The following is a 61905-nucleotide window of genomic DNA, read 5'->3' on the forward strand; positions in this document are numbered from 1 at the left end:
TTTAGGTGGTGATTTTAATTTCTAGCATTAAATAATAGTTTAAGCCTCTGGTGGCTGTTTCCACAAATTTTTTCTTAGTGGCTAGAAGCACTGATGGATTTCAATGGCTAAGGGTCATACCATTTGTTAAAGTCAGTGTATCTCATCCGTCCACAACTGCATCTGACCATTCTTACACTGAGACACAATGTTGGCTGGATGGATATCCTTGCCAATTTGAGAGTCAATGGAAGACAAAGGCCTAGACTGAGAAGTGAGTAAATGACATTTAGGGAAGAAAAATCATTAGCTATCATTAGCTGTTAGCCACAATGTAACCTGCCAGGAAGCCAAGTTAGAAGAGGAGAAAAGGCGCCTGTGGCTCAGTCGGTAGGGCACCGGCCCCATATGCCGAGGGTGGCGAGTTCAAACCCGGCCCCGGCCACACTGCAACCAAAAAACAGCTGGGCGTTGTGGCGGGCGCCTGTAGTCCCAGCTACTCGGGAGGCTAAAGCAAGAGAATCGCTTAAGCCCAGGAGTTGGAGGTTGCTGTGAGCTGTGTGAGGCCACGGCACTCAACCGAGGGCCATAAAGTGAGACTCTTGTCTCTACAAAAAAAAAAAAAAAAAAGAGGAGAAAAGGAAGTAAGAATTATCGTTCTAGGAAAGGCTATTTGCCCCTTTGGATATGTGAGATAGGATTGGGCTGGGCCTGCTGACAATAAGTCAATCTCATTAGTGAAAATGACCTTCTCTGCCTCATTTAGAAACCCTTTCATGATTGTTCTGATTTTGCAAATTCCCATAAAGTTAGTAAAAACTAAGTAAGAAAAGGCTGTTTTTGAAACTTTGCCCACTCACAAAAGATGATCCTGAAAAAATTGTATACTAGTTTCGGAGTTTACATCCTTCCTTCCATAGGCTCTGTATGCAAAGCACCTCTTTCCTTTTCTTCTTTGGTTTCCAGAAACTTCTCTACAGTTAATCTCCTATGCAGTGCTTGAGAAAGGCCTTGATGGGCATGTTGGCTCAAGCCTATGATCCAGACAGGCAGAGATGAGAGGATTGCTTGAGCCCAGGAGCTCAAGGCCGCAGTGATCTATGATTGCACTACTGCACTCCAGCCTGAGATAAAAGATAAAAACAATCCTCTAAACAAAGATAAAAACTAATTTTTTTTTTTTTTTTTTTTTTTTTGTCAAACAAGAAAGGCCTTAATAGCTTTGTTAGTGTGAGTTTGAATCATCTGCCTGAGGGTTCAAATTGTCCTCAAGAAGAATATTTGTATTTAAGACTTAGTTGTCAGTATGGAAGAAAAAAACATTCTAAGGTGTTTCATACACCAGAAAGCTAGTGGGGCCAAATAAAAAGTCTATAATAATTTATAAAGCCTAGGTATAAGTTAGGGGTTCTCATCTATTTTTGAGCTCAGTTTCTTACACTGCTTTGTATTTTCCTTTTTATGTGGCCCTGCCAGCCAAAAATTCTGATTAGCCTTATACAGACTTACTAGGTATAGGTATATAAATATCATTTTTCAAACTCCAAATGCTTCTCAGAATCCTTATGAACTTTGTCTTTCTTCTGTCCCCTAAAGTGCTATTGGACATTATTTTAGGTCTGCTCATAGTACATTAGTTTTCTCTTTTCTAGGAAGAATTTGTGGGAACTCCAACTAATCCCTCTGGTAGTTTTTCTACCTTGTAACAACACACACACACGTATGCACACCTTAGAATTCCCAATATCTTTACTACCTTATGTTATTTTTGTCAATCTCCAAATTTGAAGAACCAAATTTAAGAAATATCTTAGCAAATTGACTCAGTTCTATTACTTTCAGTTAGTTACAGAAACACAGAAAGGACTTTGTTAACAAAATACTCTGTTAAAAAAGTATTTCTAAAAATATGTGTTTGCCTTGGCTTGCTTGCCTAGCTTATCAGGAATTCTGGTGGGGGGTGATGGACGTAGTGATAAGATTAACAAAGACGTGGATATTTTAAGATGTTTATTTTGTCCTAGAATTTACATTTTAAACTTTTAAATCTATAAAGGTAAATGCTTACATATGAGATAATTATAATTATTGATTCTTAAAGTCTTTGTATACAGACTCAATAGCTAATGCAATTCAGTGTTATTGATTTGTTTTTTCTTTAACTGGAATAATTTTTAAATTAATTTTTCACAAAGTATAGATATCACTCAAATATACCAGGAAAATGTTACAAACTCAGAGTCCTTGCACCTTCAGTCCCTTTAGCTTCTCCTTCTTTCTTCCTTCTGGTGATATGGATGTGATGTTTGGAATTGCAGCAACTCTTTTGTCACCAGGACTATCAAGGTCTCAAGAAAAGGTTTTCAGAGCAGTCTATAGAAGGCAGGACCCAGAAGCCTGGGTCCTGAAGACATCTTTAAGCAGATATACCAGCCCTGGGCTGCTTACCTTTCTACTTCTTGTTATATGAGAAAAAAATTATTTTAGGTACTGTTTATTAGATTTTCTGTTACTTGCAGCTTAAATTTTTCTAGACTATATTTTATCTTAGTTAAAATTTCCATAGTGGGACAAAAAATAATGCCCATCCATGAGAAATGGGATCATAAAAGAACATGGGGACTTTCCACGTAATTAGTATTTGAGGTGGGTGGTGGTTGGGAATGTGGGATTTCAATTCTAGAAAATGGGAACTGCAATGAGAAGACAATACTATAAATCTCAACTATAGGGAGAAATTTTTGAAGATGATTCCAGAGTTTTGAGGCTGAATATCTTCAGATAACAAAAATAGGGAATTTTGAAAGAAGAACTGGCGGGCACAAAGCAGGAATTTATAGGAAGAACAAGAGATAATCAGTTTGATATAGACGGGTATTAATAGAGTCATTTCTACTAGGTTAGCTAAAGCTCTCCAACTGTTCCATTTGCCCAGGAGCTTCCTGGCCACTCCAACCCTTCAAAATAAAATGCTCTTGCCATCCATTCCAGGAGGCTTAAGAATGTCGTGGGCCCAAAAGGATGAGTCATTTGAGAAGACTTTGGGGACAAAAATGTTGGGGTGTACCTGGTGCTTATAACCAGTGTTACTTACTGAAGAAATTACTTCCACTCATGTCAAGAGTTTAATCTCCTCTGGTAGACCAGAATACTGTCTTAGAATATACACATTTAAGATTTTTTTTTTACTTTAAACCCATAGGAACATCATTTTAATCTTAGGAATCAAGAATCAGTTCCCTTTGTTCTCTATATCTACCCAGAAGGATATTTCCCTGCACGTCTATTTAACTATTTGACCAGGAGCTACTTCTAGAAGTGATGAGGTTGAATGAATGCAGGAGGAAAAATGCATTTGAAACATGCTCCCACTGCAGACGTGTTGAATTTTAGATGCTGGAGGGCTATATAAATGGAAATGTGGGTCCAAAGGGGGATGAAGACTAGAAAAATAGATATGTGAGATACAGTGCTGGAATGATGCACTCATCCAGAAGAATGATTAGAACAAAAGGATAAAGGGCTCAAAATCAGAAAGTAAGGGCAACAGATGCATTTAAGATTAAGGGAAATAAGACACATTGGTGTGATGTGCAGAATCATGGGGGCAGGTGGCAATAAGGGGGAGAGTGTGGTCAATGAGCAGAAAGCTTTTCTCTCTGATCAATCAGAAAACAGAGGTGCCGAGTAGAGGATATTGGAAACCGTGAAGTCAATGGCTGGCTTTAAGACAAGAGCTTTGGAAATCTGATGGGGTGACAGCTAAATTAAAAGAACGTATAGAAAAATAGTAGCTCAGAGTGAAAAGTTATGAGATTTATCTATTTTCAGTGGAAGACATTACTGAAGAAAGGAGAAAACTAAAGCTGTAAGAATAGGCACTACCCAGAGATCTCATAGCCAGACTCCAAGTCTGTTTTCTATGAACATACAAAGTAGACTGGCAAATAATCGTAGACGTAAAAAGATGAAAGGATGAAGAAGGGGTTGAGAGATGAAAAATTAACTATCAGGATGTGTACACTATATAGGTTAGGCCACAGACTTCACCACTACATACTATATCCATATAACAAAAAACTATACTTGTAGCCCCCTAACTCTCCTAAAAAAAAAAAAAAAAAAAAAAAAGATTTGTTTTCTTTCCTTCTCTTCCCAAATCACATAGGGCTCCATTCATGGAGCACAAAGGTCAGGAGAAATGGGCAAGAGCATTGGAGTAAAGGAATAGTCATTTTGGGCCCTAATTTATAGACCTTTATTTTGAGCCCTAACATATATACCTTGACATGGGCAAGAGCATTGGAGTAAAGGAATAGTCATTTTGAGCCCTAACATATATACCTTCGGCTTTCTTGTTCCAAGTATTTGCCTCCATCTTCACCCTCATCCTAACCAGCAATCAGGCAGCCTTAATATCCTACTCTCAATTACAATCAAAGGGTTATGAGAACTTTTGTAAGGTAACTACAAACTGAGTCCTGAATCATTTAGTCTTTCCGAAAACATTTATTCAGCACCTTCTATGTGTTATGTTCAAAACAACCCATAAAGTAGTCAGGACCACTATTGCCATGTTCATGTGACAAATTAGGAAACAGTTTAGAGATACGCCAAGTCTATACCTTGTCTCTAAGACTCTATAATACTGCATTGTTCTTTATCTGACCCAAAGTTGTCATGCACTAATACAATGTTAATAATAATTACTAAAGACCTGCACCTTACTGGGAACTTGAGGGTACACAGAAGACCTACCAGCCTTCCCCACTCTCCAAGAAAAAAAGATTTCATCTGAGCCATCAGATAATCTCCTCAAATGAATTATTACATAAGCAGTCCTCCTGTTGCACAGCAAATGACCATGACAATTACCAAGCAGAAGCCAAACATATCATTTTAATGTGAATGGGAAAATACTATGATTGTACTGTGAAGAAGCCAAAGCCAAACGTATCATTTTAATGTGACTGGGAAAATATTATGATTGTACTGTGATTTAAAAAAAAAAAAATTTTGTATCGAAGTCTTAAAATCAGTTACTGTAGTTTATAGATGAAAAACTAAAAAAATAGTACACCGTAATTTAAAACATTACAAACATTGAGAATTGAAGTGTTTTATTTCTTTAAACTATCCAGAATAATTTGAACAGTTTGCCTTATTATTATCATTATTATTATTATTATTATTATTATTATTACATGATATGGAGCAATGCTTTGGTGAATTGTCAGATTTTCTAAATCTAGATCAGCTTTAACATTTTATCCTTTGTGCTTTCAATTTTGTAAAATATTGCAGTAGTTCCTTTAATGCGAAGTGCTTGTTTTCACTCACATCTCTTCCTCTGGGACAACTTCATGCAACACATTTTCTCATGTATGTTGATTCATTTGCCTTCACTAAGTTCTTGCGATGGTTAATTTTATGGATCAAACTTGCTGGACCACAAGTTTGGTCAAACATTATTCTGAATGTTACTGTGAGGGTGGTTTTTAGATGAAGTTAACTTTTCAGTCAGTGGGGATTTTGAATAAAGCAGACTGCCCTCCAAAATGGAGGTAGGGTCTCCGCCAATCAGTTGAAGGCCTGGACAGAACAAGAAGCTGATCTTCCCTGAGCAAGAAGGACCTCTACAAAGTCTGCCAGCAGACAGCCTTTGGACTTGAATAGTAAAATCAGCTCTTCCCTGAGTCTCCAGCCTGCTGGCTCACCCTGTAGATGTTAGATGTGCCAGTCTCCAAAATCTTTATAATTGCAATCTCTTATATATGTGTGTGAATAGATACCCACACATTCCATTGATTCTGTTTCTTAGAGAACCCTGATTAATATAGTTCTCTGATTGAATATGGAAGTGTTTCAAAAGGCAGCAATTTCAATATTCCCCTGGTTGGTAATTTTTTTCTGTAATTCCATGTATATCATCTTTCCAATAGACATAATAATAATAATTCCATCTCTATTTGACTAAAATTTTACTTTCAATTTTATTACTTTCTGTTTCTTTGCTGTACATTCATCTTTGTTACCCAATCCCTTCTTTCAGTTGTCCATTTTTGTAAAGTATCATGGATTTATTACTGCATGGCAAGAAAACAACATAGCTACACATGTTGCATAAACTATATATAAACTCACATGTTGCATAAATTATATATAAACTGAGAAACAGATGCCTAGTGACCAATCACCAACAGACTCTGAAAAAAGTAGCATGATTGGTTCAATGAACATTGTGCACACCTATTATTTATTTATGATAATTTGTGGGCTGAAGTACCTACAGTTACATAATGTGGTAACTGAAATTTGAACTCTGTTCTTGGGGAACTAGTGCTATTTAACTAAACCACTGTAACAAGCTGAATTATTTGCATGTTGGAACCATGCAAGGCAAAGACTGCCTGCCCTTACTTTGGAACTGATTGCCTGAGTTTGTAATTATAAAAATGCCAACCATGAAGGACTATGAAGCAAAGAAAACAAGGTTCTCAACAGAATCAGCAGCTTCTGTATTAAAATTCTATTATTCCATCAACCTGAATTCTTAAAATACCTAACACTTCTTTTTGTCTATTTTCTGTGAATAATCATCACTTAAAAGAATCACATAAAAGTATCCAAATATATAGGTAATGGTTTGTGGCAGAGACAGTGATCTACCAAAAATCCCTTCTTCCCTTCTTTCTTTAATACTAATAATCTAGGTATTTGTGGGTCATATAGATACTTCACTAAAAACTACACACTCTCTGGTGGTGCCTGTGGCTCAAAGGAGTGGGGTGCTGGCCCCATGTACCGGAGGTGGTGGTTTCAAACCCAGCCCTGGCTAAAACTGCAAAAAAAATAAATAAATAAAAAACTATACACTCTCATCCTCTCTTGAAGCTTATGATCAAATTCTATTCCGTGAGCAAAAATCTTGTGTGCCACTGCTAGGTTTGCTTTGAAAAGGAATGACTGTGCTCTTCTCTGATCTTTTATCTCCTGGCTAGGATACAGATGTGAGGGTAAGAAGTGTAGCAGCCACTTTGAGCCCAGAAATAGAATCTATGTTTTCAGTGAGAATTACACAGCTGCACAATGCACCCTGAACCATTGTCTCTATGCGTATCTGAAGATTATATCAGAGAGAATTTATTTCATTCTTATTTTAGCCACTATATTTGGGAGTATTTTGTGACAGACACTTAACTCTATCCTAAAAAATACATGGAAGGCTTCCTGTTTGGGAATAAACAAAAGCCTAACACAGTAACACAGGAGGGTTATACACATCACACTAATAATTACTGGATTATTTCCCTTTCAACGTTCATTTAAGAGGACAAGAAAAAAGCTGAGGGTCCTAAGTCAAATGGCATCCTCTTTTGAGGATAAACTGAGCAGGATCCACCGAAGACAATAATAGATAGTCTATTGTATGATGAAGCCAACATGGATAGGATAAATAATATCCATCTCTTGTTGGATGGATATGATATTTCCAATTTAGCAGTTTTTATGACCTTCTATTCCTAATAACCAACCATGTTGGGATGGGGGATTCTGATATTTAAATTGAATTCCAGGAGCCACTGAGGTCTAATGGGAAAGATAATTATTTAGCAATTCTATATTTATATAATTTATTTGTGACAAAAATAAATTTAGGGTAGTACTAACCAGCTAAATCATTAATATGAAAATAATTTATCCTGCCAATAAAACATTGGCATCATGACTAAAATATTCATTAGTTAAGGTAACACGAAAAAAAGGAAATATGTACCTTATGAAATTTGGCTCTTTTGCAGGGAGCAGATAAAAGATCTGATAGAATAACAACAAATGTGTGACATGCTGTGTACACTAGAGGGCACTCAACTTCTACTGATTTGCAAACCAGTATGGAAAAGGTTTACCTTGGATCTTGTTAAAAATGGATGTGTGGGGCCTTGGTGTGTGTCACACTTTATGGGGGCAAAACATGATTGCAAGAGGAACTTTACCTAACAATTGCAATCAGTGTAACCTGGCTTATTGTACCCTCAATGAATCCCCAACAATAAAAAAAAAAAAAAATGGATGTCCTTGGGGCGGCACCTGTGGCTCAAAGGAGTAGGGCGCCGGCCCCATATGCCGGAGGTGGCAGGTTCAAACCCAGCCCCAGCCAAAAAAAAAAAAACCTGCAAAGATAAAAAAAAAAATACGTTACTTAAAAAAAAAAAAATGGATGTCCTTAATTATCAGAGAAATGCAAATCAAAACCACTTTGAAATATCATCTAACTCCAGTAAGATTAGCCCATATCACAAAATCCCATAACCATAGATGTTGGCGTGGATGTGGAGAAAAGGGAACACTTCTGCACTGCTGGTGGGAATGCAAACTAATATGTTCCTTTTGGAAGGAAGTTTCGAGATCACTTAGGGATCTAAAAATAGACCTGACCTTCGATCCTGCAATACCTCTACTAGGTATATATCCAGAAGACCAAAATCAGTTTGTAACAAAGGTATTTGCACCAGAATGTTTATTGCAGCCCAATTCATAATTGCTAAATTGTGGAAGAAGCCCAAGTGCCCATCGACCCACGAATGGATTAATAAATTGTGGTATATGTACACCATGGAATATTTTGCAGCCTTAAAAAAAGATGGAGACTTTACCTCTTTTATGTTTACATGGATGGAGCTGGAACATATTCTTCTTAGCAAAGTATCTCAAGAATGAAAGAAAAAGTATCCAATGTACTCTGCCCTAATATGAAACCAATTTATAAACACCCACACTTCCATATGAAAGCTATAAACCAACTACAGCCCAAGATGAAGGGGAAAGAGGAGGGGGAAGGGACAGGATGTGGGAGAATGGGTGGAGGGAGCGTAATTGGTGGGACCACACCTATGGTGCATTTTACAAGGATACATCTTAAATCTACTAAATGTAGAATATAATTGTCTTAACACAGTAACTAAGAAAATGAGCTGAAGGCTATGTTAACCAGTTTGATGAAATATTTCAAATTGTATATAAAAACAGCACATTGTATCCCATAATTGCATTAATGTACACAGCTATGATTTAATTAAAAAAAAAAGGAAGTCCTGAGGTTGTGGAAGGACTCATGAATCTACATTTTAATGAGAGGCTATGTAAGAACATGGTTAAGGCATCAGTGTAACTGGCTTATTGTACCCTCAATGAATCCCCAACAATAAAAAAAAAAAAAAGAAAAAGAACATGGTTAAGGGGACGGCTTATGAATCTGACTGCCCGGTATGAAACCTGACTTTGCCATTTGTGTACTTAGACTACACACGTATAACCTCCTGTGCCTCAGTTTCCATATCCACTGGATGAAGTTAGAATTAGAACCTACTTGTTACAGTACCTGTAATCATTAAATAAGTTAACTCATAACACAACCTAGTACCTGGGAAGAAATACTAGGTATGTTGTCATAATGTAAGTATTTTTAATAAAGATGTTCATTGATTTTGTTGCAGGGAATCTGAGAACCACTCTTGAGAAACAAAGAACTAATTTAAAAAATTGAAACAGGATATTCTTACCAGAGACTACCCAGCCAGGCTAAGGCCTCAGGGTGTTACCCCTAAATAGAGTGATGATGAAATGGCAGAAGCCAAAGGTGATGAAGAACGGAGCAAGATGAAGCTTGTCTGCACACTTTGTCGAGGAGTTCATATTTTCTCTGGAAGTCAGTGGAAATCTACCAAAAGGCATTTACACAGATTTATATTCAAGATAGGTTGCTCTGGAAGCACAGCTGGGGATTGGAGGAAAGGGTGGCATTCACAGGCAGTAGATTAGGGGGCTCAGATAGATGTAAGGCTGCTCTTTTTCCAGCTTAAGAAACAGTCTCCAGAAAATATTAGGATTATTCACATCAGTGATACTAGTAATAAAAATGTGAACATTACAAATCCTTTTGGGAGGGCAAAATAGAGTCGAGCATGTAATAAACAGCCCTATGGTTTACACACAACATATAGTGTAGAGTATCTGGCAGGCGTCCTCCCTAGGTTTTGAGGCAACAAGTCCTGTGGCGAGGACTACTGTGAGCTAGGAAGTCACCAGGGAAAAACTAGACTGTCCTTCACGGCACCACAAGCTCAAGCTCACTTCAGCTGGTGCATTTCACCTGATAATCCTGTAGATGTCAGGGTAAATTCTCAGGAACTGTGGCACCTTTGGAGAGTCTGACCTGAGAGATACTGAAATAAGCTTCATTTCTGCTTGTCCTGCCTGCAGTAGAATGGGAGGAGCTGCCACAGGGGAGGGGGCCAGAGGAGGAGAGGAAAGCTAGGGTCATGCTCCTTGCTTTTGCTAAGAACTCACTAGCACCGTTCTAATACCATGGGATTAGCAATGCCAGAGAAAACAACTGTGAATATTTTCTCTGGTACCTGAGGAGTGACTAGGAATGATTTCATGAGAAAGGAATCCATTCCTGGGGGCCGCTCTGCCAGGAACAGTTCCTACTTGTGTACTCAGCCAACCTTTCTGTATCACCCACATTTCTAGTCTCTAAGCTAAAAACACACAAATTGTAAGTAGATAAAGCAGTTCTTCCATCCTTAGAGCTTTTGAGATTGCAAAATCACAGAATGTTATCTTGGACTGTTCAGAGCTAGAAGGAAACTTGATCCAGTGGTTTTCAAACTTGATTTAGTATTAGATCTCTTCAAACAAAACCCTGTGAAGAAGTCCAGATAACACATGGACAAAAAGCAGAGCTGCTTCTATGGTCCAGGGATTCTGGCTGCACAAACCCTCTCCTGTTTGTCAGCCTCCAACACCAGATTATGTGAATTACTTCTTTGAACCCCTAGAACCAAGAGGAGCCAAGTCTGAAAGTCATGATTAAACCAATTCCTCTATTTTACAAGGGACAAAAATGAGTCCCAGAGAGTTGACAATTAGCATGTATGAGCAATAGTGTTGTGGCATAGAAATAAAATTAAAGGTCACGGTTCAAATTTCTGGTAGAGAGTGAGATTAAAAAAAATTTTTTTAAGGATTAGGCCAATGAGTCAAAAAGAATGACACTAATTGGTAAGAAGTGAGAATGAAATTTAAATTAGACCCAGAAAAGAATTCCCAATATAAAGAGATACAAACTTTGGGTCTAAAACAGGTTATCTGTCAAGAGAGAGTAAAAACTAGCTTTTAATTACAGTCCTACATCAAGGTGGAGCCTGTCAGCCCTACCAGCCATTAGTCATCCTCATCTTTGGCATTGTCAAATCATTAAAGGTTTTTAATGTATACACAATTAAACACTTCCCACCTTCCCCATGCCCTCCCACCCCCCAATACCAATTTTGCAGATCCATAGAATAAACAGACAGTGCCATGCTGATGCTCTGCTGATTCATGGTAGGAATATTACCCAGTTCCAACTTTTCTTACTTTGCTTTCTGTGTTAAAAATTAAACTCAAAAATTACCTGAGCCAGGAAATATGTGACCCCCTAACTCCACTCATCATTTTAGCAACTTGTGTTCTTTATTTACCTCATTTATAAGATAGGGATAATAATATAATAATAAAAAAATTCTCAGTGTTTTTATATGAGTAAAGGAAATAAGATGTTAGCTTTTTAGCACAGTAGCCCTGCTACACAGCAATTATTTTAAATTATTTTAGTTTCTTCTTTGGCATGTATCTCTGATAGACTAAGGTCAATTTAATAAGAATTTGAAAGAGAGAAAAATTTCCCTTTAGATGTCTTCCTATATTTTCTTTTAGAATCCACTCTACTTTCTGGGCCCCGTTATTTTTTATTTCCTCACACTCCCTCCCCTTTTATTTTTCTTCTGGAATAACTATAATAAATTTTCATTAATGTAGAAGTTAACTGATAATGTTAAGAATGAAAGTGGAGAATAAAGTTGATACCCATATTCAACACTGTAGGTTACCTTTAGTTACAAAGTTTTTCCCTAAAACATGCACAAAAGGGAGTGCGTTTATCATGTCTCCTCTTTCATCTTTAGATGGTTAGAAAACATCTTTTACCTTTAGGTAATAAATTCTACAGTATTGGCCAGGAATAGGTCAGTGCAGAGCTGAGATTAACCCATGTTATTCAAGTGAAGATTTTAGGAATGAAAAATTTAATATCTGAAATGAAAATTTCCATAGATGAGCTTAATAACAGATTAAAGATTTGAGAAGAAGGTACTCATGAATTTGAGGAGATACAGATGGAAATTATTCAACTGGAATAATACAGAAGGAAAGAAAACATTGAAATAAGAAAACATTGAAACAGCCTCAGTGACTGGTGGGACAATATCAGGAGATCTGTATATCTTTGTAGTCACAAAGAGAGAGAGAAAGTAGAGAGAATGAGACAGAAAAACTATTTGAGGAAATAATGGCCCCAAACTTACCAAATTTGGTAAAAAACATTAGTTTACAAATATATGAATTTCAGTAAACACCAAGCAGAATAAGCAAAATGAAAGCCATACCTTGGGATATTAGAGTCGAGCTCTTGAGCACTAAAGATAAAGAAAAAAGCTTGGAAACAACCAGAGATAAAAGACAAATTTATATAAATGAAAAAACAATATGGGCAATGGCTGACTTTGAACAGAGGCCAGAAAACAATGGAAGTGAGGAGCAGTGCCTGTGGCTCAAAGGAGTAGGGCGCTGACCACATATACCAGAGGTGGCAGGTTCAAACCTGGCCCCGGCCAAAACCTGCAAAATAAAGAAAACAATGGAACGGGACACCAAGGCCAGAAAACAATGGATCGCTGCACTCAAAATCCTAAGAGAAAAACTATCAGCTCGGAATCCTGTATCAGTGAAAATATTTCTCAAAAGTGAGGGTAAACCTCAATGAATCCCCAACAATAAAAAAAAAAAAAGTGAGGGTAAAATGAAGACATTTTTAGAAGAGTAAAAGCTAAAAGAATTTGTTATTATCAGACTAAAGAGGATTATTTTTTTCTTTTCTTTTTTTCAGAAAAATAACCAGAGACTTAAAGCAAAAATAATAGTAATGTGTTACTGGTTTTATAACATGTGCATAAATATAAAGTGTGTCACAACAACAGGCCAAGGATGAAAGGAGGCCTACTGGGTTACACTTCTGTAATGTTCTTAATTATAGTATTCATAAAGTATTACAATACCAACTGTAAGTAGACTGTGATAATTTAAGGCTTAATAGTGTAGTGCTAGAACAACCTCTTAAAATTACAAAGAGGTATAGCTAATAATCCATTAATTAAGATAGAATACCAAACAAAAAATGCAATTAATTCATAAGAAAGAATAGAGGAACAAAGACAGATGGGAGAAACAGAAAACAGACAGCAATATGGCCAGATTTAGAGGCAAATACTAGGAACCAAAAATAGGGTGCAAAACCAATGGTCTAAGCGTTCATTTCCAGTCATTAACAGAAACTTGATTCTACATTGGGAAACAATCCTTCAGTATAGCTACACTGGGAAAAATTGTTTGGTAGTTTTTACAAAACTAAGCATAAAACTCCCATATGACCTAGCAATTTCACTCATGGATGCGTATTCCAGAGAAATGAAAACTTATGTTTACACAAAAACTTAAATATGTATGTTCACAGCAGCTTTATTCATAATAACTAAATACTGAAAACCACCCAGCTGTCCATCAATGGGTGGTTAAACAACATGTGGTACAGCCCTAGTATGGAATACTACCTAGCAATAAAAGGAATGAACTACTTATATATAAAACAACTTAATGTCCAGGGAATTATACTGAGTAAAAAAGCTAATTCCTAAAGGTTACATACTATATGATTAGATTTATATGAAGTATTTTTTTAAGAGAGATTAAAATTTTAAAAGTGGGCAGCAGACTAGTGTTTACTAGGGATTAGGAATAATAGAGATGACCAGGGGAGGATAGGAGGAAAGAAAGTGCGTTCATAAAAAGGGAACCATGAGAGATTCTCGCAATGGTGGAGCTGTTCTGCACCCTGATTGTGGTGGAGAATACAGGGATCTACACACTACATGAAGTTGTTAGAATTAAATACATACACATGCAAATAGGTACAAGTAAAAGAGGAGAAATCTGAATAAGATTGTTGGATTGTAATGTCAAGGTCCTGAGTGTGATACTGTACTATCATTTTGCAAGATGTGTTGCCACCGTAGATAAGTGAGTAAAGAATACCCAGAATCGCTCTGTGTTAATTATCAAAACTGTATGTTAATTACAGTTATATAAAAATAAAAAGTATAATTTTAAAACCTTCTAGCAAAATAGGAATAGATTAAGAACTTTCAAATCTAATCAACAATGGGTCCTAAGAAAAACATACACCAACCATCATACTTCATAAGAAAATAGTAAACGTTTTTCTTGTATATAAATCACAAGTCAAGTACCTGCTTTACCCACTTTTATTCAGCACTCTATTAGAGGTCCTAGCTTGTGCAACAAAGCAAGAAAATAAAATAAAAAGTTATAAGGACAGAAAAAGAAGAATTAAAACTGTCATTATTCACGGATCATATGGCTGTGTATGTAAAAATTTCAAAAGAACACATAGATAAATTTTTAGAATTAAAAAGTGCATTTGAAAGTCAGATCAATTCCATACAGTAGCAAAAAATGTAAAATATACCATTTACCATACAATTTAATAAGGTTAAGCACCTAAGGATATCTAACACAAGATGTGCATGGCTTCTGCATAGGAAACTACAAGCATAATTAAGGGACCTCAAGTAAATGAAAGAATATATTACAAATAGATCTTAATTTATCAGTATAGTAAAAATGTCAACTTCCAGAATTGATCCTTGGAGTCAATTCCATCCCAATCAAAATCCCAATAAATTACTTTTGTTGTTACTGAAATAGACAAGCTAACTATATAATTTACTTGGGAACAAGGATAGTCAAATTTACTGTTAAAGGAGAATGCCACAGAATTGGCTCTACTGAGTATTAAGTCCTATTATAAAGCTACGGAAGTTAAAGAGTGTTATACTGGCACAAAAATAGATGTAAAGACTACTGGAACAGCCTGAAAAATGCAGAAACAGACAATACATGGTGGACACACAATTATGACAAAAGTGGAGCTGCAGAAGGATGGGTCAAAGATGGTCTTTTCGTGTGTCAAATGGTCTGTGAAGCTAGTGAACGATGCCCCATGATCATATCAATGTACACAGCTATGATTTAATTAAAAAAATAAATTAATAAATAAAAAAATAAAAAAGATAGTTTTTTCAATAAATACTGATAGATCAATGTATTAGTTTTCTGTAGCTGTTGTAATAAGTAAGCACAAACTTGGTGGCTTAAAACAATGCCCAATTTTTATTTTACAATTAAGTCAGAAGTACAACATAGGTCTCACTAGATTAAAATCAAAGAGTTGGGGAGGTAAATCTCTTAATATTTTGCAGGCCTTCCTATGACTGGGGCCTCCTGGAGTTATTTTAACTCTCACACTTGCCTGCACTGTGCCTCCCCCAACGCGGCAATTACAGTTCAGGTAATTGCTCAGTCTCTGCTCCAGCACTGGTCCCTGCAGCAGTTGTCACTCAGGAGTCTCTCCCTGCCCCCATCACAAGGCAGCAGTTTCCTCAGTTAACCACCAGAAGACTCGGACCCGAAGATGGTCACAGTACCATTACTATGGCGCTGCTGTGAAAAAGAGCTCCCAGTATCATGATGGGATGAAGTCCAAGAAAGGAGCTGCCTGAGTGAGCAAGACGGACAAGAAAGAAGTGAGCAAACAGACACTGGCATATTCACCCCAGTCCAAACTTGGAACATTGCTGCCAGAGTTTCCCAATGTCAAAGATCTAAATCTGCCAGGCAGTCTGCCTGAGGAGAAGGTCTCTACATTTATTATGATGTACAGAACCCACTGTCAGAGAAGACTGGGCACTGTAACAAGAGCCAGCTTTGATGAGGTTCAAAGTTTTCTTCGCTTTTGCCTAGGAATGCCACCCCACATGCTGCCCGTGCTGGGCTCCTCCATGATGGTGAACATTGTCTGCGTGTGCGACTCCATCCTCTACATAGCTCTCTCTGGGGCGCTGATGCCCCTCGCACTGCAGGCTTTACCTGACAGCTTAACTCAGGTGATTCGCAAGTTTGCCAAGCAGCTGTATGAATGGCTAAAAGGGGCTCTCCACGACCTCCCAGAAAACTTGCAAGACATCAAGTTTGAAAATCAAGATGATTTTCCCAAATTCTGAGATGACAAACATCACTAATCATCTTTGCCGGGCATCTCAAACAGTGATCCACACTGCAGACATCATGTTCCAGATGCTGGGAGACGGGAGGAATGTGGACCATCCACTTGTCTCAGGAGTCCCACCATCTCGGAGGAGCAGTCTCCCGTCCAGTCCTACACTGAGTGGCTGGACACCATGGCGGACTGCTAGGTTGTGAAGATGGCTGCCAAGAGACAAGGGCCCCTGAAGAAAGTGGCCCAGCACTTCCTCTTGATGTGGTCCTGTTTTGGCACCAGGGTGATCCGGGACCTGACCTTGCACAGGGCCTCCAGCTTTGGGTCTTTTCATTTAATTCACTTGATGTTTGATGATGATGTGCTCTACTTACTGGAATCTCTGCACTGTCAGGAGCGGGCCAGTCAGCCCATGTGAGCTGCCAAGGGAGAAGACAGCCCTGAAAGCTGAGAAGAGATCATCTTGACAGATGCCACCCCACCAACTGCTTTGCCGGTGCCATCATTTTCTCCTGCAGAATCTGCCACGTCTGTGGAAGTGCTATCTCTCCCCTCCCCTGTTAGCAACCCATCCCCTGAGTACACCAGCCTCAGTGCTACAGGTGCAATGCAGTCATACACATAGTCTCTAACTTACACAGAGACGACAGCTGCTGGGTCCCCAGCAGAGAATTCCCAATAGCTTCCCTATACAAGGAACACTCACATGCCTTCTTCCTCTATCACACGCAGGATACCAGTTTATCCCCACAGAGAGGAACATGGATACATAGGAAGCTACAACAATGGGAAACTATGGCAACCAGCATCCACATGCCATGCCACACCAGCACTGGCCCTCCCTCATGACGTCCCTCTCCGGGCCACTCCACTGCGCCCCTTACCATGGGAGCTCTGCACAGTAGTACCCTTTCAATAGCCCCACTTCCCGGGTGGAACTTGTTTGATGAGCAGCATTCCCAGACTGCGTCCTGCTCCCGTCACTCCCCGATGGCCAGAGGTGCCCTCAGCCAACACCTGCTACACAAGCCCATCTCTGCATTCTGCAAGGTATGGAAACTCTCGTGACATGTACACACCCCTGACCACATGCAGGAATTCTGAGTATGAGCACATGCAACACTTTCCTGGCTTTGCTGACATCAATGGAGAGGCATCTACAGGATGGATTAAATGACTGCTATCATAGGAGTCCATATTTAATATTAATAATAATAATTAATAATAAACCCAGCACCCTACATTATCCTACAGAAGACTTTGTATAATGTTACATTGTAACTCATAGGCTATTCCTAGGCATAGATTTCTTAAGAAATGTGAGGATGTGTTTCAATGTGCAATGAGTAAACTTTAGTTCAGAAATGGGACTTACTGAAAATCAGTGGGATTGGGTTGCTGTAGTCAAGACAGACTTGACTGTATAGAGCACTATGTTGGGCAGGCCAGTCTGTGCCTTTTCCCTCTGTTCCACGGTTTCTTTGTGTTGGCAACCACTCCCAGTAAGCTACTCATTTTCCTGTTGACAAAAGCTCTTTAGTCTTGAAGGATAGATACTGGAGACAGTTCTGGTTGTGTTCTTGGGTGGACAGGTAATTTACCAAAAGCAATCACCTGGCCACCTGTCACCTTACTGCACAATGAACAGCCCTCAAACATGTTCTATACACCGTTTTTTCCTGGTGGTATCATCACTGCTCCCTGGAGCATGAGGGCTTAAATGGAAGTGTCAAGAAACTCTAGATTCTCTGTTACATTCATGTATGTCACAATACCTGCATTGTCTTGGAATGTGAGCATGGTCTTGAGGCAAGGGAAAAGCCTGTTTTGTATTGCCTTAAGTTGACTGAGGTTTGTAGAGGACCGGTTCTTCTACATATAAGGATTTGTCCTAAGTCTGCACAATGGCTAGTGTCAGCCAAAGGCAGGAAAGGGTGTTTTTTGTTGTTGTTGTTTTTTTTTTTTTTTTAAGTTCTAAGAGTATGTGGATTATGGCATTAAGTATCAGCCTCAGCTCCGCTGTGTTAACTTTGTGAAACTGGATGGACCAAACTTTAATTTACCAAGCACCAAGTGTGAAAATAACTTTCATGGTTCCTTCATAAGACTATAATAATTTCCAACACTTTGATAGAAAAAAATAAATTCAAAGCTGTGCCTTTGAGCCTATAGTATACTGTGTATGTGTGGAAATAAAAATGTATTGTACTTTTGGAAAATTTTTCGGTAGGCATTTTTTTGTCCAATTTGTAGCAAATTGCAAGGTTTGTTAGAGATTAACATAGTTTTTCTTTCTGTATTATAAAATGCACCAAGCAATTATTGTGGAACTATTACCCTATGGGATAAGAAATAAATGGAAATATGACATTGGATGTTTTAGCGATTGTTCTGTAAATAAAATGTTTGATCACACCACTCAGTGTAATAATCATGTCTACAGCTAAAATGGAAAAAGTTTTATCTGTACTGTTGCACAAGATATGAACGGTTTCACACTTAAATAGAAAGGATAGATTAAAATGAAAAAAATGAAAGTTCGTAGAAAGTATTCTTCCCTGGAGGTTTTAGAAGAGATTTCAGTTCTCTGCCATTCCTAATTTCTAGAGGTCATTCACACGCCCACCATGTTCTACGTTGGTTCATTATCCTATCCTCCATCTTCAAAGCCATACTATTATTCCCTGATCATGATCACATGCTACCACATCCTAGAATGGTTCTACAATTTTAAGGTCCCATTTGATTAAATTGGTTCCAATAATATATCCCAGGATAATCTCCCTATCTTAAGGTCACATCTGCAAAATCCTTTTTGCCATGGCAGGATAGGCTCTGGTGATCAGGACATGGACATCTTGGAGAGGCCATGATTCTGCCTACCACAGTCAAGTATACATTCCTGTGTGAAAAATAAGAAACAATCTTCCACCTCTCAGCATACACAAGAATCAATTCCAGATGGACTGACTATATGCAACTCTAAGAATGAAAAATAAATTTTGGGAAGCAAATATAGAAGAACGTTTTCATGATATTGGGGTAATGAAGGATTTCATAAGCAGAACACACACTAAAAAATTTTAAAAATTAATATAAAATTGAGAAATTGGCCTACATTAAAATTGAGACCTTCTTGTCATCAATAGATCCTATTAAAGAGGGAAATGCAAGCTGCAGAGGAGGAAAGGTGTGAGAAAAGGACTTGTGTGCAGGAGTTTCTGGTTATTCTGGTATGTGTTGCACTGCACAATAAAACAAGATAATAGCAACCAAAAGGAGAAAAGAGGTCTTAATGTACAATAGCTAACATTTATTAAATGCTTTCTGTGTGGGTCTAAGTATTATTTGTGTATCAACTCAGTTAACAAAGTGGACCCAAGAAGTACCCTCATGTGGAAGCTGAGTTACAGGTTAATTAACGTCCTAAACTAGTAATCATGGTTTGTGAAGGTAGAGATTTTTGTCTATTTTATTTACTGCTATATTTCCTATCCCTAGAAAAGTGTTTTTAAGAAAATAAAGTGGCAAAGATGGGATTCAAACCTAGGCTGTCTCTGGTAAAGCTTACATTCTTAACCACAGCACTACACAGCTCATAATGTCACTCATTCATTTCTTAAATTACAATTAAGGTCCAGGCTGTAAGAATAAAGATAATAAAAGCATAGTAAAATGAAAAAATAATTACATTATTTCATCCATTAATCTATATTTCTTAGAGCAAAGGGGGGATAGGAGAAATCAAAAACCTGCAGAAGGTTTTTAAAATACTTCTCTTCCCCACTAGGTTTATTTAGATCATATTTCTGTACCTTCCAGCCAGGATTTTAGCCTTTGCCAATGAACTTCACAGATTACAGAAACCCACCTTCATCACCCTTCTCCCAACACCTGACCCAATCCCTGCATGACCTTTGCCCAACTGAAGAATGTGTTGGCATTGGCTGTTAGTTCAGAAGTTCTGTTTCCAGCCCCTGGATCATATTAAGCTGAAACCAAAACCAAGCACATATTTCTCTAAGAAGCAGACAGTGGGGCTTTCACACTGAATACTGAGCCTTTTTCCCGCAGCAGTCTGGAAGCTCCTGCAGTTCAGGGCTGCTGACTAAGAAATGTATTGTACAGACTACAGATCACTGTAAAAGTGTCTTGTTGCCATGGTGGTGCTGGTGGCAGTAGTGGAGGGTGTGTGTGTGTGTGTGTGTGTGTTTGAAACAGATGTAGCAACATTTATGAGATACTCTGTTCTCACATTAAGAAATGATTACCACTCTAAATTCACATAATACAGACACTAAAGTCTCTGTCGAGAGATCACAATTTCCTCTCTCTTGGGAGATAGCCAGTTGTTTTCTGGTAGGAAAGATAAATATTCCAAAGTATTATTTGAATTTTTATTAAAACATGAATTTTTATGGTCCACAAATCAACATTTTTCAACTGAAGCTATAAAAGTGGCTATTATAAGTAACTTTAGATATAGGTTTTTGGCACTTGTGATTACGTCTCCAGAGGAAGTGCGCAGTCTGAAATATATGATGTATTTCTATTTCCCTGTTCATCTAATTTTCTATGAAATATATTTGCATATATATACATATATATCCATCATCATATGAAATGACTATACCTGTTTATTGCTATTTCTTTGAGCCTATTGAAAGTTAATGCTTTATATCGTCCTTAGAATGCATTTACTTTATATACAGTGATCTTTTATTCGGTCACAAAACTGATTCATTTTCTTATTGGAAAATATAGAATACACATTCTTACTTGATTTACATGTAATAAAGTTCCAGCCTATGAGGAACAATTTAGAAAAAAATAGGTATATCTCGAAAACTAAAGAAAAAAACTTAAATATCTAATATTGTACATATTTAAAATTTATCATTCTATATTTTGTTTACTGTATCTTTATTTTTTCAACATAGAAGAGTCCACAAGTATAGCTGAAGGTGTTTTTGAATATTTTTTTCTTTGAAGGGCTTTTCATCTTCTTGCAGTAAGAAATCAGAAAACGAAGGGATGCAAGGCTGGTTTAACATACGCAAGTCCATAAACGTTATCCACCATATTAACAGAGGCAAAAATAAAGATCATATGATCCTCTCAATAGATGCAGAAAAAGCATTTGATAAAATCCAGCATCCTTTTCTAATTAGAACACTGAAGAGTATAGGCATAGGTGGCACATTTCTAAAACTGATTGAAGCTATCTATGACAAACCCACAGCCAATATTTTACTGAATGGAGTAAAACTGAAAGCTTTTCCTCTTAGAACTGGAACCAGACAAGGTTGTCCTCTGTCACCTTTACTATTCAACATAGTGCTGGAAGTTCTAGCCAATACAATTAGGCAAGACAAGGAAATAAAGGGAATCCAAATGGGAGCAGAGGAGGTCAAACTCTCCCTCTTTGCTGACGACATGATCTTATACTTAGAGAACCCCAAAGACTCAACCACAAGACTCCTAGAAGTCATCAAAAAATACAGTAATGTTTCAGGATATAAAATCAATGTCCACAAGTCAGTAGCCTTTGTATACACCAATAACAGTCAAGATGAGAAGCTAATTAAGGACACAACTCCCTTCACCATAGTTTCAAAGAAAATGAAATACCTAGGAATATACCTAACGAAGGAGGTGAAGGACCTCTATAAAGAAAACTATGAACTCCTCAGAAAGGAAATAGCAGAGGATATTAACAAATGGAAGAACATACCATGCTCATGGATGGGAAGAATCAACATTGTTAAAATGTCTATACTTCCCAAAGCAATCTACCTATTCAATGCCATTCCTATCAAAGTACCTACATCGTACTTTCAAGATTTGGAAAAAATGATTCTGCGTTTTGTATGGAACCGGAAAAAAACCCCGTATAGCTAAGGCAGTTCTTAGTAACAAAAATAAAGCTGGGGGCATCAGCATACCAGATTTTAGTCTGTACTACAAAGCCATAGTGCTCAAGACAGCATGGTACTGGCACAAAAACAGAGACATAGACACTTGGAATCGAATTGAACACCAAGAAATGAAACTAACATCTTACAACCACCTAATCTTTGATAAACCAAACAAGAACTTACCTTGGGGGAAAGACTCCCTATTCAATAAATGGTGTTGGGAGAACTGGATGTCTACATGTAAAAGACTGAAACTGGACCCACACCTTTCCCCACTCACAAAAATTGATTCAAGATGGATAAAGGACTTAAACTTAAGGCATGAAACAATAAAAATCCTCCAAGAAAGCATAGGAAAAACACTGGAAGATATTGGCCTGGGGGAAGACTTCATGAAGAAGACTGCCATGGCAATTGCAACAACAACAAAAATAAACAAATGGGACTTCATTAAACTGAAAAGCTTCTGTACAGCTAAGGACACAATAACCAAAGCAAAGAGACAACCTACACAATGGGAATAGATATTTGCATATTTTCAATCAGACAAAAGCTTGATAACCAGGATCTATAGAGAACTCAAATTAATCCACATGAAAAAAGCCAACAATCCCTTATATCAATGGGCAAGAGACATGAATAGAACTTTCTCTAAAGACGACAGACGAATGGCTAACAAACACATGAAAAAATGTTCATCATCTCTATATATTAGAGAAATGCAAATCAAAACAACCCTGAGATATCATCTAACCCCAGTGAGAATGGCCCACATCACAAAATCTCAAAACTGCAGATGCTGGCGTGGATGTGGAGAGAAGGGAACACTTTTACACTGCTGGTGGGACTGCAAACTAGTACAACCTTTCTGGAAGGAAGTATGGAGAAACCTCAAAGCACTCAACCTAGACCTCCCATTCGATCCTGCAATCCCATTACTGGGCATCTACCCAGAAGGAAAAAAATCCTTTTATCATAAGGACACTTGTACTAGACTGTTTATTGCAGCTCAATTTACCGTTGCCAAAATGTGGAAACAGCCTAAATGCCCACCAACCCAGGAATGGATTAACAAGCTGTGGTATATGTATACCATGGAATACTATTCAGCCATTAAAAAAAATGGAGACTTTACATCTTTCGTATTAACCTGGATGGACGTGGAAGACATTATTCTTAGTAAAGTATCACAAAAATGGAGAAGCGTGAATCCTATGTACTCAATCTTGATATGAGGACAATTAATGACAATTAAGGTTATGGGGGGGGAAGGAGAAAGAGGGATGGAGGGAGGAGGGTGGGGCCTTAGTGTGTGTCACACTTTATGGGGGCAAGACATGATTGCAAGAGGGACTTTACCTAACAATTGCAATCAGTGTAACTGGCTTATTGTACCCTCAATGAATCCCCAACAATAAAATAAATAAATAAATAAATAAATAAATAAATAAATAAATAAAGAAATCAGAAAAAGAAAGCATTTATTTGAATACAGTGTGATGAATGGCACATTAGAAAGAACCTGAATTTTTTTTTAATCAAACCCAGATGACTTCAAATTCTGCCTCTGCCACTAATTAGTTGTGTGATTGTAGGCAAGTGACTTGGCCTCTCTTTGGTTTTGTTTTTATGAATAATAACACCTACCTTGCAGGATTATGTTGGAAAGGATTTTTATGCATGAGTCACTATAAGGATACCATAGGACTAGAATCTCCTGGGATTTGGTCATGAATATTTCTTCTTCAAAACTGAACTTCAGCCATGAGGCTTCAGAAGGGGCTCACCTCCATCATCCTCTGCTGTGGCAAAAAGGAGGTCTGGTTAGACCTGGATGAAATCCATCACACCAAGGCAGATTAGCAGATCCAGAAGGTAATCAAAGATGTAATGAACACCCATGCAAACTTGTGACTTCATTCCCTGGCTTGATGTCAGTAAAACAAAAACAGGCATAAGGGCCTAGGTAAGCAAAGGGGGACTGTAAATACTTAACTACCCACAAAAGGAACCTGGATGAGGAAGATGAGAATTTCTGCTCTGGCTCTTCAGAATATACCACATGTAGATTAACCCCACATTCCACAGCCCATACTAGTAGATGGGGGAGCATATTCAAAAGTGGACATGTCCCACAAGAATCCTGGATCTCGTGTTATACGTCCACTAACTGAAGGCTGATAAGGGCTACAGAAAGCTCTTGTTTGACCAGGCTGAGGCCCACAGGTCTAACATCAAGGGAGCAAAGAAATGTAAGGAGCAACTCCAGTCTAAGAACAAGATCATCAAGACAGAAACCAAGAAACAAAACTCCCATCTCTTGTCTGTACATAGTGGCCTTGGCAACTATATAGATCAATCCTTCAATAAAACAAGTTTTTGCCTGAGAGAGAGAGACAAAAAAGTGAATTGCATATGTCTTTCTAAAACTTTCTAGTTATATTGAACATTCAACCAATTAAAAATCTAAGTCTTTTTCATGTGAAAAATCTGTTTAATAAGATTTTCCTCTTTCTGTTGATAGGCTATTGATTTACTAAACTGAAATACAAGATCTTGTATTTACTTTTAATTCTATTTAATCATATTAGCTTTAGCCTTGATTTAACTTTTTGAGTTCTGTTGACACTAGTTTGTCATTTAACATGCTAATTAGTCCTTCTAGATTTGTGACATTTCTACATTTAAGTGGTTAAACTCTATTCATCCAAATTGTTGATTAAAAAATGAAAAAGATGTGACTGAGTACAATGTTAAGTTCTTGTCACCAAAAACATTTGCTAAATTATTCTGAATCCAATAAATAGCCTTCTTTGATTTTCAGATGCCAATTCGCCTAACTATATTATTATCCAGAGCAAATTTGTACATCTTACCACCAAGACACCATAAAAGTATTTAATTATATTTTGGCATTTTTCTCCAATATTCATTAAACATTACCAGCAGTGCTTCCTAAGCCACTTCTAGAAGTGATTATTTCAGTGAAAGAAGAAAGCTCTCACTTAGATCTAGACATGTATCCTAATCAGAATTTTCGGGGCATGCTTTTATTTGTTATGACTCTATTTGGACTTCCCTACTGCTCAATTTGTGTGTGTGTGTTTTGTGTGTTTTTTTTTTTACTAACATTTGAGTTGTGTTATATTTACACATGTTTCTCATTGATAAGCAACTTTAGTTGCTCTACTTTCTTTATTGTATGTCTCTCTCGGCTACCTTGTTCTCTTTTGGTCAAAAATTTCTCCTTCTCCTAATTCCATCATGTACTTCTTTCCCCCAAAACTCTTTTTATCGGTTTTACCTTTACAAAGGCATAAATATTAAAAAAACCCAGCATACATGAAAGTTTTTATGTTTTATGATATTCTTTAACATTTTCATTCTCCTCGTGTTAATCTCCCATCTTCTTGTGTTTGCTGTTTCAGTGTTTAACCATTTACTTATGAGGTCAGACAATTAAGTTCAGAACTCATCCTAGAAAAGTGCTACATACCTTTTGTATTGCTGAGTAGGTGCTGCTACAGTTACTTTCAAAGTACTCCCCTTGGGAAGCTATGCACTGAGGCCAACGCCTCGTCAACACTTCAAAGCACTTTTTCTAGGATGAGCTCTGCAAACTTAATTGTCAGACCTCAACGATAGCTCTGATGGCTATTCCAGAAAAAGAGTTCCAAAATCGCTTTGAATCTAGAGGAAATCATAACCCTACTAAGACTGGAGGTAGAGGCTGGTCAACGGAAAGTAGAGGCTGCTTGTGGAGAGTCTAGACATGTGTACGGGCACGTGGATTTCTGTAGATGTGGCTCTCTCTCATCGTAACCACCTGTGCCATGTCAAGCTTTTAAGTCTTTCATTCCTTTGTGCTATCTTAACAAGTTATACCCACGTTCTTTTACTCATATGCATTTATTAAAGACTTGTGTGCTGTGTGCAACTCTGTCTTCCCTTTAAATGACATTTCATTCGGAATCCTTGCCTTCTCCCTTAATTTTTAGAAATTTTGAAATCTGCTTTCAAAGTCAAAATATTCACCTGGTTTTGCCTGGTTGTTCTTTCTTGATGACCAAGAACTTTAAATTTTAAGGTCATTTTTACTTTCAAATTGTTTAGATCAATATAGTTTATTGAATAGCTCCCATGGGCAATCCCCTAAATGAAATATGTGTCTGGGAGACACAAAGATTACTAAGAGGTAGGCTCCTTCCTTATGAAGTTTAAAAACTTATAGGGGAAACATGCACAAAAAACATGATAAAAAGAATGCTGAGTGCTTTACTAAAGATATTTTCTGTATAAAGACCAGAATTTCTGGGCAGCACCCCTGGCTCAGTGGGTAGGATGCCGACCCCATGTACTGAGGGTGGCAGATTCAAACCCGGCCCCAGTCAAACTGCAACAGAAAAATAGCCGGGGATTGTGGGGGGCACCTGTAGTCCCAGCTACCTGGGAGGCTAAGGCAGGAGAATTGCCTAGGCCCAGGAGTTGGAGGTTGCTGTGAGCTGTGTGATGCCACGGCACTCTGAGGGCAATAGAGTGAGACTCTGTCTCTACAAAAAAAAAAGAAAGAAAGAAAAGAAAAAAGACAAGAATTTCTTGTTTAGAATTAAGTCCAGAAGAGAATCTTCAGCTTCTTGATCATTAGAGAGATGATAAAATGAAGTAACACTGTAAAAGCGTAAAGTTTAGATTAAATTAAAAATTGTAAGAGAAGTTGTATTCTTAAAAAAAAGTGTCTTTGTATTTCTAACACATTTCAAGGCAAAAGGTACATGGATGTTAGATAACCAGTCTGATCATATCCCATTATTCAAAGGTTAATTCAGCAATTTACCAAAATAAAATAATAGTAGTACATATTATGGGTTAACTTACATTTAAAAATATATATTGGAATTAAAGTGTTAACCATAGACTTTTACTTTCTGTAGAAAGTATTTTTCCTACACTTGCAAGTAGGAAAAAATATATCATGAGTTCATATGTGGTGCTTCTATTAGAGAAATTAGAGAAAGGCATTGTGCTAATTCTCTGGAAAGGTGTCTATTAGGATCTTTTTTCAAAATGAAAGGAAAATTATTATAAAAGTTTGAGAAATATGGAAAACAGAAAAAGGAAAAAAATCACCTGTAAATCTGCTAGCATAACTGTTATACTGATACTGATGATTTTTTTCTTTTTTTTATAAATTGGTGAGTTGTTTTTAAGTGGCTAAATTGCAATACTTTTAAAAATATATCTAACCGGGTGGCGCCTGTGGCTCAGTCAGTAAGGCGCCGGCCCCATATACCGAGGGTGGCGGGTTCAAACCCGGCCCCGGCCAAACTGCAACCAAAAAATAGCCGGGCGTTGTGGCGGGCGCCTGTAGTCCCAGCTGCTCGGGAGGCTGAGGCAAGAGAATCGCTTAAGCCCAGGAGTTGGAGGTTGCTGTGAGCTGTGTGAGGCCATGGCACTCTACTGAGGGCCATAAAGTGAGACTCTGTCTCTACAAAAAAAAAAAAAAAAAAAAATTAAATCTAACCATAAGAACAGGAATATCGTCTTTACATGTATTCAGGTCTATATTTTGGCCTAACTGGAGTGGTAGAACCCTGGAATATTTTCATGGAAGGACTTTATAAACAATCCAAAAATATCCAAACTCTTATAATAACTCCCAGAAAGTAAAATCTGTATCTTCTGGATTTACTTGTTGACTGGGTCACCTTACAGTAATAATCCAGATGTCACTGTCACTTGTTCCCCTGCTTACAAAGGATCCTAATCTCCAGAAAAGTTCCCGCGTATTTCAGGGGGCGTTTGAGTAAGGTTTTACATGTAATATGAGCAAAAGCCGTGAACTATCTGATCAGTTCCCATTTTCTTCCCTCTTCACCTGTTTTACCCTTCATAGGTGGGATACCACAGAATCCAGGGCACTGCCGCCTCTCCATGCTTCAGCTCCGACATGCCAAGGCAGGTCAGTGGTCTGTGGGGAAGCAACAGAGACTGTCCTCTTCTCTTCCGGCTTCCCTAGTGGTGCCGTTGTGTCTTGCAGAATTTTTACTGAAATCACTTTTTAGGAATTTACTTAAAGCCTTGCTACTGTAAGTGTGGGCTAGGAACCAGTACCAATAGCATTTAGGCAGTTCAAGGACTTCCTTTGGCAGCATTGTTAGAATTGCAAAATCTCAGGGGGCCAGGTTTTAACAAAAGCCCCAGGTGATTCGCATGTAAATTACAGTGTGAGAAAAACTGACTTAACACATGTCTCTCTTGCTGAGACTAAAGTGTGAATTCCATTGGGGGCAAGGGCAGTATTGGGTCAGGAGACAAAATCAAGCTATTTTATAATCATCCTACTCTATGATAACTTTATCTTTGTGATTAACCTTAAAATGCCTGCCTCCTTCTTTTATATGAGTTCTCCCTCAAGAGGCTGCCTCACTCCTCACTGCTTCAAGAGATAGACTTTTAGAGACCTGTCACTTTTACTTTAGTTCAACTCAACGTGGCATAAGATCAAACTTGAAATCCACCAGACTCATGAAAAATCTTACACTTTACTTACATGTAAAATATATTTTTTGTTTACTCAACATTGTTTCACCACAGAGTATTTACAAAACACCGTATGATGGGCTATAGAAATAAGTAAAACAGTCTCTTCTCTTAAAGGAGGTAAAAGAAGAAAATTTATGTTGAGGCAGGTGGGACCCCTGGGAGATAACTTGAGGGATAATCCAAAAGGTTTCCAACTGCAGAAGTCTTACCATAGTTTGGAAAAAGCACTGTTGCCTCTTTTATCTACAACCTGTGTGTGCCTGTTCTCCAGGTGTAATGACCTCCATTTCCATTTCTCTTCATTCTTGCTTGCCTTCCAAGCCAATGTAAAATGCCAATTTAGCTGGGCATGTTGCCTCACACCTGTAATCCTAGCACTCTGGGAGGCTGAGTTGGGTGGATTACTTGAATTTAGGAGTTTGAGACCAGCCTGAGCTAGAATGAAACCCCATCTCTACTAAAAATAGAAAAACTAGCCAGACATTGGGGGTTGCTTGCGGCTACTTGGGGGGCTGAGGCAAGAGGATCTCTCCAGCCCAAGAGTTTGAGGTTGCTGTAAGCTATGATGCCAAGGCACTCTAGCCTGACGCAACAGAATGTGATTATCTCAAACAAATAAAAATAAATAAAATGCCAATTTATCAATGAAGTTTTGTTCTAATCTCCTCAGCTAATATGATTCTGACACTGCAGCACTCCCATCATCTCCTACTTTGAGATCAATTATGTGTGTTGAGCCCTTATGAAAAAAGGAGAGGGTTATAGGGCATCTTAGCAGCAAAGAACGTACTTTAGCCAGTCTTCTTTGATTCACCATGGGACCTAGCCTGCAGTAATATAATATTAGTAGTTTTTGAAAAAATAAAAACAAATTAAAGGTAATGCATCCATTCTGTTAGTGCTTCCCTACTCAGGAAATGTCAGCCTTCTGAAATCACAGAGAGATGAGAGGGGACAGCAAATGTAGACCGGGATAGTTAGGAGGGATAACCCTCTTTTTCCCCCATCTTTTTCTCGGGTCTGATTGGCTCTTTCATCTAGAAATAATGTCCTCATCATTGGTAGATTAGTAACTATTAATCTCAGTTGGATGGAGAGCTCCAGTAGCACAATTGGTTAGCTCCTGGTACTGATAATCTCAGCTGGATGGGATTTCATCTTGTTGTAAGAAGTGGGCTGTGACATATGCTTGTTAGTATTTAAGAAGTCCCTTACCTTAGCAAGTAGCACTTTTTATGGCTGGGTTTCCCCAGAGATGAGATGGACTACCAGACTAAGGGCCCCTTCCCTGAGGCATGTAGACTTGCCATTAATCAAGCAGCATCTTACCAGATGTATGTCAGTGACATTTATTTATCCATGGTTAGTATAATTTATTTGTGGTTGGTATAGGTTCTTGAGCAACTGTGGGGGAAGTTTTGGTTTTGATCAGGGTGATGACATGACTTTTATCTCCTTAGTAATGGTGATTATGGCCATATTTGACATATATATATATTAGAGGTTATGAATCAGTGGCTGAGATTTTACTGTTTTATGGCCCAATGATTTAAAACTGATTGCAAACTGTGGGCTATCATAGGAGAGTTCTTCCCAGTGTGTTCCCAAAACTGTATGGGCATCAAACACTGATGTCAAACTGAATGAACAATTTTACACCCATATGTCTTATAATTAGTATAGATTGTTTTAGGATGGGTTGAAATAATGACTTTAAAATGTCAATTTATGCTGGGCTTCTGTTATGTGCATATACAGTTAATGGGTGTAAATACTAGCATGTAGGTGTCATGAATCTGACCCTTAAAGATTAGGCCCCAACATTTTGGAATTTGGCTACTTTTTGAGGAAGCCTGGGTTCAGGCAGACAACTAGGGCTTTCTGGGGCCTTCTGGAAGTCAAAGGACAAGACAGAGTGCCCAAGACCAACCAAAGAAGGCCTCTTGACAGCCACTAACACAACAAAGTGAGTTTATGTGAGATTCTAGCCTTAAAAATTAGCTCCTCTCAGCCTCAGTCTCCTATTCTTACCTTTGACCAGAGCTGTTGTTACAATGAAGAGACGGGACCTCCTCCTTTTGCCTTTTTCTTCGAAGAACGGGCTAACGAGAAAAGAGAGCAGGCAAAGCAGCTCCTGAGACATCTGAGAAAACGTGAGGGTGCTATCTGCCTCCCCGAGATTAAGGTGAATGGGAAACTTTCTCATGGCCCCTACAGGGCCTTTGCCAGGTCTAAAGAATTTAAACAAGTTGCTACCTAACTTGTTAGGTGTCTCACATTCCTACATGGGCTTCTTAGCGCTAACTTTGAGAGCAAGCATGTGTCGATGTCATTTGGGGGAAATCTTAGCCACTAATTGCTGGCTTGGCTTTTCTCAATGAGTTACACAAAGTGTGGTCTCTGGACCAGGAGTCCCAGCATCACCTGGAAAGCCATTAGAACAGTAAACTCATAGGCGTGGTGCCTGTGGCTCAAGTGGCTAAGGCCCAGCCACATACACCTGAGCTGGCGAGTTCAAATCCAGCCCGGGCCCCCTAAACAACAATGATGGCTGCAACCAAAAAATAGCCAGGCGTTCTGGTGGGCACCTGTAGTCCCAGCTACTTGGGAGGCTGAGGCAGGAGAATCACTTGAGCCCAGGAGTTGGAGGTTGCTGTGAGCTATGATGCCACAGGACTCTACCCAGGGCGACAGCTTGAGGCTCTGTCTCAAAAAAAAGAAAACAAACAAAAAAACTCATAGATTCTACCCTGGTTTCTCTGTGGGTGGATCCCAAAGAGCTATGTCTCCACAAGATCTCCAGATAATCCTAATGGTCTGCACAGCTTGAAAAACACTACTTTACAGCCATCTCCCAGAGCTGTTAGGATCCTATTTCAGATCATTAATTCAGGTACACATTCAAGTACTTCATATGGTAGTCTTTTCAATGTAGTTAAATTTTTTTTTTTTTTTTTTTTTTTTTTTTACTGCAACAGATACTGTAATGAAACAACCTGAACCTTAGTTGAGAATATTACATCCAGGAACATCCCTACTTATCTAAAGCGGTTTTGTTCTGTTTGCTTTCTAACTTGATAAGGAAATGTTTGCTTTATAATAGATGTGAACCAACATCACAGAATTTCAAAGCTAATGGAATAATCATATATACCTGAGCCACCGCTAGTAGTACCCTTGCTTTATAGCACATTAAAATCACCTGGGGATTTCTTAAAGCTTCTGATGCCTATAGCGCACTCCATACCTATCTAGTCAGGGTCTGATTGAGAGCCAGCATTCAAGAGTCTTAGCTGATTCCCTTGCATCGCAAAATTTGAAAATCACTGAGTTATGCAAACCTAGTTATAATCCCATACCGGAAATAGCATAACAAAACTGTCCAAGGTAGTGACTGTGCCTGAGGAGGAAAGTGACTCTGCTGTTTTCTCCAACAGAGGCCTCAGGTAGCTGACTGGGGAAGTGACCTGCAAATCCTAAAGTTTGCTCTGCAATTGGAAATCTCCTTAACTGAAGTCCTAGAAGACCTAAAGCTCTGTGCTTCCGAGAATGAAGAACCTGATGTGAGTAGTTACTGGTTCTGACTGTATCATCTTTTCACTCACTTCTGGGAAATGGGCCCAAGGCAGTGGATCATCTAATATGTCCTTATTTCCCTGCAAGGAATCTAGAAATTAATTTCTAGAGGTGGAGTAGAGAGATAGGCATCCTGGTAAGGAAGAATGCAATTCAGTACATGTTGAGAAAGTCTTCCAGAGTGATGTACTCTGAACAATTAAACAAAATAATGATTTTGTTGCTGCTGGCTTATAAATCCCCTAGACCAGAATGCTTACATTTTATTAAGTGCAAGATTAGAGTAAAACAAACTTCTAGGCCAAACTCCCAGTTTGATTGGATTGGTTTTGTTTGGGGCTTAAATTTGCATTTCTAACAAGTTCCCAGGTGACAATACTGCTGACCAAGGCCACACCTTGAGAACCACTGGCCTAGACCGTCACTGCAAAAGTAGATGTTCACAGTGATTTCAGACTTCTGAGGTCTTCCTTGTTCTTGAATACTCTGCCTTGAAATGGCAAATACTTTTGCACCAACTCGCTAGCTTCTCGGGAAGTCAAAGAAAAGAAAATGCCCTCATATAAAAGTTCTCAGCCTTAGATATGTGTGGACTCACTGAGGAGCTATGAACAGGCACAAATGCCTGAACCTTATGCCCGACCACTTAAATTTCAATCTTTGAAAATGGGGTCTGGACAGCCACCCAAAGTCTCCATGTGATTCAGATAAACAGGATTGAAAACCATTATAGTAAAATTATTGTATAGTCTTTTTTTTTTTTTTCTTCTGAATTAGGGTCTCTGTTGCCCAGGCTAGAGGGCAGTGAGGTCATCATATCTCACTGCAACCTCAAACTCCCAGCTCAAGGGCAACTCCTACCTTAGCCTTTGAGTGGCTGGGACTATAGGCACATACCATCAGCCAGCTAACTTTGGTATTTTTTTTGTAGAAATAGGGCCTATGGTGCTCAGTCTGGTCTCAAACTCCTTCCTTAAGCAGTCCTCCCACCTCAGCCTCCCAAAATGCCAGGATGACAGACATATGAGCCACCATGCCTGGCTTGTATAATCTGTACCTTTAGTGAGATGATCTAACACACATACCCCCTGAAAGTGGATACTTGTATTTACCTGGAGGTCTTGAATGTCTCAGATCAGTGCTTCTTGGAACTTTAATAGGCATGTAAATCAGTCCCTTCCTAAAATACAGAGGCTGATTTAGCTCTGGGGTGGAACCTAAGATTCTGCATTTCTCACATGCTCCCAGGATTGCCGGTCTGTGGGGTACAATTTAATTCTCATTGCAGACATGTTTATAAATGCAGGCTCTTATTTCCACAGCTTGTAAACTTTGTGAGAAAATTCCTGGAAAAACAGAAAGAGTGCACGGATTTTCTGGATTATCATCAGAGGACAGTAGAACTGTTTCTCCAGAATCCAGGCCTGGAGGAAAACCCTGATGAGCCTCCAGCAGGTGAAGAGACTTAATTTCCGAAGGCAACACAGCAAGCCTTCCATTGTAGTAGGTCCCAGAGTCAGCTACCTAAAGGTCTTAATGGGTTACAATTGCCTGATAATTGCTCTCCTTTTTACCTAGTTCCCTAACCTCATTGCTATGCCTGCAAATAAATCTGCTTTGCATTATAAATAAGTATAAATAGAATGCTCTTTGAACACTAGAAGGGTTCTATCAGTGTAGAATTGGTGAAAGCTTCCTGGGGAGCAGGGGGACATATTAGACTTAGAAAATAAACGGAGCCATGTGGTGTGATGGCTCAGATCTATAATCTTAGCACTCTGAGAGGCTGAGGCATTAAGGATTGCTTGAGGTCAGAAGTTCAAGACCAGCTTGAATAAGAGTGACACCCAGTGTCTACATAAACTAGAAAAAAGCTGAGTGTTGTGATGTACACCTGTAGTCCCAGCTACTCATAAGGCTGAAACAGGATCTCTTGAACCTAGGAGTTTGAGGCTACAGTTAGCTATGATACCACTGTCCTCTAGCTGGGGCAACAGAGTAAGACCTTGTCTCAAAAAAAAAGTACAAAAAACTTTCCCTACCCATCCCAACAACACCCAGATGACAGATGCAAGACTTGGTAAATTCAACCAGTGTAAGTAGATACAGTAGAAATTATGTGGTAAAACCTTAACTCTCAATGCATTCCTCCCCTATTTGTATGTATACTTTAAGTTCAGAAATTTGTAGGGGTTTCTGCAAATTAAATCCAAAGCTAAACTTGAGAGCAAGAGTGCTTGGTCTAGAAAGGGTGCGTCTCACCTGAATGATGTACAGTTCCTTCACAGAGCCAGAGGGAGACAGCAACAGAAGGATACATAGTCAATTAGTGTACCACAGCTGTGTGTGGATCTCCCTACCCACTCCACTGTGAACCAACAAGCAGCTACTAGGGTAATCATTTGGGGGAGCAAACAATGAGCATGCAAGCTTTGATCAGACTTCTCAAGGTTTTGTGTGTCTGGCCCACCTGGGAAGAAATGGAGTGTTAAAAGATAGTGTCCCCGATCCAAAACTTCACTAGCTCTATGTGCTTGAGTGAATTTTTACCTCTTGGATGCCTCAGGTTAGTCAAGTGTGGTGGCTTAATAGTACTTAGCTCATGAAGTTAGTGAGAGAATGAAATTAATACTTAGGAAGTATCTGGGATCTGATCAGATTATGTACTGTTGGTTTTATAATATATTCCTACTTCTTAAACTTGAGGAAATCCAATACATAACAGAGGCACTTGAAATAAAAATCATGTCACTAGAATCGAAGCAGAATCTTAAAACATTTTGCATCTTTAAGCAGAAGAGTACCTTATGTGAAACAAGAACAAGTGGTTCTAAGAGCAAACCTATTAGCTATTTTGGAAAAAATTCAAGTGAAGAAATGGTCTGAATATTCAAACACAGGTAATCAAGCAAGTGATCTAGAAGTAACATCAGATTTTTCAGCCAAACCAATAAAGAAGTGGTATTTAAAGTGTTTAAAAATAATGAGGTTCCAACCAAAAGATATAGTTGGAGCTCCAGGAGGAAAGAGAAGTTGACATTAGCCCATAGTAACATCAAGGATAAGAAATGTTATTTACAAAGAAAATAAAACTGACAGATTAATAACTTTTCAATACTAGCTTCAAATAGAAAATAAACATCAAATAGTGAAGGGGGAAAAACTCAGGGCAGAACAGACCTTTTCAGATATAAAATGATTAAGAAACCTTATGTAAGCTTATAACTACGGAAGACATTCACTATGAATTGTTTTAATGGCAAAGTGTGACAAGGCCTTCCACCTGTCTGGCTGACATTAACATCGTACACACATAGTACTTCATGCTTTACTAATTCTGGTGGGGCATGTCCACAGATGATAGTCAACCATGTAGTGTACTTCTTCTCTTCCTTTATACATTTTCTACAACTTACCTTTTCCTGAGAATTACTGCCACAGTGAGCTGCTGTCACCATTAGAGAATTATTAGTTTATAAAGCACTCTTGAATAAGTGTTCCACTCTTATTACTAATTTATATCCAATTTTATACTTGAATATTGATGGACATTCACATTAAAATCAGATAAGAGGTCACTATTCAATGTTTTTTTGAAAGTTCTCAAGCAGTTTCTCAACCGTGGTAATCTTGACCTTTTGAGGCAGTTTCTCAACTGTGGTAATCTTGACCTTTTGAGCCAGATGACTCTTTGTTGTGAGAAGCTGTCCTCTGTGTAATACAATATTTAGCAATATCCTTGACCTCTACTTACTATAGTATCTTCCCCAGTTGTGACAACCAAAAAACATCTCCAGGCATTGCCAAATGTCTCTTGAAAGGCAAAATTAGCATGCTTGAGAACTAGTATGTGCATACAATGCAATAGAGACACTAAGGAACCTGTTTGAAACAGACTGACTTATTTAACATAACTGGAACTGAGAAACTCTTATAACTATAATAACTTACGATAAAGTTTTATGTTACTGGATAGAGGATAAATACAAACCAATATTTCCTATATAGCATTAATAAATGGAAAAACATTTTTAAAGATATCCTGTCTATAATATCCACAATGAATAAAATATCTAGGAATTAGCCTAACAAAACAAGTTTTAAGCCTATATAAATTTTTCCTGAAAGATAAAAGGTTTTTATAATGTAAATAGAAAAAGAATAAATATGAAGATTATGAAGGACTAAAACAGTTTTGATCATAACCCCAATAGGATTTTGAAAGCTGGACCATTTAGTACTAAAGAATTGTTAAGTTTCACTTATGGGGAAAACAAGGGCATACACAGAAATCATTTGTCATTGGAAAATGCAAACCATAACACAAATACCACTGTATACATCAGATGGCTAAAATTAAAATGACTGCCCACACCATGTGTTGGCAACATGATAAAACAACTGAAGATTTCACACATTAGTAAGAATGTAAAATGGCACAACTATTTTGGGAAAAGATATGGCATGTTATAAAACTAAGTTTATACCTTACGAACCAAGAACATTCTGTTTATCAGATAAGAAAAATGGAACCATGGGATCACAAATTGATTTGTATAAAAATGTTTATAGTAGTTTGTAATAACTACTAATAACAGTCCCTAGGGCTGTCCACCTGGGACTCTAAGGTTGACTGCGGAAATGCTGTAGTGGAAAAGAACTGAATGGTGGGGGTGGGGTGGGGTGCCGCAGGTGTCTGTACCTCTCCACAGCAGAGACTTAAACCAGGCATCCTCAAACTTTTTAAACAGGGGTCCAGTTCACTGTCCCTTAGACCGTTGAGGGTCAGACTATAGTTTCAAAAAAATCTGAACAAATTCCTATGCACACTGCACATATTTTATTTTGAAGTAAAAAACTATAACTTAGAACTTATTCACATCCCTTCTCATTCCATCCTTGTTTTCTCAAGTTAACCATTGTTCAGATCTTTTCCTTGATGGAATGATTTTATATATTCTATGATTTCATGTGAATGGAACCATAAAGTATGAGTATACTTTTTCACATAGCATATCATTTATATTCTTCTATGTTGTTTTATTTGTAGTTCACTCCTTATTACTTAATATTCTATATCATAATTTGTTTACCTATTCTTTTTAAAATGTTTTTGTTTTTATCAAATAATTGTGTACATTGATGCATTTATGGGGTTCAGTGTACTGATTTGATATACAATGTGAAATAGTCACATTGAACTGATTAACTCATCTATCACAATTATACTCTTTTCTTAATAGTTTTAAAATGTACCATTGCATCATGCACATTAGGTGAGATGTCTCCAAATACCCTCCCTCCTCTTGCCTTCTCCCTCTTCTTCCCTCTCTCTTCTCTTTCCTTCAACTTTCTGGACTATAGTTATGTTTTATCATTCATATGAATGTGTAGGTAATTATATATTGATTTCATAGTAGTATTGAGTACTTTGGATACTTCTTTTTTTTCATTCTTGAGATACTGTACTAAGAAGAAAATAGAAACAAGATAATTATACTTTGAATAGAGCATCTAAGAGTGAACACAGGAATAGAAAAGAGAAATGACAGGAAACACCCCCAGGGAAGGAGCAGGAAGACTCAGCCTGTTCAGCCAGGATTGGCTGGATGCAGGAAAAAGGTAAGTGAGAGGAGTAGTGGCTCACACCTATAATCCCAGCACTCTGGGAGGCTGAAGAGGGTGGATCACCTGAGCTCAGGAGTTTAATACTAGCCAGAGCAAGAGTAAAAACCCATCTCTATAAAAAAAAAAAATAGAAAAACTAGCTGAATATTGGGGGAGCAACTATAGTCACAGCTACTTGGGAGGCTGAGGCAGGATGATTGGTTGAGCCTGAGTTTGAGGTTGCTGTGAGCTATGATGCCACAGCACTCTACCCAGGATGACTAAGTCAGACTCTGTCTCAAAAAAAAGAAAGAAAGAAAGTGACGGGACCCCCAAGACTCCACATTTTTGCCAAGGACTTGTACAATCCTACATACAGGAAAGTCCCTTGACCCTCATGGGCCTCAATACTAACACAGGGAGCTGCCTAAAGATTGCACAGAGGCATTGCTCTAGGGGGAATTCACAGTAAGTTCCACAGGATTCAAACCCTCAGGGACTGCAGCTTGTTGCCTTTCTGAGAATGAAGCCCCTAAGTATGTTGTGTCCTACCCTGGGGCTGATGTCAATGCTATGCTATCACTGCTAAGCCAAGGAGAGGGGAGAGGACAAATCTCTCTGCCACTTCTTTGAGCTGCTACAGAGATGTAAGCAAACCACATGCCCTGAAGCTAACAGGGGCTCTGCTCTCTCCAGGCCCAAGCCATAGCACAACCACTGCTAAGTGTTCTTTCAATAGCCTGGGGAACACCATACCCTTGCCTACCACAGCCACCATAGTGGCTTAAGGACAAATGCACCAGCTCATTATCATCCCTCTAGTACATGCCATCCAGAGGACTGGAGGTCACCCAGCCCAGTCCACCATGATTAGCACCTGCATATTCCTCCTGGGGGCTGAGTTTAAGCTGCCCCAACCTGCTGGTACCAACACAGCTGACACACACCACCAGTAGGCTACAGGACAGGCTAACTCAACTTGTCATAGCAACCACAAACAAGAGCACAGACGGCTTAGTTTCCAGTGAGTTGTTCCACCAATGATACTGCCATCACTGCAACAACAACAAAAATAAACAAATGGGACTTAATTAAACTGAAAAGCTTCCGTACAGCTATGGAGAGAACAATCAAAGCAAATAGACAACCTACACAATGGGAAAGGATATTTGCATATTTTGAATCAGACAAAAGTTTGATAACTAGGATCTATAAAGAACTCAATCCACACGAACAAATCTAACAATAACATATATCAAAGGGCAAGAGAGATGAATAGAACCTTCTCTAAAGAGATAGATGAATGGCTAACAAACATATAAAAAAATGCTCATAGTTCATAATTATTAGAGAAATGCAAATCAAAAGCACCCTGAGATAACACCAACCCCAGAGAGAATGGCCCACATCACAAAATCTCAAAACTGCAGATGCTGGTGCGGATGTGGAGAGAAATGAACACTTTTACAAACCTGGTGGGACTGCAAACTAATACAACCTTTTTGGAAGGAAATATGGAGAATCCTCAAAGAACTCAAGCTACACCTCCCATTTGATCCTGAAATCCCATTACTGAGCATCTACCCAGAAGGAAAAATATCCTTTTATCATAAGAACACTTGCACTAGACTGTTTATCACAGTTCAATTTATAATCACCAAAATGTGGAAACAGCCTAAATGCCCACCAATCCAGGAATGGATTAACAAGCTGTGGTATATGTATACCATGGAATACTATTCAGTCATTAAAAAAGATGGAGACTTTACATCCTTTGCACTAACCTGGATGGAAGTGGAACACATTATTCTTAGTAAAACATCAGAAGAATGGAGAAGCAAGAATCCTATGTACTCAATTCTCATATGAGGACAGTTGATGACCTAATACAAAGTGGAGGGTGGGGGAAGAAAAGAGCAGAGAAAGGGAAGGAGGGTGGGGGTAGGGGGTTATAGTGTGTGACTTTTGGGGTGGGACACAATTATAAGAGGGTTTACCTAACAGTTGCAATCAGTGTAACCTAGTTCTTTGTACTCTAAATGAATCCCCAATAATAAAACACACACACACACACACACAAAAAGAATTCTGAAAAGCAATTAGACAATTCAGGATATGAATGAGAAATTATCAAGGAGATAGATGCATTTGAAAAGAACCAAATAGAAATTTTGGAACTGAAGAACTCATTGAATGAAATGTAAAATACATTTGAAAAGCTTCAAAAAATAGTCTAAATCAAGTAGAAGAAAGAATCTCAGAGCTTAATCCAGTCAGACAAAAATAAATACAAAAGAATAAGCCAAGTCTTAGTAACATTTGGGACAACATAAAGCAACTAAATATTGAAATTATCAGTGTTCCATGGTGTAAAGAGAAAACAAAAGGGTTTTTTCTATTTAACTTATTTAATAAGATATTAGATAAAAACTCCCCAAATCTAGAAAGAAGCTTACACATCCAGAAACAGGAAGTTGAAAGATACATGAACAAATATAATGCAAAAAGTTCTTCTCCATGGCAGACGTGTGTTATAGTCAAACTATCTAAAGTGAAAGACAGAGAAGTTACTGAAAACAGCAAAATGAAAGTATTAGGCAAGAGAAAGAAATAAAAGGCAGCCATGTTGTCCCTCCTAACTTAACAACATGATCTTATATCTAGGCAAACCTACTTCACCAATAAACACCTGGATTCTATAAATAAATTCCGTAAAGTTGCTGTGTACAAAGGCAACACAGAAAAGTCAACTGCATTTCTATATTCCAGTAATGAACTAGCTGGAAAAGAAGGCAATCTCATTCAAAACTACAAAAAACAAACAAACAAAGACATAGGAATAAATTTAAGCAAGGTTGTAAAAGAGCTCTACAAGAAAAACAACAAAACATTGACAAAAGGAATTTAAAAGGATACAAAAAAATGTAAAGACATCCCATGCTCATGGATTGATGAATTAGTATCATTAAAATGGCCATTCTACCCAAAGCAATCTACTGATTCAATGTATTCTTTATAGAAATACTAAGGCTATTTTTCATAGAAAAACAATCTTAAAATTTATATGAAACCAATAAGCCCAAATAGCCAGAGCAAAGTTGAGCAAAAAGAATAAACCTGGAGGTATCACACTACCTTACTTCAAAGTATATTACAAGGCCATAGTAACCAAAACTGCACAGTATTGGTATAAAAGGAGATATATAGACCAAGGAAACAGAATAGAAAACCCAGAAATGAATCCACATATTTATAGCCAACTGATTTTCAATAAAAGTGTTGAGAACATATTAATACACTAGGGAATGGACACCCTTTTCAATAAATGGTACTGTAAAAACTGGATAACCATATGCAAAAGAATGAAACTAGACCCTCACCTCTTCCCCAATATAAAAGTCAACTCAAAATGGATCAAAGACCTAAATGGCAGAATTGAAAGGGTAAAATTACTAGAGGAAAATAGCATGAATGCTTCAAGATATTGATCTAGGCAAAGTTTTATGGCTAAAACTTTAAAAGCACAGGCAACAAAACCAAAAATAGACAAATGGGACTATATTAAACTAAAAAGCTTCTGTACAGCAAACGAAATAACAGTGAAGAGACTACCCTTAGATAGAATATTTCCAAATTTCTCATTAGACACGGGATTAATTTCCAGAATATATAAGAGGGAACTTCAACATTCAATGGTAAAAAGAAAAAAAAAAAAAAACATTAAAAAAGGGACAAAGCACATGCTTTGACACTTCTCAAAAGAAGACTTACAAATGACCAGCAGCTATATAAGAAAATGCTCAGCGTCACTAATCATGATGCAAATCAAAAACACAATAAGACATCATCTCACCCCAATTGCTGGTGAGGATGTGGAGAATAAGGAGCTCTTATACACAGATAGTGGAGATGTAAATTAATAAAAACTTCATGGAAAACACTATGGAGATTTCTCAAAAAACAGGACTTCCACATGATCAAGAAATCCTAATAGATGTTTATCCAAAGGAAAGGAAATCATTATATTAAAGGGATATCTGACCCCATGTTTATTCATGATAACAAAGATATGGAATTAAACTAAATGTTCATCAACAGATGAATGGATAAATAACATTGTATATACACAATGAAATACTAATCATCATAAAATAATAGTGGAATCATGTCATTTGGAGCAACATACATGGAACTGGAGGTCATTACGCTGACTGAAATAAGCCAGGAACAAAAAGGCAAATATCTAACACTCTCACTTATATATGGAAGCTAAAAAAATTTTGATCTTGTGGAGATTGAGAAAGAATGATAATTACCAGAGGCTGGGAAAGTTGTGAGGGATGAGGACAGAATGAGGAGAGCTTGGTTAATGAGTACAAACATATAATTGATAAACAATATAAATTAACAGGAAGAGTAAGTTTCAGTGTTCCATAGCAGAGTAGGGTGACAATAGTTAACAACAATGTTTGGGGTATTTCAAAATGGCTAGAAGAGAGGACTTGAATGTTCACCACACATGATAAATGAAATGATAAATACTCAAAGTAATCAATCCCCTAAGCACTCTGGCTTGATCATTCCACATCCTATGCATGTAACACATACCCCGTAGAAGTTAACAAATATTATGTATCAGCAAAAAGGGGGAGGGGGCAAGTAAAAATGTATAATGGCTCAAATATAAGTTTCTTACTCAAAAGCAATATGATGTCCTGAACAACTTGTAGGCCTCCTCCACAGAGCCATTCAGAGATTCAGGCCAGTGAATTTAGCATGTGATTTGCATGTTCCCTGTAGCCAGCAGGCCTGATGAGCATGAAGGAGCCATACCCAGGCATGAAGTCTTCATGGGCATAGCCCAGAAATTGTGTGTATCAATCTGCTTAAATTTCACTGAGCTGAACTGAGAGAGAAACTGGGAAAAATAATATAGCTTTGCCAGAAATAAAGAGGAAACATAGATGTTTGTGAGCAGCTGGCCAACTTGACCATACTTCTCATCCTAATGTTTTTTCACATTGATTGTCTTTGTTGATGTTTTATGGGTCCTTGTGGAGGTTTGTTGTTGTTTTGTTTTCCGGAGGGAAGTGCACGAGTCCTTAATGCATAGCTACACAACTTTTTACTTGTTTTTAATCCCACAAATGAAATTAATATGTACTATTTTTCCAGCACCCTCAATGGTCCCTATGTCCTCTCATAGTCAATATATAAGAATAGTCACTATTCTGACATTGACCAACTAGACACTGTCTATTTTTTTTTTTTTTTTTTTTTTTTGTAGAGACAGAGTCTCACTTTATGGCCCTTGGTAGAGTGCCGTGGCCTCACACAGCTCACAGCAACCTCCAACTCCTGGGCTCAAGTGATTCTCTTGCCTCAGCCTCCCGAGTAGCTGGGACTACAGGCGCCCGCCACAACGCCCGGCTATTTTTTGGTTGCAGTTTGGCCGGGGCCGGGCTCGAACCCGCCACCCTCGGTATATGGGGCCAGCGCCCTACCGACTGAGCCACAGGCGCCGCCCAGACACTGTCTATTTTTGAACTTGATATAAATGGACTTCTACAAGGTGTAGATTCTTGGATCTGCCTTATACCCCTCATTGTTAGGTCTGGTTTTCCATGTATCAGTAGTTTGGTTTTGTCTAGTCTTTTTGAGCATACTCCATTATATGAAAATATGATATATTTACCATTTCTACTTTCAGCAGACATTTGAATTATGTCTAGTTTTGAGTTGTTACATATGAAGCTATGAACATTCTTGTACTTTTTTTTTTGGTAGACATATGTCCTCATTTCCATTGGCTACTTTCCCAGAAGTGAAATTTCTAGGACATAGAGCATAGTATGTTTCACTTAAGTAAATCACTTTTCCGAATGATTGTAGCAATTTATCTTCTCATCAGAAATTTAAGAGATTTTTGGCATTTTCTGTTATTTTTTGATCTATTTTAATTTGACAATAATTTAAAACATATGTTAATGGAAAAGTTACAAGCTTTACCCAGACATTCAGAAGCTGGTTTGCACTTAGGTCTAGAATTATGTAGTTTGGAGCTGGCCTGCTGCTCACAGATAGGGGCCCTGTTATTCTCCTGTTAGAAACAATCTTACAGATCACCAGTATCAGATAAGGTCACTCTGAGATCATAATAAAGTGAGAAAAAGCAAGACAATTTAATAATTTGGTTTGAGCAGAGACCAAAACAAGATCACTGTGCAATTCACAAAATACAAACATCCCTTTTTTTGGTTAATATGAAGACAATTGCTTCTTCAACAATTACTTTATTCTCACTCAAGTCTGCTCTTGGTATGAATAAGATTAAGAAGCCTGATTACTGATGACCTTACTTCCTGACAAAGCAAAATCATACTTTCTTAAACCTTCCCCAAATCTACCCAAAGAGCAAATACTTTAACTAGTCTTTTAAATACCCACTGGTGGAGATGGCCTGCAGTTCCCCCACAATGACAATTCTTCCTTGCCATAGCAAGTGATAGATCCAATTTGTTCAATTATAGGTATGTTCCTGATGGCCACTGGCCAGAGGACAATGACAACATAAATTAATGGAATATAATGTAAGGAAAAAAACAGAAAATATATAAAAGCTTAAAACTCATTCTTCAAAAAATATAAATAATTGAGTAAACAAATGTCTAGACTGATTCTAGAAAAAGTAAAGTGAAATTTAATCAGCATTAGAAAGGAAGCTGAGGCAAAATTATCACTTGAACCCAAGGGTTTGAGCTTGCTGTGAGCTATGAGGCCATGACACTCAACCCCAGGGTAACTGAGTGAGACTCTGTCTCAAAAACAAATAAACAAAAAAAAAAACAAAATAACTTGGATCTTGGATTTTAATGTACAGATTCAAATCTCCAAGAATACCTTTTTAACTTTTGTTCTGCTCCATTCTTTTGCTTTTCCTATGATTGGATAAACTCCAATGTTTTATATTTTGAATTATTTTTTACTGACTTCTCTAACTTTCACTTCATCTCTTCTAAAAATAGTTTTGCTTGTTTCTCTTTCACTTTTCTAAAGTTTATACTCTCTGTGTCTTGCTGTGCTTTCTGTGGTGTCTATTTTCTCTTATGTTCCTTGGAATTTAATCTTTATGAAATGATTCCATCTGTCTTCTTTATTTCTTTGCTAAGTTCTACCAGTTACCATTTCACATCTTTGTCTTGACTGACCATCACCTGCCTTTTATTGGCCAACTCTTCCCTGAGATCTTGTATTTTATTTTTTTATTGTCTTCCTAGCTATAAATCCTTTATTCACGTTGAAATATTATGTTGCAATTTTCCCTTGCTTTGAAGCAATGCTTTTCTAGTGAGTTTCTTAGCAGGAAAATTTTGTGTCTATTTTCAGTTGAATTTTGCCCTTTTATTTTATCTTTCTTTGGATGTTCTAGTTACTTAATTACTGTCTTTATCATATATGAATGAGTTGGTATTTTGAAATTAGTAGGCAGATATCTTGCCGTGAGGGAAGGGACAGCTTTCTCAGTCTCTTAGTTCAAGAGCTTCCTGCTCTATTCCTATAATACATGTCACTTCCTGCTGTATTCCTATAACACCCAGGCTGGTGGGTTTGAACCCTGAACTTCAGATCTTGTTCATTAAACTCCTACCCTCAGTTCCATGCTTCTATAGTTCTTTCACTACCTTCAGTGAAGAACACCAAGGGATTCTGCTCCCAACTCCACTAACTTCCCTCTCTTTTAAGTAATGTATTTTTTTTGAATCAGTTCACCTCTGGGTGTCTCCTTACCCAACACATTCTAAAATGTCTATCTCTAACTCTCCCATTGCAGCTCCTGTCTTTAATTACAGAAGTTCTTGCTGATTATAAGGCCCTATTTTAGAAGACTGAATATTTACTATTGATTCCTCACATCTATCATTTTTAAAACCTTTCTGTGAATCCTGCACTTAAACACATTTGCAACTCTGTTGTGGCTTCCCACAGCAAAACTGCTAAGTTCACATGACAAAAAGAGTAATTATCCAGGATACACAAAAGAAGGAAAGTTCACAAGACAGAGCCCGGTAATAACAGATACCATGAAGCCACACAGTAAAGCATATGCTTCCTAGAAATGAGCAATCCCCTCTGGAGGGCAAAATCTATATCCTTTGTTTGTGTCTGCCAAAGAGGATCCCAAGAATGGGGTTAGGGGTGGCAGAAGGTCCCCCTGGGAGCAGTTAAATACATAAATGCAAAAATGCAAGGCTTCATAAAGAATCATGAAGATAAACAGAATTGGACAAACCCAGTTGATTTTGTCAGAACAGAAAAGAAAGATAAACATTTGAAAAATAAGAATCTCTTAGCATGGATTGTTATCCTGGCCCCTAGAGGAAATTCTGGCAAACAGTTGATCCAGAAATCCCTAACTCAAACAACAATAGTAAAATATACAAGGAAAAGAAGAAAAGCAAAGGATAACAAATAGCCTGGCATCCATCTAGAGTCTGCTAGTGAAAAAGGGGGAATAATTAAGCATAATTTTGAACACGTGAGGAATACGTCCCCACGGAACAAATGAAAACTATAAGCATTTCATTCTAACCATTCTTATGGGCACGTAGTTATGTCTCACAGTAATTTTAATTTGCATTTTCCTATGACTAGAATTATTTACAAAAATTGAATTCTGGCTTGGTGCCTATAGCTCATTGGCTAGGGCATCAGCCACATACACTGGAGCTGGTGGGTTCGAATCCAGCCCGGGCCAACTAGAACCAAAAAATAGCTGGGCTTTGTGGTAGGCCCCTGTAGTCACAACTACTTGGGAAGCTGAGGGAAAAGAATTACTTAAGCCCAAGAGTTTGAGGTTGCTGTGAGTTGTGATGCCACGACACTTTACCAAGGGTGACACAGTGTCTCAAAAAAATTAATAAATAAAAATTGAATCCTGTAGCAAATATTCAAAGTCTGGTACCAATGAACATTAGTAGTTTATATTTAAGCAACATAGCATTCAGATCTCCTAGCAAGGTTAACAGCACTACATAGAATCACATATGGAAATTGCCAATATAAAGACTTAATTTGTTTGCTAAACTTGTTATTTCTTAGAACACTACTGGATTTAGATAGTGTGTACTGTGCATTTGAGTTTATTCATATTTGATTTGTAAACATGAACCACTGTTAGTAGCAGACAGGGCCACAAATACACACTCACACCATGGCAACTGCTGCAAATAGGGCTTCCTGATTAGCTCCACCCTCCTTTTGTCCCATTTCCTGATACATCAGCCTTAACTTGTAACTCCATTATTTAATGTTTCCTGTTCCTGCTCTTATTTGACCGCAAATATATTCCTTTGAGCAAGTGATATCTCTATGTTAACTATTAGGCATTAATTATAATGTTTTGTAATTAAAGACATTTATCAAAAACATCTCTTAAGGCCTGCTACTGTGTTTGGAAATTATAATTCAACTGTTTAATAATGTGAGTTAGGGGCGGCACCTGTGGCTCAGTGAGTAGGGCGCCGGCCCCATATGCTGAGGGTGGCGGGTTCAAGTTCAAACCCAGCCCTGGCCAAACTGCAACAACAACAAAAAAATAGCCAGGCGTTGTGGCTGGCGCCTGTAGTCCCAGCTGCTTGGGAGGCTGAGGCAAGAGAATCGTGTAAGCCTAAGAGTTAGAGGTTGCTGTGAGCCGTGTGACGTCATGGCACTCTACCCAAGGGTGGTACAGTGAGACTCTGTCTCTACAAAAAAAATAAAAATAAAATAATGTGAGTTAGACTCAGATATTGCCAACTCATCAACGGACATAATGTTTAATGTCATGGTACAGTGGTCACTCCTTGGATCAGAGAAAAAAGAATCAAAGCTCACTCACTTTTTATTCCTAGAAATATACTTCAAATTTAAAAATTATTTTAGAAACTTGAATTTTTATAATCATATTTGCTTAATTCTCCCACACTATTTGAATCAATTTCAGTTACTACTGAAATACTCTACTCTTGATTCTCTCTCACGCTCTCCCCCATCCCCTTCATCATGAATTTTTTAAATTTAGGACCTTATTTAATGTAATATAGATTAATGGTATATTCAAACATTTTGCTCACAAATTCACCAAAGCTATTTTGTAAAAATAGGTCTCCATTGCACATTTCAAAGTTAATGTCTAAATATATATATATGTGTATTATACATGTATATATATGTATATATATGTATATATATAGAGAGAGAGAGAGAGAGAGAGAGAGAAAGTCTCATTCTGCTAACCTTGGTAGAGAGCTGTGACATCACAGCTCACAGCAACCTCAAACTCTTGGGCTCCTTGAGTGATCCTTTTGCCTCAGCCTCCTGAATAGCTGGGGCTATATGCACCTGCCATAACACCCAGCTATTTTTGAGATGGACTCTCACTCTTGCTCAGGCTGGTCTCGAACACTTAAGCTCAGGCAATCCACCTGCCTCTGCCCCCTAGAGGGCTAAGATTACAGGTTTGAGCCATCACACCCAGCTAAATATTTCATCATAGTTTTATAGTTATCAAGGACATAATTTTCAATGAATTGTAAAAATCAACATATAAAATGAAACAGTCAAATTATTTTAAATATATATGTTCCTACTAAGATATAGCCTAAAGATAAAAAGAGCTATAAAATATTTTAAATTAATTTCAGCAATTATATTGTTTTGGTGGTATTCTGAGACTACTCTGTGTATCACGTAATAAGACACATAAGTAATAATGTTGATGTTTTTGAGAACTAGGGTTTCCTGTGTAGAAGAAAGAAGATATAAATATGTAGTATATAGGATCAATGAGGTTAAGTAAAAACCCTGTAGATGTTGAATTGTCAACATCAGAATGATGTAACTGTCCATTGAAAAGACCTGGATGTAAGTGGCAATGAGCACTCCTATACCCTCATTTTGTTTGTTTGTTTGCTTCTTTTTTTGGAGATAGAGTCTCACTCTGACACCCGTGGTAGAATGCAGTGTTATCACAGCTCACAGCAACCTCAAACTCTTGGGCTTAAACATTTGTCTTTCTTTTTTTTTTTTTTTTTTGTGGTTTTTGGCTGGGGCTGGGTTTGAACCTGCCACCTCCGGCATATGGCACCAGCGCCCTACTCCTTGAGCCACAGGTGCCACCCATTTGTCTTTCTTCAGCTTCCAGAATAGCTGGGACTACAGGCATCCACCACAATGCATGGCTATTTTTAGAGATGGGGTCTTGCTCTTGCTCAGGCTGGTCTCAAACTCATGAGCTCAAGCAATCTACTCACCTCAGCTAAGATTATAGGCAGAGCCACTGCCAGAGTGCTACGAGGATAGGCAGAGTCACTGTACCAGCCATTACTTATTTATTAACTAAATAAGTAATAAACCTAAGACAACCAGGAAAATTTCAACACTGACAGAATATTTGATGATATTAAGAAATTATAATCAATTATTTCTAGGTATGATAATTATATCATGGTTATATATGAAATAAGAATCCTCACCCTTGTAGTCAGCCCTACTATGAAGCTAATTTATAGCTTTCATATGAAGGCTATAACCCAACTATAGCACAAGAATACGAGGAAAGGGCCAAGGGAGGGGAGGGAAGTGGGGAGGTTAGGGTGGAGGGAGGGTAATTGGTGGGGCCATACCTACGGTGCATCTTAGAATGGGTACAGGGGAAACTTACTAAATGCAGAATACAAATGTCTTCATACAATATCTAAGAAAATGCCATGAAGACTATATTATACAGTTTGATGAAAATTAAAAAAAAAAAAAGAATCTTCACACTTTAGAGATAGACTAAAATATTTATGAATAAAATAATAAACATTAAAAAGGAGGGCGGTGCCTGTGGCTCAGTGAGTAGTGCGCTGGCCCCATATGCCGAGGGTGGCGGGTTCAAACCCAGCCCCGGCCAAACTGCAACAAAAAAATAGCCGGGCGTTGTGGCGGGCGCCTGTAGTCCCAGCTGCTCGGGAGGCTGAGGCAAGAGAATCGCGTCTACTGCCCCAGCTGTCTACTCTACCCAAGAGTAGAGGTTGCTGTGAGCTGTGTGACGTCACGGCACTCTACCCTAGGGCGGTACAGTGACACTCTGTCTCTACAAAAAAAAAAAAAAACATTAAAAAGGAGAAAGTGTGGGCAGCGCCTGTGGCTCAGTGAGTAGGGCGCCGGCCCCATATGCCGAGGGTGGTGGGTTCAAACCCAGCCCCGGCCAAACTGCAACAAAAAAATAGCCCGGCGTTGTGGTGGGCGCCTGTAGTCCCAGCTGCTCGGGAGGCTGAGGCAAGAGAATCGCGTAAGCCCAAGAGCTGGAGGTTGCTGTGAGCCGTGTGATGCCACGGCACTCTACCCGAGGGCAATAAAGTGAAACTCTGTCTCTACAAAAAAAAAAAAAAAGAGAAAGTGAATAAACATGAAACAAGATAGGTTGTTATTGAAACTGAGTGATGAAGATTTGGGAGTGATGGATGAGAATTACAGCAAATAACAAAAACAAGGCAAGACTTTTAGATAGAGATGTACTCGGGCCTGGACGGTTGAGGTAAGGAGTGGTAGCAGAGAGGAGTGGAGGAAATGTGTCCCAGCCACCTCCTTCCCTGAAACTCTGGGACACCCACCAAATTCCAGGAGCTGGGCCAGGGCTAGGACCCAGCCCCACTTTCCAATCAGCAGCTTTGGGTCCTACTTTAGTGACAAGACCTGGACAACCAACACTTACCAGAGTGCCCCCCACCTATACCTCCAAGGCAAACAGGAAGCAGCAATGTGAACACTTTCAAGACACGCTTATAATTCATTTTCCTCTGGATATGGTGCCTATGGAAATTCATTTTATGGAAACTATAGCTCTTATAGTTACAGATATAGTGGTTTGGGCCATGACTGCCCCTGAGTAGATGATCTGCCGCCCTGTAGCAAGCTGAAAAAAACAGCAGAGGTCATTTCAATCCATCAGAGTACTGTGTATGCATTTGCCTCTGTCAGTGTGATGATGAATGCTAGCTTTTCAGCTACCTACAACAATTTCAGGGCGGTATTGGATGTAGCAAATCACTTTCTCAATTAAAAGTACACTTTACAGGGCGGCGCCTGTGGCTCAGTGAGTAGGGCGCTGGCCCCATATGCCGAGGGTGGCGGGTTCAAACCCAGCCCCGGCCAAACTGCAACAAAAAAATAGCCGGGCGTTGTGGCGGGCGCCTGTAGTCCCAGCTGCTCCGGAGGCTGAGGCAAGAGAATCGCGTAAGCCCAAGAGTTAGAGGTTGCTGTGAGCCGTGTGACGCCACGGCAGTCTACCCAAGGGCGGTACAGTGAGACTCTGTCTCTACAAAAAAAAAAAAAAAAAGTACACTTTACAAAGGTTTTCCAGGTTTTAGATTAGTTAGGATTATAAGGTCTCTTTACAGGCGGTTACAGCAGATGGTAGGTTTACGAAGAGGTTCTGAGAATGAGAATCTGTGGGCAGAGTGAAAGAACCATGGCTTACCTTAATGCTGAGGACAGAGCAGATAACTTAGCAAAATCTTGGTGGTATTCTTACTGCTTGGTGGTCCTTACCTCACCTGGAAGCTGCTGTCTACCCACAGTGATGAAGTAAAATGCAACAATTAGGCAAGTGGTGAGAATAACCATGTAGTTGCTACACCAGAATATGATTTTGCTGCTGTATCTGAAGAAGAAATTTCTTTCCAAACTAGTGATATGCTCAACTTAGCTCTCATAGTACAACAACCCACAGTATTTGGCTAGCTTCTGGCTAGTCTTCATGGTCAAACAACGGAACTTATACCTGTAAATTATGTAAAAATTCTTCGTAAAAGAAGAGGTAGGAAAATGATGGAATCCAATAAAATTTCCAAGCAGCAACTATCTTTTACCGACCCAACACTAATTAAAGGAACTACAAGTGCTGATTCTCTGGAAGAATAAGAAGCTGTCTTTGAATCTATTTTTGTTGAAACTGGTAAGTTTCCATTTGCACCTGATTCTACTGGAAAAGGTAGAGATAAACAAGATCTTTGATAATCTTTCATGTTTGTCTAAAGTGGAACAATACTTTAGAGTACTTGCTAAAATTATTTCTCTCAAAGAAGTTAATATACAATCCAAAGCAAACATTTGTTATTGGCTATTCCAGGTGTTTTGAGGCTAGAAATTATTAAAGCTATACACAAGGATGTTGGTCTTGTGCCCTGGTCACATTTTACAAGTTATTGGACCATGAGGACATTTCATCTAGATTTTAAGATTATGACAACTGGCTTCATTTTCAACTTATGTAAATCCCTAGCTTTGGCCAGGTGCAGTGGCTCCTAGCACTCTGGGAGGCCAAGATGGGTGGATTGCTTGATCTCACAAGTTCAAGACCAGCCTGAACATAAGTGAGACCCTGTCTCTACTAAAAACAGAAAAACTGAGGCAAGAGGATTGCTTGAGCCCGAGTGGAGGTTGCTGTGAGCTATGACATCATGGCACTATACCAAGGGCCACAATTTGAGACTCTGTTTCAAATAAATAAATAAATACTAAATAAATCCCTAGCTTTACTGGAAGAGTTAATTGATGAACTACAGAATGCATAGGGATCAGTAATCCTTTTTAAACTCCTGAATTCCTTTTGGAATCCTCAAAAATTGAGTGATAATATCAATATGAGAACCAGGCGAAAGATCTGATTTTTTTTTTAATCCTTAAGAAAATTGAATAATAAAATTTTCTGATCTCTGTTTAAAAAAAGAATTTAAAATAGAATTTTAAATAATAATTCTGTACCACACAGAATAATGGATGTACACCAAACCTCTCAGCCATCCTGACATTTTTTCTTCAGGGTCTGCTAGTGTACAGCTGGGTCTATGCCTTTCCCTGTACCAAGATTTTTCCAGTGTTTCAGTATCTGGATCTCCATCACTGACTTAGGAGGAGACTAAAAATTGTTGAGTTTTTTTTTTTTTTGTGCGAAGTACTGAACTCTTCTTTGTCTGAACCTGACTAGAGGACCAAAATTCGTTCACATATTTTTCTAAACAGAGGTGAAACTATCTCCCTAATAGAAAATTGTGTTTAATGAGGGTAAGCACTTCAGCTTGCCCTAATTTTGATGTACATGTTGAAATAATACTGTGGCAACCTTGTACACAGAACAGCTAGGAAAAAACATACCCGCGCTATATAAACCCAGAAACTAAGTAGCTCTTTACTACTTACTTGGGTATTTTAGAAGTTTACTGACTTAAAATATTGTCAAAAAAGAAAAAAATGACCTTCCTGTGTTGTGACTTTTACTCTTTGTTAGGATAAGTTGACCTTACTGTAAAGCTGAGATTATAAACACATAATAAAAAGCACATGTGTGCTATTTATAAGCGTGAAATGATGGTCTCCATCTTTGCATTGTGTTTGCCTGTGTTTCTCTTCTGTCTCTTACAAGGATACTTTTATTTAACTTAGGAATCACACTAATTCAATATGATCTCATCTCTATATTTATGCTAATTACAAAAAAGCCCTGTTGGCAACTTTAACTCCTAAGACCTCCTCGCCCCACTTGGCTCCTCTAAACTGATTTGTCTTACATTACAACTACTAGGTGGCAGGCATTTTTCTAAGCATTATACAAAAAACATATTTAATAGTTGTGTGAATTGGCACCGATGTTCTTTTGGGCCATCTCCACCACGCATAAAGACTGACAGCCCTTCCCTCAGCAATGTGGTGCAATGTGCTGAGCATGGTGACCTCAAAAAAGTCTGACTGAGTCCCAGCTACAGTTGCTGACACTCCATGTAGATTTGTCACTGGAAAATAAAATGTCACCTCCTGAAAATAGCTAAAGGAAGAGATTCAGAAAATTGCCAGATAAGATTCCTGGTGCAAGTATCTTTAAAAATGAGCAACAGATCAGGCCCTGTGATTCATGCCTGTGATCCCAGAATTTTGGGTAATCAAGGCTGGAAGATTGCTTGAAGATAGGAATTTGAGACCAACCTGAGCAATATAGCAAGACCCTTGTCTCTATAAAAGAATTAAGGTGGGGGTAGGGGGGAGAGGCATGATGGCCAACTAAAGCCAGCTTTCGGCAGAGGATCCTGTCCAGAGGGAGAAATAATGGCCAGAACCAACCCAATAAAGCAGAAGGTGGGGAGCTGAGAAAGAGGATTGATAGGTTCGCATCACCCCTGATGAAGCAAGCTAGGACTCCAAGGAAACAAATTTCAGGTACAAAACCTGTCCCAAAAAGGATGGGAATCTTTCCCCTCCCCTCTTCATGAGAGCAGCTAGAGGCGAGGAGTAGTGAACAGAGGACCTTTTGTTTCACCAAAGGGGAGAGAGTGACTGAGGGCCGGGACTCCATCCACAGAGAGATACTGCTGCAAGCCCAGGCAGTCTCTTGCCTGGAACAAAAGTTGAACTAATTTGATGAGAATATTTCAGATTGTATATGAAACCAGCACATTGTACCCCTTGATTGCACTAATGTACACAGCTATGATTTAACAATAAAAAAAAATGCTTAAAAAAAAAAGTTGAACTAATACTCCCCCTACATTTCTGAACTCCAATCCAATCTTCCACCCTTCCACCCTCTTCTGGCAGTCTGGAGGGCTACTCCTTGCAGAATCCATACAGTCTTGCAGGTTTTTGCCAGGGTGGGGCATCTCATGGGCTGTGGGCCAGTTGTGCTAAAACTATAACTTTTATAAAGGTGGGGAGTCACCAAGTAGAGAGAGAGACTTGCCCCATGTTGGAAAGAGCATAGCATGAGACTGGCCACCAACCACTGGGGATCATATCAGTGCTCACCAGCACTCCACCTGTGGGGCAGCACTGCCCTCCAACTCCCCAGCTATCCGCCTAGCTCCTGCAACCCACAGCTGGCGGTGGGCGGCTGTGACTTCCAGCTCCCTGTCTGGATACTGCAGCCCCCACAGCTGGTGGCAATGCCCTCCAGCTCCCCACCCGGCTCCTGCAACCTGTGCATAGCAGTACCCTAGACTGGTGGCACCACCCCAGACAGTGGCAGCACCAACCCTTACAGGGGTGGCAGCTCCACTGTCACTTCCACTGGGGTCAAATTTGGGAGAGACACCTCCCCAATTCTGTGGAACACAGAGGGAACCTGACCTGACATGCAAGGGTTCCAGAAGTGGAGTGTGGCCAAAGCGGGGGTGGTCTCTGAGTGAGAAAACCATACTCCTCCACGGTAACCCCCAGCTGGGTACAGAAGCAGATAGAATACTCCCTAGTTTCCAATGATCAATGGAGGGGATCAGGCCTGAACTCCTCCTGCCTGTAGGTCGCACAGTTAGACAGCCCAGTCAGGGAGGCATTGTCTCCTCTTTGACTTAGATGCAAATCCCTGGTGTACTTGAGTATTAGAGAGAGCTTGGCTGCAGCCCTGTGGGGTAACCAGTAACTGAGGGTGATGGTGATGCAAAGTGGGAAAAGAGGCACCAACCCCCCTGGGTTAATTCTTTTGTTGGGTGGGCCTTTCTGACTCCATGGACCACTGAAGTGAGTCACATTTGAGCTGCCAGTGGACTCTCTGCTGGAGACCTTTTGAACTCTCCCACTTGATCTGTGTTTGTGCTGACCAAGGCAATTGGTTTGAAACTCTTGATTTGGACCAATCACCCAGGGACTCTTCAAGGTTTTACCCTGGTTGTGTTGTAGAGGGAGGGTCTGATTCTCCACTCCCAGTTATTGTCAGTGGGGGGCAGGGAGTCTTAATTGCTTGTATTCTCCACAGCTGAGATTTCAACCCAAAGTCACTGATCCACTAGGATTGGTCAGAGTCTAGCTAAATATAAGATAGACCCACCTAGCTCCATCATACCAAGCAGGTCCCCTGAATCTCAGTCTATAGTACTTAACGGGACTTTGGTAGAGCCATAGGGAAAAAGCTGCAGTCACCAGTCCCAGCATTTTGGTAAAAGGCTAGTTAGTTACATCTCTAGGGGCCCTCAATTTAATTCCCTCTTACCACCCTCACTAAACAAATGGTGAAAAACAACCAAGGGGCAGAATCAAGGGGAAAACTTAGGCAACATGAATACCCAGAGTGGATCAACTCCCCCAAGGTACTATAAAGGCAACACAACAGAAAATGCCATTCATAAACAAATGGCTGAGTTTCAGAAATTAAGTTCAGAATTGGATAGCAAATAAGATTAATACCCTTAATTAATGTAAATAGCTTAAATTATCTGCTAAAGAGGCACAGGTAGGCTGACTGGATATAAAAACTCAGGCCAGATATCTGCTGCATACAAGAATCTCATCTTACCTTAAAGGATAAATATAGACTCAGGGTGAAGGGATGGACATCTATAATCCACCCAAATGAAAAACAGAAAAAAGCAGGTGTTGCAATTTTATTTGTAGATACATTAAACTTTAAACCAACAAAAGTGACAAGGATGGTCACTTCATATTTGTTAAAGGAAACACTCAACATGATGAGATATCAATTATTAACATTTACGTGCCCAACCAAAATGCTCCTCAATTTATAAGCAAGACCCTAACAGACGTGAACAATTTGATATCTTCCAGCACCATAATACTTGGAGATTTTTCCACCTCTTTGGCAGTGTTGGATAGATCCTCCAAGAAGAAACTAAACAAAGAAATTTTGGACTTAAACTTCACAATACAACAATTGAATTTAATAGACATCCACAGAAAATTTCATTCTAACAAAATTGAATACACATTCTTCTCATCAGCCCATGGAACATCCTCCAAAATTGATCACATCTTAGGTCACAAGGCTAACCTCAGGAAATTTAAAAGAATATGAATTATTCCTTGTATTTTGTCAGAACACTGACCTCTGGAATAAAAGTTGAACTCAACAACAAGAATCTTCATACTCAAACAAATACATGGAAACAAAATATCCTTATGCTGAATGACAGTTGGGTCAAAAATGAGATTAAGAAGGAAATTGCCAAGTTTTTGGAACAGAATAATAATGCAGACATGAATTATCAGAACCTCTGGGATACTGCAAAGGCAGTCCTAAGAGGGAAATTTATAGCATTGCAAGCCTTCCTGAAGAGAATGAAAAGAGAGGAAGTCAACAACTTAACGGGACATCTCAGGCAACTGGAAAAGGAAGAACACTCCAACCCCAAACCCAGCAGAAGAAAAGAAATAACCAAAATTAGAGCTGAATTAAATAAAATTGAAAACAAAATAATTATTCAAAAGATCAATGAATCAAAAAGTTGGTTTTTTGAAAAGTTTAACAAAATTGATAAATCCTTGGCTAGCCTAACCAGAAATAGAAAATTAAAATCCCTAATTTCATCAATCAGAAATGATAAAGGTGAAATAACAACACACACCTCAGAAATTCAAAAAATTCTTAATGAATACTAAAAAACACTCTATTCTAAGAAATATGAACATCTGAAAGACATTGACCAATACATGGAAGCACACCACCTTCCTAGACTTACCCAGAAAGAATTAGAAACGTTGAACAGACCTATATCAAGTACTGAAATAGCATCAACTATATGAAATCTCCCAAAAAAGAAGAGTCCAGGACCAGATGGCTTCCCATCAGAATTCTACTAAACCTTCAAAGACGAACCAGTACCTATATTACTTAACCTTTTCCAAAGCATAGAAAAAAGAAGGAATACTTCCCAACACATTCTATGAAGCAAATATCACCCTGATCCCCAAACCAGGAAAGGACCCAACAAGAAAAGAAAATTATAAAGATATTTTTATAAAAGAAAATATCTTTAATGAATATAGATGCAAAAATATTCAATAAGATCCTAGCAAACAGAATCCAGCATCACATCAGACAAATTATACACCATGACCAAGTTGGTTTTATCCCAGGGTCTCAAGGATGGTTCAATATACATAAATCTATAAACATAATACATCACATAGACAAAATAAAAAACAAAGAGCATATGGTTCTCTCAATGCAGAAAATGCTTTTGATAATATCCAGCATCATTGTATGATCAGAACACTTAAGAAAATAGGTATAGAAGGCACAATGCTTAAACTGATAGAAGCTATCTTCAGCAAACCAACAGCCAATATTATATTGAATGGAATTAAATTGAAATCATTTCCACTCAGATCAGGAACCAGGCAAGGTTGCCCATTGTCTCCACTGCTTTTTAACAATGCAATGGAAGTTTTAGCCATCACAAGAAGGCAATCAAGGGCATCCAGATAAGAACAAAGGAGATCAAACTTTCACTCTTCACAGATGATATGATTGTATATTTGGAAAACTCCATGGATTCAGCTACAAAAGTCTTAGAAGAGATCAAGGAATACAGCAGCATCTCAGGTTACAAAATCAATACTCACAAATCTGTAGCCTTTCTATATACCAACAACAGTCAAGCTGAAAAAACAGTCAAGGACTCTGTTCCTTTTACAGTAGTTCCAAAGAAGATGAAATATTTGGGAGTTTACCTAACAAAGGATGTGAAAGATCTCTGTAAAGCGTATATGAAACTCTAAGAAAAGAATTAGCTGAAGATGTTAACAAATGGAAAAATATACCAGGCTCTTGGCTGGGAAGAATCAACATTGTTAAAATGTCCGTACTACCCAAAGCAATATACAATTTTCATGCAATCCCTATTAAAACACCACTGTCATACTTTAAAGACCTCAAACAAATGATACTTCATTTTATATGGAATCAGAAAAAACCTCGATTAACCAAGACATTACTCAGAAATAAAAACAAATAATGAGGTATCATGCTACCAGACCTCAGACTATACTATAAATTGATAGTGATCAAAACAGCATAGTACTGGCACAAAGACAGAGAGGTAGATGTATGGAACAGAATAGAGAACCAAGAGATGAACCCAGATGCTTACTGTCATTTGATCTTCGATAAGCCAATCAAAAACATTCAGTGGGGAAAAGACTCCCTATTTAACAAATGGTGCTGGGTGAATGGGCTGGGACCTGTAGAAGACAGAAAATGGACCCGCATCTTTCACCATAAACAAAGATAGACTCTCACTGGATAAAAGATTCAAACTTAAGACATGAAACAATAAAAATACTAGAAGAAAGTGCAGGGAAAACACTTGAAGAAATAGGTGTGGGAGAATATTTTATGAGGAGGACCCCCTGGGCAATTGAAGCAACACCAAAAATACATTACTGGGATCTGATCGAACTAAAAGTCTTCTGCACAGCCAAGAGCACGGTAAGTAAGGCAAACAGACAACCTTCAGAATGGGAGAAGATATTTGCAGGTTATGTCTCTGACAAAGGTTTAATAACCAGAATCCACAGAGAACTCCAATGTATTAGCAAGAAAAGAACAAGTGATCCCATCTCAGTGTGGGTAATAGAAATTGACTTGAATAGAAATTTTTCTGAAGAAGGCAGCAGCATGGACTACAGACACATGAAAAAATGCTCATCATCCTTAATCATCAGAGAAATGCAAATCAAAACCACTTTGAGATATCATCTAACTCCAATAAGATTAGCCCACGTCACAAAGTCCCAGAACCATAAATGTTGGCATGGACATGGAGAAAAGGGAACACTTCTACACTGCTGGGAATGCAAACTAATAGGTTACTTTTGGAAAGATGTTTGGAGATCACTTAGGGATCTAAAAATAGACCTACCATTCAATCCTTCAATACCTCTACTAGGTATATATCTGGAAGACCAAAAATCACTTTACAACAAAGATACTTTCACCAGAGTGTTTGTTGCAGCCCAATTCATAATTGCTAAGTCATGGAAGAAGCCCAAGTGCCCATCAGCCCATGAATAGATTAATAAATTGTGGTATATGTACACCATGGAATATTATGCAGCCTTAAAAAATATAGACTTTACCTCTATTACATTTACATGGATGGAGCTTGAACATATCCTACTTAGTAAAGTATCTCAAGAATGGAAGAAAAATTATCCAATGTACTCAGCCCTACTGTGAAACCAATATAAAAGCACCCACCCTTCCATATGAAAGCTATAACTCAACTACAGCCCAAAATCAAAGGGAAAGAGGAGGGGGATGTGAGGGTGGAGAACAAGTAATTGGTGGGACCACACCTATGGTGCATTTTACAAGGGTACATCTTAAATCTACTAAGTGTAGAATATAACGGCTATGTTAACCAGTTTGATGAAAGTATTTCAAATTTTATATAGAACTAGCACATAGTATCCCATAATTGCATTAATATACACAGCTATGAATAAAATAATTAAAAAATTGGGCGGCACCTGTGACTCAGTGAGTAGGGCGCCGGCCCCATATGCCGAGGGTGGTGGGTTCGGACCCAGCCCCGGCCAAACTGCCCCAGAAAAATAGCCGGGTGTTGTGGCGGGCGCCTGTAGTCCCAGTTGCTCGGGAGGCTGAGGCAAGAGAATCGCGTAAGCCCAAGAGTTAGAGGTCGCTGTGAGCCATGTGACGCCACGGCACTCTACCCGAGGGAGGTAGAGTGAGACTCTGTCTCTACAAAAAAAAAAAAAAATTAAAAAGTGTATCTGGTTTTGGTTCACCTGTAGTCCCAGCTACTTGGTGGTCTGAGCCCAGCGGACAGCTTAAGCCCAGCAGGTAGAGGCTGCAATGAGCTATGAGAACGCTACTGCACTAGCCAAGGCAACAGATCTGTCTGAAAACAACAAGTACAATAAAGAAAAGTAATAAAGTGAAAAAATGAGCAACAGGAAAGCTCTCCAAAGAAGAAAAAAGGAGAAAGCCAAATATCTACGACAGAGAAACAGCCTCAGCTGGAACAGTTGCAGTTCAGGGGAGTTCCTTGTGCATTATTAGTGGCAGATGTCCAAACCATGCATCTCATCTTTGTCTCTTCTCCATTCAGATAGCTCCTAATTGAAGAGCTCTACAGGACTGAATATTTTTTGACTTTTTTTAAAACACCATGAGGATCTATAACCTATTAAGCTGGGGGATGAATAAGAATCCAGCAAATGAATTTTATTTTCTTTCTTGTGGACTAACCAAGGTAAGAGTTTATGTATGATTTGGAGCTACCGATTTACTTAGAAGTGACATTTATCAGCCTCTGGTGTTCAGTTTTGTTCCTCGATTATTTTTATGTCTTCAAAGAGCATAAGTGAGCTGAAGCCTGCATTCTGTAGGCACTCCATAACATCTTATGTGTTTTGTGGTTTGCAGAAAGGGTTCACTGCCAACAAATGACAAAAGTAAATGTCACAGGACAATAAAAGAATAAAAACAATACATTTGATAGGGTCAAAATATTTATCAATGGAAAGAACATTGGCCACATGAGAGGAACTGACAGCTGGAATAAATTATGATGTCTTCTGTTCTAAAACAGGAAAGGGTATACCCTTTTAAAAAAAATGTTTCACATAGACTCTTCATATAATTCCTATTCACATAGCTTAGCATAATTCATTAATTCAAGACTGGAATGAAATTGGTCCTTACTGGAATTTTTACTTGTCTTTTAGGTCAAAACAACTACAATAAACTGTAATGGCCACATGTTTTCACATAATGACACCAAAGCAAAGGGAATTACATTAATACAGACATAGCTATACTATCGGAAATCAAGTAGGTGGGATTGGGGAGGCAGGGTAGGGTTAATTCACACCTAATTGGTGTGATGCACATATTCTCAGTGAAGGACACCCTTATAACTTTGAGTAAAAATGTATAAATGCAAATTATGTGACCAAAATGGGTATGCCCTGTAATACTCTGAAATTAGGTACTCAGATACTATCAAATTGAGGTAGAAACTGGAAAGACCAGTAAGATGTGTGTGAACTCAGAATTGTTAATGACTTTAAAACTGATGCACTATTTCTAGCAACATATAGTAAGAACCCTAAAAGGTTCATAGCGTCCAACCTCATAATTCCACTATTGGGATTTTGTTTGAAGGAATCAAATCTGTATATACATACCATTGTGAAGCCATGGCATTTGTACCAGCAGAATCCTGGAAACAATCTGATTATGTAGCTGCTACACAGAGAATGATTAAATAG

General features: G+C 38.5%; 2 pseudogenes; both read left to right on the forward strand.

Annotated features, from left to right (window-relative positions):
* Positions 1 to 15591: 15591 nt before the first annotated feature.
* LOC128568089 (transcription factor RFX4-like) lies at positions 15592 to 17393 on the forward strand (annotated as a pseudogene).
* A 2983-nt stretch (positions 17394 to 20376) lies between these two features.
* LOC128567422 (peroxisomal membrane protein PEX13-like) lies at positions 20377 to 51900 on the forward strand (annotated as a pseudogene).
* Positions 51901 to 61905: the final 10005 nt, after the last annotated feature.

The sequence above is a fragment of the Nycticebus coucang genome, chromosome 16, assembly GCF_027406575.1.
Source record: "Nycticebus coucang isolate mNycCou1 chromosome 16, mNycCou1.pri, whole genome shotgun sequence".
NCBI lineage: Eukaryota > Metazoa > Chordata > Mammalia > Primates > Lorisidae > Nycticebus > Nycticebus coucang.